Here is a 71,410-nt window from a genome sequence, read left to right as displayed (position 1 = left end):
AAGAATTTCACAATCTTCTCTTCGGAAATGTTTTCCGGCAGATCGTGCACTTTCAGTTCCACATGTCCATCTTCCATAGTTATACGGAGCTTGTGCTTCTTCCCGCAATATCCATAGGTTCAAGGGCGACTGTGTCTTGGTTGAACTGCCCAATGTGATAGATAGGACTAGAAGAAAGCAATTGTTGTAATTTTCTAATTTGGTGGATGTAGAACGAGTTTTGTTTCTCGTACAAATAGTTGTACGGAAAGGCTATATGATTGCTCAAAAAGAACTTCCTAACAACGAACCATAAGGCAGAGTTGTAGAAAACCTTCTTTTTTGAACTTCAGCTTTTAGAATGGGTTAGACAAACTATGAATGATCGAACTCAAAGTACAAAATAATCGATAACATCCTTGAGAAGAGATAAAAGTACAGAATGGAACGGACCTGGATTTATTCCGATCTCCGCAGAGGCCATATGACTACCAAGCCCCTATTTCCAAAGAAAATTCTATGAAACATGAGTTTAACCTGGCAAAAATTTCATGAAGCTGAATTGTCCAAGTGAGTTTTTTTTTCTTCATTTCTTTGAAATGTGTACTAAAATGCTTTGATATCTCCACTAGAATGGATATCATATATCGAGGATAAGGAATGTAAACAAATACTCACGGCTTTCTCTTACTTTCTACCATTTCCATGAAGGCGAGGACTATTTATCGCATTCAGGAACCTATCGGTGGTTGCAAATGTTTATTGTGCGTCTTCATGTGTCTGCAGGGCTACAACTGAATAAAACGTTTACCACACAGTTGGCACTCGTGCGTTTCTCTCGTGTACATAACGTGATGTTTGAGAGTTTCTGCCTTCAAAGGCCCGATCACAATATGTACCGAAGTTTTTAATACCTGGTGTAGCCGCACGTGGCGACTTTTGTTTCCTGGTAAAATCAAAGGTTATTTATGATCCGCTATGATGTGTTTCCAAAATTGAGCTACAATGTATTACCTGTACTTAGAAATCGGCGTCGCACAGCCCGCAAGGATACTTCTTCTCGCGGGTGTGTCGATTGACATGGATTTTCAACTCCGTGGGTGTGGTTTTTGCCCCATATGACATGTGTACTGTTATTCTATTCGTAGATAAGGACTTTTTCATGACGTAATTTCAATAACTTTACTAAACTCACCTTCATGTCGCAGCATGTGGAACTTCAGCTTGTGTCGACTGTCGTGTGACTTGCCGCAAACGGTACAGGTATGTTTCCTAATGCCCTCGTGGTGCTTATCACGATGCAGTTTCAACATCGAGTAGCTTCTGAATACTTTACCGCAGTATTCGCAAACGTGCTCCTTCGTGACGACGGGCTTACCCAAATGTTTGACATTCTTGTGCGCCGTCATGCCGCCAAGGTTGCGAACGACCGTCCACATCCCACTATATCGCATGATCTTCTGCTTGTCTTCCGAGTGCATCATCTCGTTGTGCACCTTCAGGTATGAATTTGGCAAATTCCTTGTTGCATATTTCGCAGGTGGCGCGCTAGCGCCCATGCGCATGTGGGCGTGGTAGCGTGCCTCATTATAGAAGAACTTGACACATTGATCGCAATGTATTTTACTAAAAATAAGATGACTAAGTAGTAGTAAGAAACATGAAAAAACCACTTCTGATGTACTTACTTATATTTCAAATCTTTGGTTCTTCTTGGACTTCGATGATGCTTTGTTTTGGATTTTTGCCTCGGATTCCCCATCATTGCCGGTGATCTCTTCAGCTACATAATCTTCATCATCATCATCGTCATTATTTGCTTCATCATCCGATGAATCATTATCATCCGTCGATTCTGCACGATTGTCATACATTTCCCTTAACTTCTACCACTTCGGCAGGGTTCGCTCCTTTATCGCTGACTCGTGAACTGTATCATTTTCTAGTTCTTCTTTGATATCTTCCAGATCTACGAAATTTGCAATTCCTAAAGGAAATATTTTACGAAAAATATAAGGCAATATTTAAAACAAGAACCGTTATCTATCTTTGGGTATAAAATATATGGGACTTATATTTGATTCAAAACCTGTGCTGCATGGTTTTGTGGGCCCGCAAAGTACGTATAAAGCTTTAGGAAGAGGTTTCATTTGTTATTGGTATTGTGTGGTTTATAAGACAAGTTGAACCGGGATTGGGCACACTTTGAATATTCTGATATACACAACTGGCCTGATAAGAGCACCGCATGTAAGCCGCATTTAAAATCAATCCCAGACAAAACAATTACCTTTTTCGTCAGTTGTTCGAAGCTTCCAGGCACTCCGTCCGAAGTTGTCGATTTGAACAGCTTATCGAACAACTTGACACGCGCCTTCAGGCGCTGACATCAGTTTTCTGAAAATTATTAGATTAAAAAGTGGATTCTATACGGAATACAACTACGGAACAAACCTGCAAGGCATCAGTCGAAGTAAATACCGGAGATAGACTCAAATCTTGAAGTTCCCTCCGCCGGAAAAACATTCGCACACACTCGACATATTGGTTTGGGACTCATCGTAATATCTGACTAACTGTCGTATTATACAAGAGTATGAAAATTGATACTGTATGTTACCGAACCGTAAACGTTAATGTAATTTTTCGAAATTCACTAAAAACCTTTGTGAAATTAACCGAAATTCTAAATCTATAGAAAATCCGTGTAAACATAAAATTGACTTGTTTTTGTTTTGATTCTCTCAGCGTTGACATGCAACAACTTGTGCAACTTAATACAGAGACGTGTAACCTCAGGTGCTTGTTACTGTCAATGAGATATAAAGACAGATGAATATAAATAATTTATTATTAAGGGTCTGTCTCATTTGGAGAATTAAACTTAAAAGTGACAGTTCGAAAATTAGAAAATCACCGTTAAAGAATGGTGTTACCCAAATTCCAATAGGACATCGATGAAAATGATTCGATATCTGTCAAAGTAATCTTGCTCTGCGAGCAGGGTTATTTGATAATTATTGAAATGTCACTTTTAAGTTTAATTTCAGTTTAATTATCCAATTGAGACAGACCCTAAATATTTATTTTATTTAATATTTATCTGCAGATAAATGCTCGCAGAAATTTCGTACTACAGTATGCCCCCGCTCATCCGGCTCTCACAAATCCGATAACTCTTTAGCCCGGATCGCTCCAATTCGAATTCTTCGGATTAACCCTTTCAGGTCCACGGATTCATTATGACCCCAACAGAAAAGAATGTATCAAATCGCGATGGATAAAGTGAACACTCTTCTCTTCAGCAAAATTGTGAATTATCGGCAAATGCTGGGTAAAGGTAGCCTCACATCTCGGAATTTGGTCGCATGTTTTCCCCATGTATTTTGCATATGTGTTTACGGAATTTGGGCACGGAAAATCAAATCCCCATTTAAAATGCACGGGGACCAAAATGTGGAGGAAAATTTTCCCGAGGTGTAAGGTGGCCCTAAAAGCTACCTTACACCTCGGGAAAATAGTACAAAATAGTAGTTATTAAGGCTACCTTACACCTCGGGAACATTTTCCGCCGGAATTTTGTCCCGTGTATTTTAAAGGCCGGATTTTTTTCCTCAAATTCCGAAAACATCAATATGCAAAATTCATGGGATAAAATCGGACCGAATTCGAGGTGTGGGGGCTACTCGCGCGGATTTTTCCTGTTTGGGGAAAAATCAGGATTAAATCCGAGGTGTGAGGCTACCTTACAGGCTACCTTACACCTCGGGAAAATTTCCGCCGGATTTTGGTCCCGTACATTTTAAATGGGCTGATTTTGATTTTCCGTGCCCAAATCCCGAAAACATCGCATATGCAGAAATACATGGGGAAAAAATCCGCGATCCAAATTGGGTCCTAAAGCCCTACCTCGTTCATGGTTGCAAACGATAGTGCATCGGTCAAGATTACTTGTACCCTGGGTACTGCGGATAGAGCCGCTTTCTCACGCTCAAGCAGCAGAGGATATTTGAAATCACTCCATAAACAAAATTATTTTGCGTTCGGCTCAAACATTTCCCGCTCTTCGAATTTCTCTTCCACGTGCATGAGAGCGCACAAATGCGCTAGACTCTACATGACTTCACTATTATTTACACTTCATGCTCCAATCAGCTACTGAATCTCGTGAAATTTCGTAACGAGTGCTTTTTAGTTGCATTCCACTAATTTTCCACTCGAAATATAATGTAGAATATTTGTTACAAAAGAATACAAAACTCAAACAAAGTTTATTTTTATTTTTCCCAAAATAATAACAATACTTCTCAATATTACATCAGAAACGAACATAACCACAATCTTCAATGTTTGGCTCCGGCACAATAGAAAATTTTGGCTTCAGTTTGACAACCAAATCGATACTATCCGCACCACCCAGCTTGTACCGTTGTTATAAAAATTCTGGTAAAATTCTAAATCAGTAAAAATAATATTTTTGTGTTTAAGACATTTTACGGCAAATTTTGGGCTGTGCAACATTTCAGAACGAATGAACCATCAGCCCAAAACGTCAGCCCTATATATAGGCCTTTTCACGAGACGTTTAAAATCAGCTGATTTTACCGTCAATTGACAGTTCTTCTATGAAAGTGACAGCTTCGGACTTGCGGACCTGTTCAGCGGTTGTAAACAACTGCAGTCTCGGCAATGTCACATGAAAAGGCCTATATATTAACTGTCAAAAGTTGAGTCAAGTGCCCCCGTTGTTTTGCTAGTGCGTTTGAATCCGTACGTCAAACAAGAGAAAATGTCGAGGAAGCATTTTTCATCTATTTTCAATTTCAAATTAAACAATGTTCTTTTGATTTTTAAGTCTAAAGAAAACTGACATGTTTAGAATGATTACCTTCATCGTTCCCTGAAAGAAAATCGAATATCATTCTTCATTTTAGGACCAATTCCCGAGGTGTGAGGCTCCTTAAGGCTGCCTTACACTCGGAAAACCCAGCGGATTTTGAGCCCTTATTTTAAATGGGGCCGATTTGATTTTCCGTGTCCAAATTCCGAAACATCGCATATGCAAAAATGCATGGGAAAAATCCATCAAATTCCCGAGGTGTGAGGCTACCTTTAAGGCTGCCTTACACCTCGGATTCCGCCAGATTTTACTCCCGTGCATTTTAAATGGGGCCGGATTTTGATTTTCCGTGCCCAAATCCCGAAAACATCGCATATGTAAAAATAGGGGAAAAATTCGCGGACCAAATTCTTTAAAATACACGGGACCAATCGGCGGAAAATTTTCCCGAGGTGTAAGCGGCCTCAAGGTAGCTTAAAAGCGCCTTACACCTCGGTGATCCATGATTTTTCCCATATGTACTATCGATGTTTTCGGGATTTGGGCACGGAAAATCAAAATCCGGCCCCATTTAAAATGCACGGGAGTAAAATCGGGGAAAATTTTCCAGAGGTAGCACCAACCATTCTTATGAGGCTCTGTCTCATTTGGAGAATTAAACTTAAAAGTGACAGTACGAAAATTAGCAAATAACCTAGTCATAAGAATGGCTGGTGCTACCCAGCAATTCCAATAAGACATCGATGCAAAATGATTCGATATCTGTCAAAAGTAATCTTGCTCTGCGAGCAGGGTTAAAAAGAAAAATCCCGGCCCCTTTTAAAACACACGGGGACCAAATTCCGGCGGAAAATTTTCCCGAGGTGTAAGGCAGCCTTTAAGCCCACCTCACACCTCGGGAATTTGGCCCGCGGAATCTTTCTCCATGCATTTTTACATAAGCGATGTTTTCGGGATTTGGGCACGGAACATCAAAATCCAGAAAATACGGTGGCCCAGAACTGGAGAACGTGAATGCCGGGCGTTGGATCACATAGCGAACACTTCAGTCAAGTACCACATCTACTATAGCGGCGGTGACAGAGCAGAACGAGGAGTTGGTTTCATGGTGATCGGAAAGCATATGAAGCGTGTTATCCGGTGGAAGCCGATAAGCGACCGCATTTGCGTGTTGAGAATGAAGGGTAAATCCGAGTGAAGACACTTGCTTGCTGTTCGACGGACGACATTTCTTGGATGTTATAGATGTAAGGTCCTTCAGAGGTCCGAACATCGACTCGGATCACTACCTTCACTGCCAAAAATATCTATATAAGATATATGTGTCACCGTTATAATTTTTTGCAATAGCTCCACCCTAATATAATCGATATCGAACCACACATAAATTAAATAATTGCTAATTCGAGACCACACATAAAGTTTATTTGGATATACATTTTATTAGCAGTTCGCGTGGAGAATGGTTATGTGTGCGCTGATATACATCATAAGTTAAATCTATGGATTTTTGCCAAAAATATGTGTGGATTTTTAGTAGTGTTGTAGTTGCAAAAATACGGACGCGACTCTCAAGCGTCACGAATTCACGAAGCAACGTAACTAGACCCCACCTCCATTTATGTCCAGGGGTTTCTGTGGATGGTGAGAGAAGCGCTCAACCAGGTCACTCAGCTTTCCCCAGTCGGTTCCCAGCTCGTTGGTGGTGCCACAGCTTTGGTAGAAGGTAACCGCTTGATGTCCGCTTTTCTACACATTCTGTCCTGTCCAGCAGATTTACTGCAGCGCTACGATGTCGAAGTTGGGGGGATGTAATTCATCGTAGTTTATCCTGTCGCAACCTTCGAAACCACGAAAATCGTGATCCTTTATTCGTCGCCTAGGTTGTTGCCAATTGTATCGAGTCGTATTGGTTGTTTTTAAAGGCGGCTTATTGGTCCTGCGCAAACCTCCTGACTCGTCGGAGGGCAGTCGTGTCAGATCTGTTGAGCGTCCCACCTAACGTAACACCAGGACTTGGAAATTGAAGACAGTGATGATGAAGAAAATCGTTTTTATATTTCTGACTATGTTCATCATTGCATGGTGTTCCGATGGATGAAATCGCAAGGCGATCATCAGGATTCACGAAAGGCTTAGCACCTCGGTGGCAGATAGATGAGATTTTTGTGGCAAGCACTCTTCCACTAGAGGAGGAGATGAAGCCCCGAACGCTTCTTGAAGCTTTAAGCTGTGGCAAGAGTGTTGAATGGTGGAAAACCATGAAGGAGGAACTACGATCTCACGTGGAGAACGGAACATGGGAGTTAGTAGACCTCCCTGTGGGGCCCTAAATGGCCGGAACGAAGTTTTGACAGCGACTCTCTGTGTATTTGTGTGCACGCCGCGCTAGATGCCGCGAAGGTATGTCTAGAAGGGGGCAAAGTCATGGCTTACTGCTCGCCGATTGACACCGCTGATGTGTGAATCTATTAACACACGCTGAAGGCATTTGACTCAAACCATTTCCCTTTTTCTCTCAATAAAAACGCAAAAAAATCTTCTAGCATACACTGATAAAAAAAATTATAGTAGAATAAACCACACAGTCATGTTTAGGTTTACCATGCACGATAATAGTAAACACAACCAAGATATCTTCATGAATTACCACATTATTGTCCACATTACTATATGGACTGTCATTCTTGAAGTACTGTCTCCCATAGTAAATTCAACTGTGTCTCTGTACCACTTCGACCACGGAACATTTTGACTTCTTTCTTGCCGCCATTCTTTTCACGTCCAGCGCTGCGCTGAGCAACGAAAATTAGTCAGTTATTGTTGGTTCAAGTTTTCACATATTTTTCTTCTTGTTATCATTTTAATTAATATTTGGATAAGGCATTTTTCTTTCACATTTATTTGGGTAAGAACATTAATCTTAATTCTATTTGTGAGAGTTATATTATTGAGAAAATTTTACAGATATCACAAATCCTTCGAATAATCCGATGTTATTGAGCGACACCGAGAGGGTTCCCAGATCGAAGTTTACGCATGCTTATTCCGCTTGTTTTGCTCCTTTTGCTGTCTCGTATCATATTCCTCGCCAGATTCTGGCCGCATATTTTGAAGTGAATATTACTGACGACAGAAAGGACGGGAGCCTCAACAATCAATAACGGAAGTATGGCGAGAATTGGACTGGCGAAGCCCCGACAGTAAAATGAATTTGGAAGACTCAAAATGAGCTAGCTATGCTAATCGGAAAATCATGTGTTTTCATCATCATGCCACCCGCTGTTGTTTATGTAATTGAAAATTAAACATGTCGTAATATATTGTTGCACAATGAAGTGAGGGAAAATAATGACAACAGTGGAGAACAAACTGTAAATAAATATGCTCGATTAAGTGAATGCGATTTGATCTTTTTTTATTCACGATATACCGAATCACAATAAAACTACCATAGTGAAAATAATTAAAACATGTTCAAATTTACTATGTTTCGAATTCACGTACGCATACCGTGGACCCCCGGTAATATTGTACTTCCAGTTGAAAACCGAAGTGAGCACTCGCGACAATCGAGTTTGCTCCCGTTTCCTTTTGTCGCAACTACGTCGCGACTAGTGCGCATCATGGCGCACGGCGGTGGCATAGATGCGCACTAGTCGCGATGCAGTTGCGACATCAGGAAATAAGGAAAAACTCAATCGTCGCGAGAGCTCACTTCGGTTTTCAACTGGAAGCACAATATGACCGCTTTTAATCTGAACACTTTTTAATTTGAACCCCGTTCGTTTGAACATCGTTCAAATTAAAAATGGTTCAAACGTCATTCAACACGTGGAATCGGAAAAGAAAAATGGAACATCGTTAAACGGAATGCAGAATCAAAACAAACCAGCCAAGAGAGCAGCCAGAAACCAGTTTTTCTTATGCAAATAGAGTAACCAGAAGTTCAAATTAAAAATGAACCCCGTTAATTTGAATGAGGTACCGTTCAAATTATCGGGGGTCCAGGTAGTAGCAATGATAAGAACATGGTAAAATCTGCTACACGTCATCGCTTAAGAAAGCATAGTAAAATTTACCGCGCTTTGTAGTTATTCTGAAAACTATTTGCGTTCTACCGAAATCAAATGGTAAAATGTATTTACTGTTACCTTCGATATGGTAGGCATTACCATACCTTTTCTTTCAGTGTAGGATGCAATGCTTGTTTTTCCCCTGGGTTATTTAAATGAGACGAAGGTGAACATCGGTTGTAATTGAGCAATCGGTTAACTCCATTGAAAACTGCACACGAAAATAAACTTAATACTACAGTAGACGTTCGATAACTGCAAGTCATTTAAGTGCAATGCTTTTTAACTGCAACAAGTTTGCAGTTGTCGGACCACTAAACTTCAAACTGATGTCAAACTCAATGACAGCTGCATTGCGCTGCACATTTAGATGCACTTTTATTGCATCTGAGGTCGATTGACAACCGTTTGACGTCTAGAATGCATTGCAGCTATCGAACGGCATTCGTTAACTGAAAAGTAAACATTTTGCAGTTATCGAACGGCTACTGTAGTTGACTGCTAGCCAATAACTCCAAACTAATCTTACGCATAATAAATTCGAACTTCCGAATAGCTTTGAAAAATCCGGCAACCTTATCAATTTTTCAAATTTCAAGATATTTGCTCCTACAGCTAATGCTGCTATGGTCACTAAGTCAGTACATTCCATGATAAATTTCTAGATAATATATTTGGCTTTCCGAACAGTTTCGAACACTACACAGCATTGAATATATCTCCATTTCTCCCAGATTTCGTTATATCATAACACGTCTGGCTCATAGCTAATACTGAAAGCAACTGGAGGTTTTTTATTCGATCTATTTCATTCATTTATTTAGTTAACATCTAAACAGATAACACTGAATCAGCAATTTGACGCCACAATGCACGGTTCGAGGCCGCATCTCTCCATCCTCGGATACGCCCCACGCTCGCCAAGTCGTTCTGCACCTGGTCTGCCCATCTCGCTCGCTGCGCTCCACGCCGTCTCGTACCTGCCGGATCTGAAGCGAACATCATCTTTGCAGGGTTGCTGTCCGGCATTCTTGCAACATGTCCTGCCCATCGTACCCTTCCGGCTTTAGCTACCTTCTGGATACTGGGTTCGCCGTAGAGTTGGGCGAGCTCATGGTTCATTCTTCGCCGCCACACACCGTCTTCTTGCACACCGCCAAAGATGGTCCTAAGCACCCGTCTCTCGAATACTCCGAGTGCTTGCAAGTCCTCCTCGAGCATTGTCCATGTTTCATGTCCATAGAGGACTACCGGTCTTATTAACGTCTTGTACATGACACATTTGGTGCGGTGGCGAATCTTTTTCGACCGCAGTTTATTCTGGAGCCCGTAGTAGGCCCGACTTCCACAGATGATGCGCCTTCGTATTTCACGACTAACGTTGTTGTCAGCCGTTAGCAAGGATCCGAGGTTGTTACCGTTTACGTTAACAAAAATGAATTTTGTATATAATAATTACCCAACATGCTAATGCGCTACTACCCAAAATACTCCCCTTGTAAAATCTTCCCAATCCTGTTCACTTCCTACTGTCAAAAAAACAGAGAGGGCAATTCCATATCCGGGCGAAAAAGAGAAAAGGAGACGGAGGAGATAAACTGAGGAAGAGAGAGTTGGGGACAGAAGATAGTGGACAGTCGTTGCTAGTCGTTGGACAAAGTAAGACGTGAAAAAAATAGAAAGTGTTATAAAAACGAAAAGGAAAACCTGGCCACGCGGTAGCCTAGTCGCTTGTTTAAGCCTCAACAGGGATTCAGCCTTAAATTCCGGCCCACGCGGCATTTCAAGCAAGCCGAAGCTATTTATTCGGGGAACCCTGGCCGCCCGACCAATCCGCAGCCGTGGGTTATTTTCCAGCGAGCCTCAGGAGGGGAGTTCGCCGCACCGTGTTTCGGCTATCCGGTCGTCTGATTAAGTCGCCGCAGTGTGTTCTGGCCTATAGACAGCTTGTGGATCTAGGCCCGAAAATCCCGGCCACTCAGTCGCCCTTCAAACCCCTGCAGTGCTCCAGCAGCCGTACTTTTGGCTCGAAGCGGCGTCCCCACCAAACCGGATCAAAATCTTCCGGCCACTCCGGCCGTCCGATCGAGCCGCAGCCGTGAGTTCCGGTTCATCGACAGCACGAGGAACCCATACCAGTCAATCCGGCTACCAGGTTATCCGTTCAAGTTCCGGCAGTAGAGGACGACCCTGTCAGGTTGCAGCCGCACTTTCTGGCTCGAAGCGGCGTCCACACCAAACCGGATCAAAATCTTCCGGCCGTCCGATCGAGCCGCAGCCGTGAGTTCCGGTTCATCGACAGCCCGAGGAATCCACACCAGTCATTCCAGCTACCAGGTTACCCGGTCCACTTCCAGCAATACAGAGCCAGCAGAGCTTTCCGGCCCACACGACGACTGAGCAGGTCGTCCCATCAAGCATCCGTCGCAACATTACGACGACCCGTTGGACCATAGTTGCCAACTGAACCGTTTTCCGATCTCCTCCTCCTCTGGTGCTTCTACCAGCGACGACGTTTGCTCCAGCACCAAAGGTATGTCGTGCACAATTGCCACCTCGCATGATGAGCCCCAACCCACCGATCGGCCGCAACGATCCTTATCCTAAAACTAACCCCAAACCTTCCCATTGAAAAAAAAACAATAAATTTCTAAGTAAAATGTACCAATTCCTCTTTTAATTTCTACAAGTGCATGCATGTCCATTGGGTTTCTTAGTGTCCGCTTCGATTTACCAGTGAGTCACCTAAGCAGGAAAGAGTCGACCCTGAGAAGTTGTTTGAGCTGGCATAGGGCGTTTGGACGTCCACTCTAAAGACGCGTGGACGTCACGAAGAGTTACAAGGTAGACAAATTCCTCGACCACCTCGAAGGTATCCCCGTCTATCGTAACACTGCTTCCCAGGCGGGCCCTGTCGCGCTCGGTTCCGCCCACAAGCATGTACTTTGTCTTTGACGCATTCACCACCAGTCCAACTTTTGTTGCTTCACGTTTCAGGCGGGTGTACAGTTCTGCCACCTTTGCAAATGTTCGGCCGACAATGTCCATGTCATCCGCGAAGCAAATAAATTGACTGGATCTGTTGAAAATCGTACCCCGGCTGTTACACCCGGCTCTCCGCATGACACCTTCTAGCGCAATGTTGAACAACAGGCACGAAAGTCCATCACCTTGTCTTAGTCCCCGGCGCGATTCGAACGAACTGGAGTGTTCGCCCGAAACATTCACACAGTTTTGCACACCATCCACCGTTGCTTTGATCAGTCTGGTAAGCTTCCCAGGGAAGCTGTTCTCGTCCATAATATTCCATAGCTCTACGCGGTCTATACTGTCGTATGCCGCCTTGAAATCAACGAACAGATGGTGCGTTGGGACCTGGTATTCACGGCATTTTTGAAGGATTTGCCGTACAGTAAAGATCTGGTCTGTTGTCGAGCGGCCGTTCGATCTATAGTATTACTAATTCATGGCTTACTATTCTAACATCCCCCTCTTAAACATGAATTTGAATAACTCCTAGGGCTTCAATAGCTTCCAAAAACTTCCGTCCTGGATCGGTTTTGTAAAGACGTCCGCATTTTGTTGATTAGATTCTACGTGTTGCAGTAGAACAGTTTTCATCTCAACTTGTTCCCTCACGAAGTGATGTCGCAAGTCGATGTGCTTACTGCGGGGGGAATATCCTTATTTCTTTTTCTGCCAAGAAAATCGCACTGCGATTGTCACAGCTTATTTTCACTGGTAGTTGAACACCAAACAACTCGTTCCGGAAACCCCGCCACCACAATGCTTCTTGTGTTGCAGCGGATGTAGCCATATATTCCGCTTCAGTGGTCGATGGCGCAACGGTTTGTTGCTTACGACAGCTCCATGATATCGATCCACCAGCTAGCTGAAAAACGTAGCCAGTAATAGAACGCCTTGAATCGGGGTTGTTACCCCAATCAGCATCACTAAATCCTTCGAACGCTCTATCTCGTCTCGTATAAACAAGTTTCATTAACTTTGTTCCTTTCAGGTATCGTAAGATCCTCTTGGCCGCCGTCCAGTGCGCTTCTCCAGGATCATTGATAAAGCTGCTTACGGAGTTCACGGCATACACAATATCAGGCCGAGTACATTGCGCCACAAATTGAAGGCCTCCTACCAACTCTCGAAACGGTACAGATGCCATTCGCTGCTTATCGCTATCATTTTCCGGACACATTTTCTTCGTCAATCGCTGGTTTCCATCGAATGGTGTTGACACCGCATTGCAATCGACCATATTGAAACGCTCCAAAAATTCTGTTGGTCCAACATGATAGCGTCATTATCATGGGTGATTCGCATACCCAAAACATATTCTGCTTCTCCAAGATCCTTCATGTTAAACTTCGACATAAGCTGTTCTCTGACATGTTCTACCCTTTTTGGTACATTGGAAAATATCAAAAAATCATCAACGTAGACGGCAATGATTATGACGTTATCACCATCGACTTTGAAGTATACACATGGATCAAAATTGGAACGCTTCAGACCGATTTTATTCAATTCCGAATCCAGTTTCCCGTTCCATACTCGGCTGGCCTGCTTCAGACCGTATAGTGCCTTCCGCAAACGACACACTTTCCTTGGATACTTCTCGTCCACAAACCCTTCGGGCTGCTCCATACATATTTCCTCATCCGTTAAATTGCCTTGAAGGAAGGCACTGACTGCATCCAGCTGGTGAATGCTGAGGTTCATTTGGGCAGCTAACGCTATCACGTAACGGAGACAGGCATATCTCACCACCGGAGAATATGTCTCATTGTAGTCGATACCTCGCACCTGCGAAAAGCCCATGATGAATAATCGAGCTTTATAACGGTCAGCATTTGTCTTCATTTTGAAGACCCACTTGCACTTTAGCGCTTTTCGTTCTTGTGGAAGATTGGTCAGTTCCCATGTGTTGTTACTCTTCAGAGATTCGTACTCCTCTGCCATTGCTTCCTGCTATTGCTATCGATTGCTGCATTTTATAGCTTCGACGTATGATTGTGGCTCAACGATTACCTTTAGACGCGTAATACTTTGAGGGAGAATACTGCAAGTCATGTCAATATACTTGCCTGGATGTAAGCGCTCCCTTGCGCTGCGCCTGACCACACTTGGTGGATCCTCTTGTTGCGGAGGGAGCGCAGGAGATGAAAATGTAAAAATTGATTCATTTGCACTGCTATAGTCCGTTTCAACAATGCTGCCTTCAATGCTTGATTCGTCTTCACTGATAAATTCATTGTCAGTGTTCCGTTCTGATGGATTACACAAAAAGATATTTTAGTTACTAGATAAAGATTGTCGCTACTGTTCCCTTTGTTCTGCTGTCCGAAACATGTGTGGTACATACCTGTCAAATCGTATGGATTTTCCTTCTTTGACATTTAGCTCCCCTATCCTCGCCAGCAAAAGATGTTCCGGACAGCGGCGACAGCGACAATCTTTATCTAGTAACTAAAATATCTTTTATTACACACTATTTCTTCTCCGACTTGATCGTGATTAATTGGATCATTGCATTCAAACTGCATCCATCTGATGTTGGCCTTACCGCTAGATTCAGCTTGAACTGGAATCTCTGCTTCCTCTGATAAGAAGATGACATCTCGACTAACTATAACTTTCTTCGTCCGCTGAACGTAGACTCGTAAACCCTTTGCCTGAACTGCGTATCCGACGAAGATTCCCGGTTCAGATTTTGAATCCCATTTCTGCCGTCTGACTTTCGGAATATAGCACATAACTTTCGCACCAAAAACTCGCAGTCCTGAAAGGCCTGGTTTCTTGCCGCTGAACTTTTCTTCCAGAGTCACAGTTAGCCCTTTTGTCGGCGAACGGTTCATCAAATGAACCGCCGTTCATCCGCTTCCGCTCAGCCAGGCCATTTCGTTCTGGATTATAGGGTGCCGTCAAGGATGTTAACGATCATTCAGTAATTTGCGTTCGATCATTTAGTAGTTTGTCAATAACACATTCCAGAAGCTGAATTTCAAAATATGTTGTATGGTGGACTTCTAGTGCGAAGGTTTTTCTACAACTCTGCCTAATGGTTCGCTGTTTAAATTCCACTAGTAACGGAGTTATAGCTATAGTTTCAGTAACTTATAGACTGAATGATAACAAAATTCCAATCATTTAGTTTAAGTTACTGCAACTAGCGCTCTAACTCCGTTATTAGTTGAATTCTAATAACGAACCATTAGGCAAAGTTGTAGAAAAACCTTCGCACTAGAAGTACACCATACAACATATTTTAAAATTCAGCTTCTGGAATGTGTTATTAACAAACTGCTTAGGGTCTGTCTCAATTGGATAATTAAACTGAAATTAAACTTAAAAGTGACATTTCAATAATTATCAAATAACCCTGCTCGCAGTGCAAGATTACTTTTGACAGATATCGAATCATTTTTCATCGATGTCCTATTGGAATTGCTGGGTAGCACCAGCCATTCTTATAACGGGGTGATTTTTTAATTTTCGAACTGTCACTTTTAAGTTTAATTCTCCAAATGAGACAGACCCTTAGGATCTGTCTCATTTAGAGAATTAAACATAAAAGTGACAGTTCGGAAAATAAAAAAAATCACCCGGTCATAAGAATGGTTGATGCTACCCAGTATCTCCAATAAGAAATCGATAAAAAAAGATTCGATATCTGTCAAGTAATCTTGCTCTGCGAGCAGGGTTATTTGGTAATTATTGAAATGTCACTTTTAAGTTTAATTTCAGTTTAATTATCCAATTGAGACAGACCCTTAATGATCGAACGCAAATTAGGGTTCATTCACAAATTACATAACGCCAAAATGGAGCATTTTCAGCCCCCACCCACCCCCTCGTAACGTGTTTTGTATGGAAGGGTTCTAAAATTTGTATAGGCCGTAACGCTCGGCCAGACACCCTCCCACCCCCTAAAACGTTATGCAATTTGTAAATGGGCCCTTACTGAATGATCGTTAACATCCTTGGGTGCCGTTGTTTCATGGTGTATTCCGGAATTGCACAAGAAACGTTCCACGTTCACGTACTCCAGCCAGAGGCGCGGTCACGTTCCGAGACGTGGGTAGGACAAAAACTTGTAAGACTCTAATGTTGTGGCCCCGGAATCGCTCAGTTCCAGAAGAGAACTGGCCTAAACCCCTAGCTGCTGGTCTAGCCACGGCAGCCGTTTGGGGTGGGCTCAAAAGGCCTCTTTTGTTCCGGGTCTCAGGGTGTCAGGTGCGGGGAGGCTTTCGGGAGCGTGAAGACAACCGAATAATTTAATTTCAATTGAGAGGCGTTTATTCATGCAAATTGCAAACATTCACTTACGGGTGATTAGTTGGCTTCCAAATTATCGATGGCTGGCGGCTGGTCGCACGATGAGTCAGCCAAAGCGGTGGCTAGGTATCGAGGTGGCCAACGGATTGCCGAGCGGAAGGGCAAATCGGCGGGAGGTCGATCGATGAAGCGATGCAGGGGGCGGTCGATGAAGAGGCCGATGAAGCCAACGAGCGAGTGGCTAGCTATCGAGGTGGCCAACGGATTGCCGAGCGGAAGGGCAAATCGGCGGGAGGTCGATCGATGGAGCGGTGCAGGGTGCGGTCGATGGAGATGCCGATGTAGCCAACGAGCGAGTGGCTAGGTGGCCGACGGGCGGTCGGACGATGCGGCAACCGATGAGTGGCTTGGCGGTGATGCGGCTGGCGATCAAGATATCTTCAGGTGGCCGGACGACGATGTAGTCGACACTTTTCCGGATAGTGATGCCGCTAACGGACTGCGAGGCGACAACGTGGCTCGCGGTAGGCTTGAAACAATGGGCCGACCGATGGTAAGACAATCGTGCGGCCGCAGAGAATCAGGCGATAACGCAGCGCACTAGTGGCCGTTAGGTGTGGGGCCGGACGATGATGCGGTCTACAAATCCCCCGTCGGGTGGCCAGGTGTCACGACAATGCCTACGGGCTGCCGTTTAACCGCGTGATGGGTGGGATGCCGGGTGGTAGGGTTACCACCAGGTGGATCCACAATCGAATTGTTCGATGATCCAGACGGGTGATGTCGGTTGGATGGAGTAGTTTCCTCGGGCGTCTACCCAAGATGGCACCTCTGTGCTGCTGAATATAAAAACCACACGATTCACACCGAACAAGCTCCTTACACCGAGCCACAAATCCAACTGCCTCTTTATCTCATCGGCTTCGTTCACCCACCGTCTGACTTGGTCACTCATCTCCCCAAGGAAAGCGCGCGTTCTATACTTCCTGCTTTCAATCAAACCTTCGCTGTGGTCGAGATCGCTCATTGTCTGGTATGCGTTTAATCCACCCACCGTGTAAATTTGAAATCGCCGTTAAAGCTATAGCAATTTGTCTTCACGCTTGAATGGATTTAATATATATCTAATTAAATGTTACCCGCCGGTAACAAACTGAATTTCAAGGACTTTCCGGAGATCCTCTCAGATTTCAAAAGATTTTTTCGGACATCCTCGGATAAGTTATAAAACTCGCTATGACTATTAAGACAATCATTACACTTCCAGAGTTCGTAGTTCATTTCCTAGAAGCATGTCTTCTTCTTTATGAATTTTCAGAAGTGGTTATGGATTTCATTTTTTATTCGCTCAATCGATTGTATATTTTATTTAAGGTCAACTTCTCCAAAGAACCCTTATTTTTTGACGCCTCTAAGTATTTAAAAAATTTAAAACAAAAAAACTCTTTTTCGGCTTTTGTTTTCGATTTTTAAAATTGTTAGAGGCTTAAAAAAATATGGGTTCCTTAGAAAAGTTAACCTTAAATAAGCCAAAGAAACGATTGAGACAATGAAACGAGATGCAACTTTTGACGGGAAAGGTCAATTATCAGTAGCTTCTAGGAATTTGAACCTTTAGCAATCTCCAGAAACATCGCTATGGTCTACCAGTAAAGCTTATGATCGTCCAAGAATTTTTCAGAGTGTTCAGTACTATTTACGGGTTTTTAGAAATCTTAAACATAACTATACTCCAAATTTCCTCAAAGACTTGCTGTCACACATCCGAATGTGCTACAATCATTATAAACTAGTTCATATTTGCATATCTTTTGTTTAGTTTAACTTCCGGAGATGAGCTCGGCAGTCTAGTGACTACCGCTTCTGCCTTATAGACAGGAGGTCTGCTGGAGAATACATCACATAATGTGGCATAGACTACATCACTTTTCTAAGTGAATCCTTGATCTATACTTCTGTGGCAGAGGTATTCTCGGTCTCTAGTAGCATAAAAAACTACACACTAACATTTCTCGCCTTTCCCAACTGACTGGCGCCATTATTGATTTATATTTGAGCGCTCTGAAACGTGTATATCCAGAATAGGTGGTAAATCTCAACCTTTATTCACTTGGATCGTAGCGTTCTGATAAGTCACGGAGAAGATACCATTGACAAGTATATAGTCAGTCTAGGCTAAGCTACACGGTTAGATCAGACAACCCAAAATGAAGTTCAAACAACTCAAAATTAAGTTCATTTCACTTAATTTGGACCTTTGGTGGGGGAAGCCAATTTTGAGTTGGATGGCCCAACTCGGATTTGAGTAGTTTCCGTTTGATCCCGTGTGAAAAAGTACCTAAATATTAAATAGTTTCCACCTAATGTTAAGTTTAAATAGGTTTAAACAACCTAAATTTGAGTTCAACCCCTTTAACCTAGCGTTGGCTTCCCCCATCGAACTGCTATCGTTGGGTGGTTTTCTTTCTCTGTTTTTGACATCAAAGGATGGAATGAAAGAGATGCCAGATCGAAAACAACTCAAAATTTGGGTTGTTTGATCTACCCGTGTATTTAGCTATATCCTCGTTTAGATATTCAACTTTTGTTTAATTCACCTTTCTCTCTGTCAACTATTATAAAATTTCAGACATTCTCTGAGCCTCCCTGAACTAGCATAAATAATAACGTACTTCCAAAAAAAACTCAACAATTTTATGGAAGAGCAGCACTATAAGAAACTTCAAGACTTCTTCGAAAATCTCAAAACATAAATGAAACTTTTTGGAATAGAAAGAATTCCTCACATATTCTGAGGTGCTTATCGCAAAAGAGTTCCCCTTTACAATCCCCGAAACCTCCTCGATTGTCAGTTTAGCCTCTGATAAACTATCAAACATCTGATTAAATTTGGTATTTTCTTACCATAGTGCCATAATCATGGGTAGGACAATGCTTCGACTGTCCTACCCAGGTATTTTCATGCGTAGGACATGTCCTACTTGTCCCACCCACTCCCGGCGCCCAGACCATTATCCCTTCGAAGCCGCTTGATTAGCTTCCCAGTTTGATTCTCAGCATATACTTTAAAATTCTTGAAACAGTCCAAAACTTGCTTCTTCGATTTGAGGAAATAGATGAACACCTTCCTGCTGGCGTCGTCTATAAACGTTAAAAAGTATCTACTTTCGCCTATCGATGCATTCTCCATGGGTCCGCATAAATCTGAATGTATCAGTTCCAGAACTTCGCTTGCCCTTGTGCCTTTATTCTTGAATGGTTGACGATGATGTTTTCCTTTTAGGCAAATGGTACACGGGGGAATAATCTCATCACGGAAACGAATACCATCAGCCATACCACGCAGTTGTTGAAGACTTTGATGACTTAAGGTGGTTATACAACAAAGCCACAAATCGGCCATCTTGGAAGCCACGTGCTTTTTCTGTTGATTTTTCAAGAGCACGAATTGAGAGAACCACAACGCCCATGGAGATGAAACATTCGTAGATCGTTTGCTTACTTATGCTAAACAATCGACTTTAATTTCTGCATTGTACGAACATTATTACGCTAGATTTGAACTTTTCATAATAGGAGTAGAAACCGTGTGGTGAATTTGAAATTCACCACTTGGCTTGATTGTATAATCACCTTAAATGGCCCATCCGTCGGTGCCACAACACCATATCATCTGTTTCCTTCGCTGCACATGTGATTTGTTCGTTAACCATGCATAGCTTGTATAGTCTATCTGCCTGTCATCCAACAGCGACCAGTTCAATGGTTTTTGATCGCACTTCACATGCATCCTTCGTGAATATTACTCGATATCCATTGCTGCATATTTTACCATGCATAGCGGACAGCAAGTTGAGCGCCAGGTCCGGAATGCACAGGACATTGTTCATTGTCAAACTGCTCGGATTACCTTCCACATTCGCCGTAAGCTTCACTGTTCCAGTTGCAATCACCGGAGATTCTGAAATGTTTGCCACCAGTGGCGCCGGGAGTGGGTGGGACAAGTAGGACATGTCCTACGCATGAAAATACCTGGGTAGGACAGTCGAAGCATTGTCCTACCCATGATTATGGCACTATGGTAAGAAAATACCAAATTTAATCAGATGTTTGATAGTTTATCAGAGGCTAAACTGACAATCGAGGAGGTTTCGGGGATTGTAAAGGGGAACTCTTTTGCGATAAGCACCTCAGAATATGTGAGGAATTCTTTCTATTCCAAAAAGTTTCATTTATGTTTTGAGATTTTCGAAGAAGTCTTGAAGTTTCTTATAGTGCTGCTCTTCCATAAAATTGTTGAATTTTTTTGGGAAGTACGTTATTATTTATGCTAGTTCAGGGAGGCTCAGAGAATGTCTGAAATTTTATAATAGTTGACAGAGAGAAAGGTGAATTAAACAAAAGTTGAATATCTAAACGAGGATATAGCTAAATATAGCTTAGCCTAGACTGACTATATACTTGTCAATGGTATCTTCTCCGTGACTTATCAGAACGCTACGATCCAAGTGAATAAAGGTTGAGATTTACCACCTATTCTGGATATACACGTTTCAGAGCGCTCAAATATAAATCAATAATGGCGCCAGTCAGTTGGGAAAGGCGAGAAATGTTAGTGTGTAGTTTTTTATGCTACTAGAGACCGAGAATACTTCTGCCACAGAAGTACAGATCAAGGATTCACTTAGAAAAGTGATGTAGTCTATGCCACATTATGTGATGTATTCTCCAGCAGACCTATAAGGCAGAAGCGGTAGTCACTAGACTGCCGAGCTCATCTCCGGAAGTTAAACTAAACAAAAGCTATGCAAATATGAACTAGTTTATAATGACTGTAGCACATTCGGATGTGTGACAGCAAGTCTTTGAGGAAATTTGGAGTATAGTTATGTTTAAGATTTCTAAAAACCCGTAAATAGTACTGAACACTCTGAAAAATTCTTGGACGATCATAAGCTTTACTGGTAGACCATAGCGATGTTTCTGGAGATTGCAAAAGGTTCAAATTGCTAGAAGCTACTGATAATTGACCTTTCCCGTCAAAAGTTGCATCTCGTTTCATTGTCTCAATCGTTTCTTTGGCTTATTTAAGGTTAACTTTTCTAAGGAACCCTTTTTTATTAAGCCTTTAACAATTTAAAAAATCGAAAACAAAAGCCGAAAAAGTGTTTTTTTTTTTAATTTTTAAATACTTAGAGGCGTCAAAAAATAAGGGTTCTTTGGAGAAGTTGACCTTAAATAAAATATACAATCGATTGAGCGAATAAAAAATGAAATCCATAACCACTTCTGAAAATTCATAAAGAAGAAGACATGCTTCTAGGAAATGAACTACGAACTCTGGAAGTGTAATGATTGTCTTAATAGTCATAGCGAGTTTTATAACTTATCCGAGGATGTCCGAAAAAATCTTTTGAAATCTGAGAGGATCTCCGGAAAGTCCTTGAAATTCAGTTTTTGTCCTACCCACGTCTCGGAACGTGACCGCGCCTCTGTTTGCCACGTTGATATGCTTCGAAACTGTAGTAACTCCTTCTAACATAATTTTATCGTGACACATGTGGAACGTTGCTCCTGAGTCGAAAATCCACGCATTGCTTGCACTCGCGTGATTATCACGTACACTGAATCCTGCTTGCTTACATGTTTTCTTTTCCTTCCTGTCACTCGCTTCTCGCTTCTTATGCGTAGTGTCTCAACCGCCTGCATTTGAAACATTTCGCTGATACTTTCTCCTTGGATTTGGACTTGTTTGGTTGACTGAAAAATTCCCTGCCACAGGAACTGGATTTGACCACACTACTCATCTTCACGTCTTGGACGATTTTAACTTTAACAGCATCTGCAGTTATCCGGGTCCCAGACGCCTCCAGGCCCATTATCATGGGTTCGTATACACTTAAAATAAATCGCCGAATTCGGTAAAATTTTACCGAAATCTCAACAGCAGAACTGTTCGGTAAATAATTTGACTGATTTTCGGTTATTTTGACAGTTGAACAATGGAAAAAATTACAAAAAATCTGTAAAATAATTACCGAACAGATCAGCTGTTGAGATTTCGGTAAAATTTACCGAATACTGTAAAATGAGTTAAGTGTGTACATCTCTGGTAGACCCATTAGAAGAAGATTCGTCAACCACGTGTCGTCAACCTTGAACCCAACTTCAGAGAGCTTGTGGCTTGTGGACATCATTTAGCTTACATACTCCTCCACGGAACTGCACTCTGCTAGCCGTATGCTTGTTAGTGTCCGCAGTAAGCCAATTCGACGGGTCATACGGGTCATCTTGAAAAGCATTTTTCAAATTTGTCCACGCCACCTTTGCGGTTTCTGTGCTCTGCACCAGACTGTAATATACTGGCTCAATACTGAGGCAGATGATTGCAAGTGGTCGAAGCGAAACTGCATCTGCAGGATCTTCCGCTTCCCGAGTTACGGCTGTAGTGTTAGAAGTAAAGCATTAAAGAAATGATCAAACCAAAAGTCCAATGCTCCTTCACGTATAATGAGCATCTTTGTTGCAAAGGCCCACGAGCTGTAATTTTCTCTTCCTCGAAGCCGTTCTGTTGCTGGTAAAGAAACCCCACTTCCGCCTGGAACATTTTCGACTCCATTTCTTGATGAGATGACGCCTTCACCGCCAACTCCATTCGAATTTCGATTTCTTGGCATTTTTTGGCTTCAGACACTTCACAAACTATGCAGACTTTGCAGACCGACAAAAAATGTGCTTCTGTTTATCCGTTGCTATGGGCAACGTGACTGGGCCTCATAACCTAATAGAAATGAAACACGTCTGGCTCATAGCTAATAAGGTTTTTTTTTTATTCGACCTATCTTCTTCTTCTTTCTATTGGCATTACATCCCCACACTGGGACAGAGCCGCCTCGCAGCTTAGTGTTTATTAAGCACTTCCACAGTTATTAACCGCGAGGTTTCTAAGCCAGGTTACCATTTTTGCATTCGTATATCATGAGGCTAACACGATGATACTTTTATGCCCAGGAAAGTCGAGACAATTTCCAGTCCGAAAATTGCCTAGACCGGCAACGGGAATCGAACCCAGCCACCCTAAGCATGGTCTTGCTTTGTAACCGCGCGTCTTACCGCACGGCTAAGGAGGGCCCCATTCGATTTATAGTATTACTAATTCATGGCTTACTATTCTAACAGTCTCATGTACGTCACCAAGTGGCTTCATGAAATCTAAATTTGCTTTAATCAAAATCAATGCTCGCAGGATTTCAAAACTTTCTAGATCGCAAATTTCCGTTGGTCTTCCATACGCGCCTTGTAGTTTCACAAACTTATACATTTACAATACATTTTTTCGGCCACCTTCCAGACACGGCTTATAGTTTTCTAAACCACAAATTATTTTTCCAGCGGTCTTTCAGACGCGCCACCACAAACCATTTTTCGACGGTCTTCGAGACGCGTCTTGTGATTTTGCAAACCACAAACCATTTCCGACGGTCTTCGAGACGCGTCTTGTGATTTTGCAAACTGAAATATATCACTCGTCAGTCGTCACAATTTAACCACTTGAATTCAACTCACCTCATGAAATCAGCGACAGGATCCAAAAATAGACTGGCAGGATCGCCAAAATGTGGGGACCTAAATGGCCGGAACGAAGTTATGACAGCGACTTTCCGTGAATGTGTGTGCACGCTGCGAAGGTCTGACTATAGACTATAGAAGGGGGCAAAATCATGACTTGCTGCTGATGTGTGAATCTATTAACACACGCTGAAGGCATTTTACTCAAACCCCACACTCCCAGCTGGGCATAAACCAGTTAGGTGCAAATAGATTTACAAGGTGAAACGGAATGCTGCCGGCGACACTGTAAAATACAAGGCTCGTCTAGTTGCCCCAAGGTTTCTGTCAAAAGTAACGGCAGGACTATGACAAGATCTTCGCTCCAACGAACGAACACTCCTGGCCAGAGGCGCCGTCACGTTCAGAGACGTGGGTAGGACAAACTGTAATATCAAATCTATTGAATACTTTTAGAGACTTTCCGAAGATCCCCTAGACATTTTTAGAGATTTTTTCGGACATCCCCAGAAAAGTTATAAATTCCCTGTTAAGACAGTATTTAGATTTTATAAAATATTTGATGGTCTCAAGCAATTGTCACTAACTTCTAAGGACTCGAACCCTTAGAAATATTCGGAAAGAGCTACGATCTATCAGTGAAGCTTATGATCGTCAAAAAATCTCCAAGGGAGTTCAGTACTATTTGCAGTTTTCCAGTTTTCTTTTTAACTTCTAAGATTTTATGCAAACGTATTATTTGTGATTCCTGCAGATTCCAATACACTCTTAGAAACTTTCAACATTTTTCTCTCTCGTAGGCTTACTACCAGACATCCGCATGGGCTACAATCATTATAAAATGTTTCATATTTGCATATTTCTGCGATTGTTCTCTCATATTTTTGCTTCTTTTCTCAACTTTTGGAGACGAGCTCGGCAGTCTATTGACTACCGCTTCTGCCTTATAGACAGGAGGTTTAGCGAAAACTTAACAACTACATCACATAATGGGAAATAGGCTACATATTTTTTTAAGTGAATCCTCGATCCATACTTTTGGTCATCTACCTTATCAAGATAACTAAATTTCCTTTCCGTGCTAATGTTCGGATTCTGCGGTTTTCTCGGTCTCTACACAGAAAGAAAAATCATTATTGAAATTAAAAAAACCGTTGGTAAAAATGAAAAGTTGCGTTGGTTCTTTTTCGTAGAGAGGTGTGAATGTTCAAAATAAAAGTACGTAAACTTTTGCGTCAACCATGGTGCAAAAGTTGAATACCGTTCTTAAAATTAAAAGTTTGAACTTTTGAATAAAATTGTAGAACTGTCAAATAGAAATGATCATACATAGCTATAATAAGAGTGTAATAATTTTGCAAGAAAAGTCTGTCCAAAGAATGAACCTTCCAATCCATTACCCATCGATCTTTCCTTTTTCGTTGATATTAAATAATGAATGGTTTTTGTCTTGGTTTTTGCTTTGTTTATTTCATAATTTTATGCAGCATGTACAATTACGTAGCAGCTCCTAAAACTACTTTCAACGTCGCTCGTCAAGGACGTATTGTAGGAAATATTGCGCCTTACTTGGCGCCATAGATATTGTTTTCTGGAAACATGGGAAATCATCTCCGAAATGCCTGGAAATAAGATAGGGAATGGGAAACTATTTAATGGATGAAAAAATATGTAATATCTAAGAAAATCGTGTATAAATCAAGGTGAACATTTATTTATCCAAAATCGACCAACAGAGACAAAATGTGTATAATGGTTGATTTTTATACTTACCATTTCTCAAGAACTATGATGAACCGGAGAATTGCTGACAAACGATGTTGGAGGACCGTTTACCCATTCATGCTCCGACGAAAACACCATCTAAGCGACTGAAATCCCTGGTCTTCAAAGTTTGTCGAAGGTGATGGATAGAAAATTCCACCTCCATTTCCAATTCCCAGCTCCGGTGAAAGCACCATCTCAGTTCTGCAATGTTTCGGTTTCACGCTCACGGCATGTGAAGTTAAAAACAAAAATATGGCTCTCTCTTTTCATCGCACAGTGAATATTTTGTTGTCTTTCTTGCTTCATTCGACACTTCTACCGTTTTCACGATGAAAGTGCATACTTTTAAATTCACACGTAGACCCGACGAAAAATACTATTGAATAAAATATATTATTTTCAATGCGAAAGTTTTAACTCTCAATTTAAATAAAATATATCAATTTTTATGAAGAGAGTATAAGATATTTATTTACATCAATGTTCGTTTTCTGTGTGTAGTAGCAACAATAACCACACTAACATTTCTCTCCTTTCCCAACCGACTGGAACCGTATGTAGTGAATACCAACCTTTATTCACTTGGATTGTAGCACAATTTACACAAGTTATGACCAGTCACGGAGAAGCAACCATTGAAAAGAACAGTCAGGCTTAGCTGAGTTAAGCTAAGCTATATTCTTGTTTAAATATTCATCTTTTGATTACTTCACCTGTCAGTCTGTCAATTCTTATAAAATTTCAGAAATTCTCTGAGCCTCCCTGAACTAGCAGAAATAATTACGTACTTCCAGAAAATGTTCAACAAATATATGGAACAACAGAAACTATTAGAAACTTGAAGACTTCTTGGAAAATCTCAATACATCATTAAGAACTTTTTAAAATGGAAATAATTCTTCATAGACTCTAAGAAGTTTTTCGGAATAGATTTCTCCTTTACAATCCCGGAAACTTCCACGACTGTCAGTTTTACCACTGATTAACTGTGAAACGTTCAATGATATTTTTTAGATCTAGAAATTAAAACAGTATGGATAGTATTAGATCTTTTAGTCATCCATATGGTATTTTCTTACCATAATCATGGGTAGGACAATGCTTCGACTGTCCTACCCAGGTGTTTTCATGTGTATGACGTGTCCTACTTGTACCACCCACTCCTGGTGCCACTGCTCCTGGCTATTGCGACCAAACGGAATTTGATCTTGAAGTACTTTGATGTGAAGACTACATACCTGTACGGAAGGCTAGAGCTTTACATGCGACAACCGACTGGATCTGAGGTCGAAGGAAAGGAGAAGCAGGTATGTAGGCTGAAAAGAAGCATCTACGGGTTGAAACAGCCGGCTCGTTGCTAAAACCATAAGCTGCATGCCGTTCTCCAAAGGCTAAAGTTCAAGCAGATCCAGCTGAGTCTATACCAAGATTGTGAACGGGAAACGTGTGGAAGTTTATGATTTGAAAAATGTATTGGGGGTAACTACTTTCCTTCGATGGGACTCGAGCCCACGGCCCTCAGTAAGCTGGACTGGTGCTTTAACCAACTAAGCTACGGAGGATTTACGTCGGCCTTCGCTACTTAGCGGCTACTGAATAAGCTTAAGATTCCCAAATTGGACACATAGTCGAATTACTAACAATCCATTTGTCAAGCTAACACTTCCTCATTCGTATACCTAGTACACGTTCACATTAGAGGAGCGTAAGTATTTCGTCTGGCGGCTACTGTGTGCTATTTGCCAGTTTTTCGTCAAGCAACCGTATTGCGTAGGTAAGAGAAGGCAACTCAAGTTCAGTTTAATCAAAGTTAATTGCCTATGTTGAATATTAAACCACTCAACTAGGACATTAATTTACAATGTTCTGAAAACTCAGATGTGAATATGTACGAAGATTATGTGGAAGATTATGATTTGAAAAATGTATTGGAGGTAACAAACTAACAGTCGCTTTGGGGAGTCCTCTTGTTGGTACATGCAGATTTATAAAACAGTTTAACAGAGCCTATTGGCAAACCCCACCACATCCAAGGCATGCATCAGGGAAGTGGGAAAATTTCGATTAGTTCCGAAACGTGATGAACTTATTATTTATTTATTCAGACTAAGGCCGAAGTGGCCTGTGCGGTATATAAGAGTCTCCTCCATTCGGCTCGGTCCATGGCTACACGTCGCCAACCACGCAGTCTACGGAGGGTCCGCAAGTCATCTTCCACCTGATCGATCCACCTTGCCCGCTGCGCACCTCGCCTTCTTGTGCCCGTCGGATCGTTGTCGAGAACCATTTTCACCGGGTTACTGTCCGACATTCTGGCTACGTGCCCGGCCCATCGCAGTCGTCCGATTTTCGCGGTGTGAACGATGGATGGTTCTCCCAACAGCTGATGCAATTCGTGGTTCATTCGCCTCCTCCACGTACCGTCCGCCATCTGCACCCCACCATAGATGGTACGCAGCACTTTCCTTTCGAAAACTCCAAGTGCGCGTTGGTCCTCCACGAGCATCGTCCAGGTCTCGTGTCCGTAGAGGACTACCGGTCTAATGAGCGTTTTGTAGATTGTCAGTTTGGTACGGCGGCGAACTCTATTCGATCGGAGCGTCTTGCGGAGTCCAAAGTACGTACGATTTCCAGCCACTATGCGTCTCCGAATTTCTCTGCTGGTGTCATTTTCGGCAGTCACCAGTGAGCCCAAGTACACAAATTCTTCTACCACCTCGATTTCGTCACCACCGATGCAAACTCGCGGTGGGTGGCTCACATTGTCTTCTCTTGAACCTCTCCCTATCATGTACTTCGTCTTCGACGTGTTGATGACTAGTCCGATCCGCTTAGCTTCCCTCTTCAGTCTGATGTAAGCTTCCTCCATCTTCTCAAAGTTACGTGCCATAATATCTATGTCGTCATCGAAACCAAATAGCTGGACGGACTTATTGAAAATTGTACCACTCGTGTTAATCCCTGCTCTTCGTATTACCCCTTCCAAAGCGATGTTGAATAGCAAACACGAAAGACCATCACCTTGCCGTAACCCTCTGCGAGTTTCGAAGGGACTCGAGAATGCCCCTGAAACTCGAACTACGCACATCACCCGATCCATCGTCGCCTTGATCAACCGTATCAGTTTATCCGGAAAACCGTGTTCGTGCATTAGCTGCCATAGCTGGTCCCGATCGATTGTATCATATGCGGCTTTGAAGTCGATAAATAGATGATGTGTGGGCACGTTGTATTCGCGGCATTTCTGCAGTACTTGGCGAACGTGATGAACTTATCTGTAAAATAAAAAATCACGATAATAAAGTTTAAAAAAAGATTAGTTCCGAAGCCCATAATTGTTTCCAAAAGCTTTCAAAAATTCATTTGATCTTGACTTCCAAAGTCGGGAAGCTTGTTTCTTCGTAAGGTGGATTTTGCACCTAATCGGAATTGGTCCACTTCCCTGAGAAAACCAAGTTCTCGGGAGCACTTCCGGACCACTTCCAATGTGGCCTAAATCTCTTAAAAAATTATCTGTTGGTTTTGTCTTTCAAAATCGTGAAATTGAATCCGCCGTAAAATATCGGAGCTAATCGAAATTTGTCCTCTTGTCTGAGGGATGCCTAAAAAAGTCTTTCAAAATCATGAAGTTTGATATGTCGCAAGATGGGTATCGGAACTAACCGAAATATGTCCACTATCTTGAGGGATCCCGGAACTTCCGGAACCATGTTCTGGTGATCCAATTTTATCAAAACTGACTATCTGACTGACAAAACTGACGCTTATTTATTAAGGGTTTCATGGACAATTTTTGAACGCACCTGACCCACGATAATCCCCCCCTCCTCCCTCCCAATAAATTCCACCAGAGTGACACCATAATAAAATCAAGTCATGAACCAAAAAAAAAAAATATATATATATCATCTCTTTTCTGAAAATTTCATGGCAATCGGACACAAAATGATTCCACACGAGTTATTTCAATTTTGATTTTAAAGTCGGACCGAAACAGGTTAATAAGTAAATAATAACAAAAAATAGCTTTATTTAATTTCAACTTTAATGCGACTGTAAGCATTACCAACCACCCCTCTTAAATTCCATATATTTTTGAACGTCTCCGGTTGGGAATTGTAGTTATCATCCACCGCCCTGGAGCATATCTCCAGCTTATCTCCTGACTTCACTGGAACTTTCGCCGTCCACAGAGACCATGACCAGTGGCGACCCCTTCCGGTGTCTTTCTCCACTTGATCCAAATCAGCCACTATCCATGTCTCTCCACCGTCAGCTGTCACATCCACCCGGATAATTTCCTGGCCACCTCCAGACCAAGCATATCCTTTCACGGTGATGAACCCATCCTCCGCCTTCAGTTGATCTCCACTTGCCGGACTGCAGATGGCCGACGTAACCGGCATATACTGAATCGCCGGGGCAGTGCTGAAATCGACCGTATCCCAGTCAGTATTGGGACTGAACGATTTGTAATCTTTCTGCTGCCAGTGCGATCCGGATTCCTCTTCGGATACAACAATACGCCCCAGCCATTTCACATTCCGTGATCCGACCACACCGGGAACAATCACCCGTATTGGATAGCCGTGATCGCGGCTCAGCGTTTCACCGTTCATTTCGTACGCCAGAATTACATCGCCCCGTGGATCCATGGCTTTCGACAGCGGAATTGAAGCCGCGTACGGTGTGGACGTAGGGTCCACGTCCAAACCCTCAAAGTGTACGTGACTGGTTTCGTCCGACGTGACTCCCATCGCCACGAGGACATCGGACAACCTGGCACCGGTCCACCTGGCGTTTCCCACAGCCGAACTTCCCCAGGATAGTCCTTTAATGGGTTTGACTTGCATCATTTCTCCTCGGCGGTTGCCGCCGCACATGATCGTGGCGACGACTGAGTGTTGCGGAAGCTTTCGCAAATCATCGTATTTAAGCCGTTTGCTCTTGGTGTTGTCGGTGAGCTCGATGTCGATTTCCAGCTCGTACTCTTGGATGTCCACCTCCGGCACGGGAAGGTGGTTCCGAACGTAGAAGAACTGAGTCGGGGTAAGAAATGCGTCCACGAGTATCGAGGCCGGCGGTTCGGCGTTGAAGGGCTTTTGGGCCGTTGCTTTCAGGATGGGATGCCGTTTGGGCTCGGCTACCCAAGGATTGTGCTGATCCTTGGTAGATACCACATCGTCCTCTCTGAGATTGCCGATTCGGAACGTCTCCAACAGGGTGAGAACTTCCGTGGTGTTGTGCTGTTGGAAGATGTGCCAAAAAGGGTCAATGGCGCTGCCTGGTAAAAAGAAAAGAGAGATTACTCTGTTATAAGATATTTTATATATACTTCTAAAATTGGTTATAACAAGAGACATATTTTTGACCACGTTTTTTCGAATCGTGTATTATTTTGTATTGTTTATTAAGCCCCAGGTGTTGTCTTTCTGGTAATAGCAAGATTTTTTTTAGGAATCCGTTGTTTGTACCATTACCGGATTTTTATCCATGATGTAGACAATTACCTTTGAAGTAGATTTTTGTACCAAAAAATATTTCAACGTTTGTTATAATGTAGATATAAAGTTATCACCTCCGTTATAATTATGTTACAACTAGAGGATTTTTTGTTATTTCAACCAACTATTTAACCAGCCAAATTGATGACGAATTTCGTTACAATATTTTCCTGAAATAAATAACTCCTCTTGTTATAATTTTGTTATGCGTTCTTGATCGGGTATGGTACCTAAAATGGCAGCCAAGCCATGCTCAAACATCATTTATTCAACAATCTCAAAGCCGCATACGGTACAAAGATTGAGATCAGCGCAGATGTTACATTTTTGCGATTGCCGATAATAATGCGGCCCTTTTGGTAAACAAATCTTTACCATAATCTCGAAACGAAGATAAGATGAGAAGAACTCATGGTGGGTAACTATCATTGTCTTTTTCTCCATTTTCTGAAAGTTTGCTTTGCTTGCTTTGCTCATTATGGGCCCTCCTTAGCCGTGCGGTAAACTGCGCGACTACAAAGCAAGACCATGCTGAGGGTGGCTGGGTTCGATTCCCGATGCCGGTCTAGACAATTTTCGGATTGGAAATTGTCTCGACTTCCTTGGGCATAAAAGTGTCATCGTGTTAGCCTCATGATATACGAATGCAGAAATGGTAACTTGGCTTAGAAACCTCGCAGTTAATAACTGTGGAAGTGCTTAATGAACACTAAGCTGCGAGGCGGCTATGTCCCAGTGGGGGATGTAATGCCAATGAAGAAGAAGAAGAAGCTTTGCTCATTAAGTGTATTCCAATAGCTAATAGCATTACCTGCACCGAGCATGATTTTATCGCTACCCGGGTGCTTCGGAACGAACGAAGTAATGTCATACACCCCGATACCGTAGGTCACCCAGATGCCTTTCACTGGAGAATCGTGCTGACCCACCTCGTCCATCGAGTACACCGGCAAGTCTTTGCGTATCTCAGTGTGGGCTTTTCTAATATCTTGCTGTTCGGATCCGGCCGCTTTGGCGTACACTTCCGTAGAGGCATTCTCTGCGAATATACAAAAGTGGATCTGAATGTGATGTGATGCTTGGCGACATCTGTAAAGAGAATCGTGCTACTCACTAAGTTTTCTTACAATCCAATAGGTTAGCAGGGAGCCCCCGACTAACGTGGCTGTTGCTAACAGTGGGTTCGTATCGTCTGATCCCTCATGTGAGTTCGGATCATGTTCATTATTGTTAGCACTGGTGCTAATAGTTTTCAACCATCGAAGCTGTTGCTTGAGTTCTACTCGTTTGACAACCGTCCTCCGGGGAAACCTGTTTGATGAACATAATAAAAATATGTTTGAAATTATTGCATGTAACTAAACAGTTAGATCGTTTTAAACTATTTTGTTCTCCTCTAAAAAAATAAATAGCTCGTTCATTATCTGTTTTTTTTTTCATAATTGAAGATCATTCGAGAAACTTATTTGGGCTTCCACGAGTAGTCCATTCGAATGACTGTAGTAAAACCATTTAATTTGTAGAGAAATTCATTCGATTTTTCACTGGATATTCATCTAAATTTTCAGAGGGAATAAATATCTGGATGAACTTGGCAAATACTTGTCGATTCGAGTGTACTATGATCTATCTCGATTTTATCCCGAATACTTCCGAGCAAAGTGTTTCGATCTGTGTCGCTGCGTGATAACCAGATATTTAAATACAAATCTATACAAATATTTAATTAGCATGGACTATTGAGAGCTATGTCCATTGACAAAGCGTGAGATTTTGAACCAAAACTCGTTTAGGACTGTCTTATAAATACGAACTAAAACATTGCAAACGATGTTAGAGAATAGAATAAATTCTTCTCCGAGATAATCAGCTACTCAGCTTCAATCTCAACTTGAGGTTAAATAAGAGTGTGATTATGAGTATGTTTTATAAAGATTTTCAACAAATTGTTACATTATGCGTTTTTCTCAGTGTACTCTGTGTTTCGTCTTTGACGTTCTTGATACGATTCCGATTTCGTTTAATCGTTGCTAATCTTATTAACGCTGAAATTGTGGAGTGTATGCTTTCTCAGATATTGAGAGCGCTGCTGAATTTAATAATTAAATATTGATTCACCAGATGCTTAAGAACCGACATCTTCATTCGACATTACGTCACCCAAGTAGCGCAATTCTCGTGCTTAGGACTTAGTGCGTAACTATATTGACCGATTTCTCTTCATCGATTTTTTCCTTCGTTAATAAAAGTTACAAGTTACAACAAGTTCCTTCCCGAAATTTTACTGACAGAACCGGGAATCGAACCACTTTCATCATGGTCTTGGTTTGTAGCCGCGTACCTTACCGTACGGATAAGGAGGGCTTTTCACTCAATTGTACGACCAATTTTGGCTTATGAATGTCATAGGTGGTGGCAAAAGGGTGAAATTAGATTAATTCAGTCTAAATTTGGCCACCCTCAATAGGGCCTGATGGCAATGACTGGTGCGAATAGAGCTAATAAACTATATAGAGGAAGATTGTCGCTGTCGTCACTGGCGAAACATCATCAACGAGGGAAAAATCAGTACGTTTTGACAGCTATGTACCCAACATGTTTGGGAACGATAACAAAGGGAATCGCAGCGACAATCGTCCTCTATAGTTTTTTACCTCTATTCTGGTGCGTTCTCTTTGACCCCTACGGCTGCTCGTGGGCCCTCCTTAGCCGTGCGGTAAGACGCGCGGCTACAAAGCAAGACCATGCTGAGGGTGACTGGGTTCGATTCCCGGTGCCGGTCTAGGCAATTTTCGGATTGGAAATTGTCTCGACTTCCCTGGGCATAAAAGTATCACCGTGTTAGCCTCTGTCCCAGTGTGGGGATGTAATGCCAATAAGAAGAAGAAGAAGAAGAAGAAGAAGAATAAGGCTGCCCGTGAAGTTCACTTTGACGTGGCCCCACTACACATTCATCTCAAACAAGAAGCATTTTCTTACCGATTATTGATACCTACTCAGTTTCATAGAAGAGAATCCTGTAAATAGCAGTTCTACACACATTTCGTTGTTGCCGACATGGTTGTTGGGACAAAACTATGCTTGCTTCAAGTGATCTCACACTCGTTAGTAGTTTCTTATAGGAAATTTTCAACACAATTCCTCTCGCGGGATGAGTGGACATTTGGCTATTTGGGAAAAAGAATGGCGAAAAGCATTGTTTGTTAAACTGACGGCTTCCTCCTCAAAAAGTAGAACAGGTGCATACATCCCGCAAAGAAAAAAAGACGGTTTCGTATGATGTTCAGATTATAAACTAATTTTATTACACATCGTTAACATCTACGTTGCTGTTCATTAACATTAACACCATAATTGCTTTTCTGTATTGGATTATAAACAGGGGCGCCGGGAGTGGGTGGGACAGGTAGGACATGTCCTACGCATGAATTTTCCTGGGTGGGACAGTCAAAGCATTGTCATACCCATGATTATGGTATGAATATATGAAGTCATTCGATGGTATTTGAATTTGTGTTAGCAGAAGGTTATTTTAAAGCTAATCAGAGTCCAAACAATAATCATAGATGTTTTTGGGATCCTAAAACAATAGACTGATTGTTCTTTAGGACCTCAGGCACTTTATAATCCCTAAAGCGCTCAAAGATGTCTAAACTTTACTTCTCAGACTCTAAACGTTTTACAGAGGTAAAATAGAAGTTGTTGAAATATGCGAATATTTCCACGGAAAAAGTTTTATTTAAACATTAATAGATCTATTGATATTTGAGAAACCGGAATATACCGTAGTCCGCTCTAAGTCTGATCTGTAAGGGATTCAGAACTCCTAAAGCAGATTCTTTGGCAATCATGCGATTTTTTGGTAGTTTGATTTGTATCTAGATCCATAACATTTTCTAAAATCCTAGCAGTTAGCATAAAACCATTGAGTATTTTTTCAAATTTCTGTAACCCCTGACTTCTTTTTGAAGCTTGTAAAGAGATATTACATAATCGATCATGGAAAAGCAATATTTGTCCTAAAAATGAGGAAATTTTCTCAAATTATATAAATATTATGGTCGTAAGAACTTTTCAAGCCCTGATTATTTTTAAAATTGATTACATTGCAATCATAAGTTTCCCATAATGAAATGGATTTGATATAAACATGGAACAGTTATGCTTTCAGTGGTAGCACTAAGCATAGTTAGAATGTGCATCGATTTATCATTACCAGAATTGTCGCCCGAGATCGGTGGTCTATTAGCTATCAAAATCTGTCTATAAGCAGGAGGTCATGGGTTCGATCGCAGGCTTGTCCTTTTTCTTTTCAGTATGTCTTAGTCTTGTATCTCTTTTTGTGTTTCACGTTCTACCAGTTTCTTAACAGTTCCATAACCTCCCATGGCACCGATGAGAGGACGTAACTCCTTTCTTAAGTATAGATATCCCATTAATAATTCTTTTCCCTCCACCATTCCCAAAACGTGACCAGGACTGATCTCGACTGTTGGTGTTAAAGAGTGACTTGCTTCCGTCTAAGAAATAGTGATTAGTCTTAAATCATTATTCGTGTTAACGGATAGAAGTGATGCTACTTCCACACAATAGTCTACCCAAGTAACATTTTTAATTTAATAACGATCTTCAAAACCATAATTTGCTCTTCATGACCCTCATAAAACCAGCATTAAACCAAAATGTTACTAGAACACCTGCGAATTTATACGAATCGTCTAATGATACCGCTAATACCAGATTGTAGCCCAAATCGGCATTTTCCATTTGTCCTACCCACGACTCGGAACGTGGAATCGCCTCTGATTATAAACTACAGTGCCGTCACTGATTTGCTATGGTCAGTGCAAAATGAGTTACCTTGATTGATCCATTGGCTGATGAGTTAACTCGCACTGGAGCATCAAATGACTTTATTGGTCCTGATGCAGCTACCCAATATCTAAGTGTTGGCTGAAGCTTTTGATTAACTCTTGGGCTGCCACTAAGCACAAACGGCATTGGAGTAGTTTAGATTCATGTCGCCAATCAAAATTGTATATCCGGTAGTATCTTTGACAGTTTCAAGTTATGTAATCTGTCTAAACAGAATTGTACTGTCTTAGTCAAGGCCGAGTGGAAAATATTCAAAGTGCTTAATCATTTGAACCGTTTGTTTGAGAAACTGCATATGTAACATTTTTGGTCAAAATGAGGTTTTTATATATTCTGAATCCTCGTCCAAAAATACGTTTTCTGGCAAAAAACACGAAAAAAAAATTTTTTTTTTCAGGAATGTATGAATTTTTTTTTCGTTTGTTTGAGAAACTACATATGTCCACGTACTTTGAAGAGCAATTGTGGAGTACTGCTTACATTCTTTGCACTGAAAGTGCCCCAGGGTGTTGAGTTTTGCCAAAAACTATTTATCTGTATCGAAGAAATCGAAAGATTCGGTGCAAATTTGTTCAAAAACAGTTTTTTGTTGTTTTTTCGAAATAGTGTAAAATGGACTTATGCAGTTTCTCAAACAAATGATTCATTTATCTGTGATAATTTTGAATCCATTTATAGAACTTCTTATCATCTGTTATTTAACTGCCCAGTTTATGCGCAATTCCGTCTCCAAATATTTGGTAAACACTTAGGCTGTGAACCATTCCAGCGATTCGCTTAACTTTTAGTTGAAATTTGACAGTTTGATGGTTTTTTCTCTGTGTTTAAAAATAACCCTGCTCCGGAGCATGGTTAGATTTGACAGTTCGATAGTTAAACTTTGTTCGCGAGAAAATTGGCGCCAAATCTATTTTGTTCCAAATAACTATCAATCTGTCAAAGCTCACGCAGAAAAAAAGCGTTCATGAATTCGTGAACTAACGAGTTCACGGTGTATTTTTTCGTGAACAACAGTCATGGATTCGGGAATAAAGTCACGTTTTCTGGAACGTTCTGGAAAACGTGACTGGTGTTCCCGAATCCTTGAATTAAATCACGGTGTATTTTTGCTGGTTCACGAATTCGGGAACGCTTTTTTTGCGTGCTCAAATTGGTCGGCTTCGGGGTGAAATTTCAACCACGATGGGAAAATAACCATCAAATCACAGACAAACAGACATAACACATTGAACATTCACTCATCAAATTCATTGTCATTTAAACACTAACGACATCTGTTGATTTCAGTTAGTTGAGCAAATTACGAACCAGATGGCGGTAGTGAGCAAATGTCAAACTCGAGCAAATCCGATGCGTGCGCCACTAGTGACCGATTGGCCAACTAATTATTATTTGAATTGGCCAGTAAATCAGTGGACGATGGAAATTTGACGAGTGTTATGTCTGTTTGTCTGTGATCAAACTGTCAAATTTTAACTAAAAGTTAAACGAATCGCTGGAATGGTTCACAGCCTTAGTGAACTCTAGAAACCTGAACCTTCAGAGTATTCTGTTGTTCATAATCCGTTGTAATAAGGAGCTACTGGCTTCTGTGCGATTACGCGTTTTTCCCAAACATTCCTTCCATTTTTGATCACTTTCTTTTCCGTCAGGTATGTGTGATGAAAAAGCTTTAGCACAAATCTTCCAAATTGAGCCATGCCCCTGGAGCCGACGTTCTGTTGCCGATACCGATAGAGAATAGAATAAATTTGCTTTTAGGTTTTTCAGGGGTTTTCCAGACTTTCAAAAGCCACACACCTCTTATAATTCTAAGCCCATATGACACACATTATACGATTCACTCTTTCTTGAGCTGAATCAATTGGTGTAACACTGTAAGTCTGCGAGCCCCATAGAAAATATTTTGGGAATAAAATGATATCTTTTCAGTGCAACTTTGTTGTAGATACGAGAAAGATAAAAAACAGATGAATCCACCATTCGGTCTATTATCAATCTCATGTTAAGTTATTTCGCAAACAATTAATGTAGAATTGAACTGTATCGAATGATAAATCGATCTCCTCACTCGTGCATGTCATGACGAATGATTGGAACCGGATGTTTTCTATAAATACAACCTTGATTGGCAACGTGATACGAAAGCTACAGGATTGCCGCCCTTATCTATACTGAAATTTTGCGAGGGTCATATTTTCGAAGGCTCGACTGCGACCGTTAGCTAACAATAGCAGTTGCCGGGTTGAGAGATAATGGAATTTTTCGCTCAATAAAATCACGTGTTTTTGCACAATGTCATAAAAGTGATTACTGGCGTGCGTAATAATTTTGGTTTGCAGCACAGCTATTGGGAATTTTCTCAAGACAAGTTATAACATTTTTTTTGTAGACAATTTTTTAAAAGTTCAGAGCAAACATTCGTTCATTTACAATATAAGCCACGTTGTTACAATAATTGAATTTCCAAAGCTTAGGAAAATCTATAGAAAAAATAGAAAATTCAAAGTTTTACCGTACCGTCATCAGAGTTGTTGGGGGTTAACAATGAATCAATCACCCCCCAGAATTGTGTCTTTTCTTGAGAAAATCAATCTCTCAAAATTTCAGCTCAATCGCTTTTTTGCCCTTTTTGCAATTCTGAGGTCAATCGAGCAATCAGAAACAACTTCAAGATCGAATTAGTGACGGAGGTGTATTTTCCAATATATTCTAGCTGAAATCCCCATACACACTTCAAATCAAATGCGCCAGCTTATGCAACAAGCGGTTGAGCTGAAATTTTGAGAGATTGATTTTCTTACCCAAATACACAATCCTGGGGGGTTCCCTGTGAAATCCGACAACTTTTTGTTTCCTGGGCCAGTCTACTATGCATTCACCACTTCCCTCCATCACAAGGCAGTTGAATTTTCAAAAATAATTATCAAAGCTTGCACTTATTTTTAGCTGCGATTAAAGACAAGTCTCCCGGAATCGATATTTTATTCTTCTCGCATTTTAAGGGCATACACTCAATACGGAAGCACAACTGTCATTTTTAATATTTCAGCTTTGCGTGTCCTCAAACAATTCAAAGTTATAGCACGAGTAGATTTTTAATGCGCGGTGCAATAATTCGTAAAATTAAACATTTATAAATTAAAATTAAAATTAAAACGTATGATAGTTTTAATTGAAAAGTTATTTATTATAAATTTACATTCTGCTTGAATAATAAAGTTTCCTCTATTTTGAGTTGAAAAACTAAAGGATAACCTTATTGAACACATAATATGAATAAATACAATATAAACAACCAAGCTCGGTTTAAGTGTTTACCTACTTTCCTTTATTTTTTCACAGAAACCTTTTTAACAGCATTATAAATTGTTCTACATTGTTGGTATATTTTCTAAGATCAACATTCGTAAATGTTTTCGTAAATCCGCCTTTTTCAGGTAAACACGGATAACCTCCCATTAATTCTCGTTATCTCGATATGCACGTTTACCTAGTTTGCGCGTGATATCTTATCTAATCTTTTGCACGCAGTAAGGTTCTCATTCAACTGTTGCAGGTTGCTATTGACAGCTATTGCTATCAGCGTCATCGAACAATGGAGGTTGGTTGTCAAGTGTGTTGCTACATCAGGTAGCCACATCAGTTTGAATCATCAAGGGAAGCTGATTTTATTTTATTATATCGATAAACGCGTAATCGTGATGAACTTTTATTCATATTAGAAATCCTGTTCTGAAAACTTAGATGTGAATATGTACAAATTTTGAAGACCCACTGTTTGGAACTTAGCGTTGTCCGAATAAGGCAACAGATCGGACTACGGGATCAGTAGTTATGGCCAAAATACTATTTTTTATGCTCAAAACACGCTAAAAATACGATCTTCTAAAGATTGTGGACGTCTTCTCCAGTACTTAATTGAAAGGCGTTTTGCAGTATTTTACATAAACATACAAAGCCCCACGTTGGGCGCCATTTCACAGGCTTTTTTGATTGGCTCTATGTTGGGCGCCATTGTAGCGAATCATTTCGATAAACACTACCGAATGTTGTAAAACTGGATTTGCTTCACATCCGGTAAGTTCAACTTTTGGTCTTTTTCAAGTAGCTTGTGCATTGGGTCGCATCAGAAGCACATTAAAAGCGACCACTAAGATATTCAGGTAAGCAGGGTTTATTGTTGTATTCGCAGATACTTACGAAGTTAGGACTGCTTGAAAACAGCGTTGTGTAAATCGGTGGTTTGATGAGTTCAGATAATCTGTTACGTAACAATTATCAATACAAACTTTCTCACTATGTAACAGTAGAAAACGCACACCCAGCCCCTCCATTCATACGTTACCTTATTTGCATACGAAGCTCAGGGTTAAAATCAAGATAATCCATGTTTTAGGCTATTTTTAGGCAATTCGCTGCCATTTTTTCCTTTCGAAAAAAATGAAACGCGAGAATGAACACACCAACAACAATCAATACAAAAGGCTGAGAATGACGTTTCAATTGGAAAGTAATGGAACAATTTTGGAAAATTAGGCTTACGTTAAGCAACTGTATCCAACCATCAAGTGCGCGTAACGAAATCATTTATTTAGGCTCGGCTGAAAAAGAACGTTTAAATACAGTATTGACCCGATTTTGTCACGTTTTCGATTTCGACCCGATTTTGTCACCCAAAAAAAAACTCTCGTTCTTTTTCTTTTTGTAAATAATACCGCAAACAACAATGACTTTCATGAAATAACTTTCACCGCCTGTGGTTTATTATGAATCAGTTCTGAGTACCTATCAATAATTTTGTTGTCGAGAAAACAAATTAATGCATAAACTGATTCATGTTTGTAAAAAAATTAAAATAAATTGAAAAGAAATTTCCAATTTTGTCACATTTCCTATTTTATAACTCCAAAATTCACCAGGGCGTGAAAAAATCGGTATTACTGTATAAGCTGAGCATACGAGAAATCAGATTTATAACGCTAAGCGGGTCGCAGTCAAAAACAAACGCCAAATAGGGCACTGCACAAACGAAGCTCTTTCTCTTTCCTACTTCATGAAAGTTAAAATGTCTAGACTGCAGAACTGCAAGATTCTTAAACATGTAAAGTTTACGCTCGATGAATTTTGATCAAGGTATGGCTCGCCAGAAACCTTTTGCATGTGCTTAGTGAGACGAAATATTTGCATTTTTGATGCTGAGGGTAAGAATGTACTGTCCTGAATTGCTTTGCTACAGTTTGCGACGAACTAAAAATATATTAAATTTGCACAATTACTAGAGTATGCAGTCGTAACGAAAAGCAGAATTTTAAAAATAAGAATAATACCTGATTCTCATGTTTCATTCAATAGATCTTCATCTATTGAATATGGTGATTTATTTGCTTTGGACATGATCGGTGATGAAAAACTCCTAAGCTTCTGGACATTCGGCTGGCTCCAAACAGAAGACCCAGCCTGTTTGGGAGATGTTGTGGCCAGTGTTATAAAAGTGTAATCTGAATGCCATTTGACTAATTTATCCAAAACTTTTTTTAGACAAACTCACTTCGTAATTTTTGAAGAGCTCATAACGCTCGAGTAGCCCTATATTTTTGTACAAAAGTAATCACTTAGAATATCAAACTCAATTCCAATATACTGAACATTCTACCGATGCTCCAATGGGATTACTGACTGTCCCAATTGAATGCAGGAATTCCAAACATCTATGGTTGTTCCAAGAAGAAATCTGGGACTCCGAAGATAGCCTTATCTTTAAAAAGTGCAATAAACTTGTTTTCATCTGTTCATATAACTTGTTATGATTCGAAGAGGTTTTATCATTGCTCAAATCCATATGAATGATAAGTCTACAGTCAAGAATAAAGTTCCATTATCATAGTAATAATGCTGAGTCATTCGTACCATTGGCTACGAGCTACCCAAGGGACGATCGGGTAACCAACCCATATGCCCCTCCGGGGGTGCAAATCTGAACAAGCGTCTGTTCTCCGCTCACAACAGCGATTGAACACTCGGTTCGGGGAAATGCAATTCTCGCAACCTCATCGGGAACAAAATGCCAAAGCCACAACGTCTATTGCGCCCACCGGCTGACGAACGAAAACGGCCTACGACTAATTGATTTCACCGCTTCCAAGAATATGACCATTCGCAGCACCCTAATTCCAACAGAGCCTTCCATATCGGTAAATGTGGAGATTACCACTGCAGACAGAATCACAAATCGTCCACGTTCTGATTGATGGACGACACTTCTCCGACATTACCGACGGCAGGACATATCGTGGCGCTTACATCGAGTCTGGCTAGAGCGCTGTACTGGGTAATTACCAAGGTTTTTGAGGATGAGGTTCTGCCGCAAAAGGGAATGGAAGGTGTCGTGTATCCCATCTACAAAAAGGGCGATAAGCTGGATTGTAGCAACTACCGCGCAATCACATTGCTGAACGCCGCCTACAAGGTGAGGTGATTGTCTTTCGTATCTGCTATTCAACATCGCTTTGGAGGGAGTAATACGAAGGGCAGGGATTGACACGAGTGGTGCGATTTTCACGAAGTTTGTCCAGTTATTTGGTTACTTTGGACTCCGTAAAACGCTCCAATCGAATAGAGTTCGCCGCCGTACCAAACTGACTATCTACAAAACACTTATTAGACCGGACACGAGACCTGGACGATCAGTCGGACAGCAATCCGGTGAAAATTGTTCTCGACAACGAAACGACGGGAACAACAGGTGGAGGACAATTTGCGGACCCTCCGCCGACTGCGTGGTTGGCGATGTGCAGCCATGGACCGAGCTGAATGGAGAAGACTTATGTACAGCAAAGGCCACTCCAGCCTTAGTCTGGTAATAAATAAATAAACATCGAGTCTGACTACTATCTGGTGATGGTTAACCTGCGCCCAAAATTATCCGTGATCAATAATGTTAGGTACCGACGACCGCCGCGATACGACCTAGAGCGACTGAAGCAACCTGATGTCGCCATTGTATACGTGCAGCACCTCGAGGCAGCGTTGCTGGAACAGGGTGAGCTCGATGGGGGCTCTTTTGAGGACTGCTGGAGTACAGTTAAAGCAGCCATTAACGACGCAGCGGAGAACAATGTTGGGTATGTGGGACGAAGTCGACGGAACGATTGGTTCGACGAATAATGCAGACAGATTCTGGAGGAGAATGACGCAGCGCGGGCGGTCGCGCTGCAGCAAGGTACCCGGCAGAACGTGGAACGTTATAGGCGGAAGCGGAGACCGCAGACCCGCATTTTTTAGGAACGCCGCCTGCAAGAAGCGGAGTGCGATGTGCTGTGCCGTTCTCAAGAAACACGCAAGTTCTATCAGAAGCTCAACGAGTCCCGCAAAGGCTTAGTGCCGCGAGCTGAGATGTGTATGTATAAGGATGGGGACATCTTGACGGATGAACGTGTGGTGATCGAAAGGTGGAAACAGCACTACGAGGAATACTTAAATGGTACAGGCAATGAAAGTCACGGCAGCGAAGGAGATGACTACGTCAGTTTAGCGGACGATGGAAGCCAACCAGCCCCCACCCTGAGGGAAGTTCAGGATGCCATCCATCAGCTAAAGACCAACAAAGCAGCTGGTAAGGATGGTATCGGAGCTGAGCTTATCAAGATGGGCCCGGGAAAGCTGGCCACTTGCCTGCACAAAGTGATAGTCAGAATCTGGGAAACTGAACAGCTACCGGAGGAGTGGAAGGAAGGGGTCATATGCCCCATCTACAAGAAAGGCAACAAGCTGCGGAGTGTGAGATTTTCGAGCGATAACTGTGTGGCTTGAACAAGTTACCATCAGCGTGTGATTATTAATTAACGCCTCAGCGTGCCAATCGGTAAGCAGCAAGCCATGACACGGCCTCTTCTTGTCCGTTCTTCCTGGCGCACACCCACGGAGAGCTGCTGTCATCGCATTTCGCTCCGGCCATTTGGGGTCAAACATTTGGTGATACTGCCAGATATTTTTTTTGGATCCTGACGCTGATTTCAAAAGGTGAGTTGAATTCAATTGGTTAATGAGCGAAGAATCAAATATTTGATAGCTCCGCTGTAAAATGGATTTTGTTTTGGAAAATCCCAAAGCGCGTCTGGAAAACCGATGGAAGATGTATTGTGGTTTGGAATACCACAAGGCGCGTTTGAGACTGTCGATAAAAGGGTTGACGATCTAGAAAATCCCAAGGTGAGTTCTGGAAGCATTGATTTTGATTAAAATAAATTTTGTTTGAAATGTATACACTTGGCAGCTTTAATGTACATAGACTACCTACTGTTCTTACGAAATCTGAGAGATATGGAGAGCTATCGTATGCTACAAAGTTGTTTGGAAGGGAAAATATATTATCTTGAAATATTTACAAATTCACTGATTTACTAGATTTACTAGGATTTACCCATTGGATGAGATATCCGAAATTTTTCTTCTTCAATGATTCTACATTCTAACTGGAACTTAGTATTCTATTAGCATTTCCACAATTATTAATTGACAGCTTTTCTATGCCATTGCATGAGCATGTATCTTGTGTGGCAAGTACGATGGATACACTGTGCCCAGGGTGTCGATGAAAGTTTCCAACCCGAAAACATTCTAGACCGCACCGAGAATCCGGGTTGGCAATCCTACGCCGTTGCTCGCAAGGCTACTGGAGACCCCAGAGATATCCGAAATTAACGAAGTTAAAAGCTTTCAATACCGTAACACTAGGTACCAATTTATAATACTATCTATTGTCTCCATTAGTCTTGCGAGCAAAAGCGTAGGATTGCCAATCCGGAGATGGCGAATTTGATTTTCGGTCCGGCCTAGGATGTTTTCGGGTTGGAAACATTCTCGACACCCTGGGCATAGTGTATCCATTGTACTTGCCACACAAGATACATACTCTTGCAATGGCGGACATAGAAAGCTTTCAATTAATAACTGAGGAAATGCTAAAAGAATAGTATATTTGTAAAGCAGGCCAAGTTCCAGTTGGAATGTAGAGCAATTGAAAAAAAAAAAGAATCTATTGTAACATTTTCATGGTTCATCTTCATCTCGCGCAAATAACTCAGGGAAAAAATGCGTCCTATGCTAAGGGATTTTTTTTTGCCTTTTTATGAGAGATGAAGGGGAATGTGGGGTTGAGTAAGTTACCATCGGTTTGAGTTACCATCAGCGTGTGATTATTAATTAACACCTCAGCGTGTCAATCGGTGAGCAGCAAGCCATGACTCGGCCTATTGTCAGATCTTCGTGGCGTGCACACACATCCACAGACCAGATCTTCACTGTATAGCAAATCGTTCAAAAAATTGCCGTTAAAACCAATTCCCAACCACATTATAGACTGCGTAGTGCTACGGAAAATTATGAACGAGCTTTCCTGGGAATCTTACCAGACTAATCAAAGCAACGGTGAACTGATAGAACCAACGGTAAAACTGTGTGAAAATTTCGGGCTACCACTCCAGTTCGTTTGAATTCCGTCAGGGACTAACACATGGTGATGAACTTTCGTACCAATGCGCTAGAAGGTGTCATGAGGAAAGAGCCGGGGTACGATTTTCCACAGATCCAGTCAATTTATTTGTTTCGCTGATGACATGGACATTATCGGCCGAACATTTGCAAGGGTGGCAAAACTGTACACCCTCCTGAAACGTGAAGTAACAAAAGTTGGATTGGTGGTGAATGCATTGATGACAAAGTACGTGCTAGTGGGCGGATCCGAGGGCGACCGGGCCACAATGGGATCATTCTGAAAATAGACGATCGAAAATGTTTTGACCTAAACGGCATTTTTTCACCGTAGTATCTTCCTAGGGTAGTCTCATATTTTTTACTTGAATACCCGAGCAAAAAAAATGTTTCCGAGAAAATTTTTAGAGGGTTGATGTCTTCAGCAAAGTTGTAGAGTAAGTTATTTTGAACATTTTTGCTGAATAAACCTTATACTTTGGACTAACATTTGTAGGAGAAATCGCTTCAATTTGGTAAACTAACCTCAAAATGTTTTTTTTAGCTTTTCCATGTTTTAGTAACATTTAATCAACTCAGTATGTTCCGTGAATTTGTATATAGGGTATCCGGCGGTAATGTTGGCCCTGGATACAACGATGGCTCATCTCGCAAACTAATCAATATTTCAGCGTTAATACATCTATTTGTAGCGAGATATTTACCACTGCACCGACTGCACCCGTAGCCAAATGGTGGCATGCACTTTCGATTTGCTGCACTACGTTAATATAGGTGGAATTATAAAATCAAAACATTCATACCAACAACCCGTACTGGAGAAAATAACTGAAAGCTGCAGATAGAATATCCGATGCTTGCGATTAGGTTCAACCTTCAAAAATCAACAATCATTCGTCCCAAGTGTACTGAAAAATCATCCACCTGATAGGGACAATAATGTCGACATTTTGTCCATTTCGCTCGAGACTTTCGCTGGTTTCAATGAGGTATTGTGGACATCCACATTGTCGTTTTTTGCTGTTTGGCGTCAAAACTTAATGTAAGCAAGCCGGCTGGTGGAATAATTCTGGTTGGAAATGCAGTATATGAAGATTTTTAACGATAAAGGTGCTCAACCGTAACATAAAGGGCCAAGGTTTGAGCCGTTAACCCTATAAGTAAAGTAAAGCAATAAGCGATTTTATGAGACGTTTCGCAGTGGCCCGATTATTTACTTTTAATGTTTTGTTTTGGTATGATTCTGCGTGAACATTCCGTTAAGTCCGAACACAAAATAATGTGTGAAACGTTTACTTTTCATTCGTGTTTTCTTCAGAATTTTGTGCTTAGAATTCAATGGAATGAATAATCTAACAACACGTTTTAAGAACCATATGGAAAACTTTGTTCTAAAGCCCTGGTAGCCGAAAAGTGAAACAGGTAGGGTTGGTAAATGTTCTGCTCGAAATTACCAAATAAACGGGCTCCCACTAATTGTCAAAGTAGATAAATACGAGAAAAACAGCTGATTTGATCTGTCTCATAAAATGCCTTATTCAAGGAGACTCCAGCAATATAGAATGAGGATATGTGATGATATAATGATTATTAGGTCAAATAGGTACTATTTTATTCAATTGGGACTTCTTGGCAGGTTAGGAACGACAAAACGTCGAAAGACAAAAGGTCGAAAAGAACAAAAGGTCGAAAGGACAAAACGTTGAACGGGACAAAAGGAGGAAAGGACAAAACGTCGAACGAGATAAAAGGTCGAAAGAAACGAAAGATCAATAAGATTAAAAAGGTGGAAGGGACAAAAGGTCGAAATAGACAAAAAACTGGAACGGAGCGAATCAATCACGCGCGTGTTGGTTTTCACAGTTTTTTTTTACAATTAAATAAAATTAAGTGAGTACTGTAGATCAGAGCCGTAGCGTAGGGTTCTGGCGCCCTTGACGAAAACTTCATTGGCCGCTCCTTACTTTCATGCAGATATTCAAAACAAAAAGCGCAAAGAGATTTAGATTCAATTATTTTCTAATCATTTTTTTATGAATTCCTTAAGCCTTTATTAGATTCAATATAGAGGTAGGAAGTAAGGTTTACTAAAATAGTAAAAGCCATAAAATTCCTACAAATCCATTGACATTGCATGAATTTTTGAATTCAATAAATCTATGCAAATATCTACTTGATCCAGTATTGCGCGGATTCTCGACAAAAAAATTGTGTGAATTTACGCACTAGTGAAGTCAGTCAGTCGCCATATTGAAATCTCTAGATGCAGATTCCTGTATTAAATATGCTGTTAAATGAGTGACGCCATTTCAAATGCTCATCCTCGTTTAAAGCTTAAGCAGTTTATATAGACCCAAGAAAAAACTCATGTTATCAATGCTTATCATCACCATCTTCGCTTTGTCTTTTCACCATTGACCTCATGCTAGTTTCTGGTTTAAGGTCTGAATGCGGTTGTTGTATTCAATTCAGTGAGATTTCCGATTCCAAATGTCACTGAATCGAATGCAATCGTTTTCAAACCTTAAATAGTTTTTCTGTGTAAAATGAGTTATTTTATCTCAAATTGACACAAAATCCATATAACTACTTCCGTGTATACGTTTTTCACAGTCTACTCTGTGTTTTGCCTTTAGCGTTTTGAAAAGTCCCCTTATAGGGCTTCCTCCCCAGAAGCCTGTTCCGTACTCAGCCATTTGTATTTCCTGTACTATCTTTTTCTTTATTTCCTAATCCGTCAAATAGATGCAGTAAAAAACAGTGAAGGCGACGGCATAAATCTCATAAATTGAGGGAAACGTGCCACCTGAGTCGACGTTCTGAAACGTGTATCAGTTATTTACAGAAAAGGACTCTCTGGATACTAGTCAAACAGTTGATTACGGAATCGTTGATTATAAAGAAAATAGTCGCTTGAATCTGAATCATTTTGAACCAATGAATTTGAGAATAATTTTTAATCATTTCCTGTAGCGACATTCTTGATTTCGACGCCCCGTTCTAGCCTGGCGCCCTTGGCCAACCTGGCTAACCATACGCTACGGCGCTGACTGTAGTGGATAAGATTGGCATTAGATGTTATGATAAAATTATTATATCAAAATACCATTAATACCATGTTTTAATGATATGCAATTTATTGAGTAACTTGAATCAACGTGTATTGAGCTAATTCGGCCATGGTAATGCAAAAAATGTTTTCGGTTTTCTCGTGTATGAGTATTGTTGCGACGAACGGTCGAGCTTAGAAACTTCATCCGGTCACGACAAGTACAACTAAGAGATGGATGCTTCAGTTTTTTAAATGTCATTTCGATCTGTCAAAATGGTGCACGCCACACATCAAATACTCCGGCGTGGCCTCGAATCGCGTATTGTGGTGTCAAATTGTTAATCAGTGTTATCTGTTACAATGTAAAGTTAATAAATAAATGAATGAATCATAGTGCGCATACAGCACTAAGTGGAGAGTCGATTATAAGTTAATTGTCATAAGAAATAAGATCACAAAAAGCCTAACAGTAGAAGGAGGTATGTCTGAAGTTCTTGGTCTTATTGTTAGTTTTGAAAATTTCTTCCTCAAACTACCAATAGAAGGTAAACAAACTGATATTCGAGAAACAAATAATATAGCGACACACCTTTTTTTGGAAAACAGTGGCAAAATCACGAGATGCACGATAGTTATCATCATTAGAGGAATTAATTAGCATCCCAATACAATCTTCATCTAAAATCAGTACCAGGGTTTGCAGAAATCGTTCTCATTAGATAACGAAAGAAAAGAAAAGAGGCAAAAACTGTTTCGAATTATTACAAGCCATGATAGCAAGTTTATCATCATCAGGACCAGTCCCCCTGCGTTTGGAGCTTTTTAAAAGATATTTATCATGGGGTAGGTACAGCCCTTCCGAATCAGTTCTTAATCATGGCAGTATGCGAAAAAAGTCTCACGCGGTATGCTACATATCGTAAATGTAAACAGAGATGATAAGCGAGAGATTTTTTCTTTCTCTTTTGGATTCAAACCCTGATCAGAACATAATGACATAAATCGTATGCACCTATGCATGAAAATAATCCGTAAGCATTGCGTATCCAGACTTGCAGGATGCGTAAACGCCTTGCTGAAGAAAGCATGGACCAACTTTTTTTATACACTCAATTGAAACTAATCCGTAGATCTTAGCGATTTGGGCGTAACTGATTTTGTAAACAAAAACCATTTTGTTGTTCGATCGCAACTAATACACATTATTTGATATAAGGATCGCTTCGTCAAAAGTTAGTTCAACATTGAGAAAACAACGACGAAAGCCACATGTTTTTAATAAGAGTGTGTTCTTCTTTTTCTTCTCATTGGCATTACATTCCCCACTGAGACAGTGCCGCATCGCAGCTTAGTTTTCTATTAGCACTTCCACAGTTATTACCTGCGAGGTTTCTAAGCCATGTTACCATTTTTGCATTTGTATATCATAAGGCTAACACGAATCACGATGATTTAATACCCAGGGACGTCGAAAAAATTTCCAATTCAAAAATTTTCTAGACCGGATCGGGAATCGAAACCAGCCACCTTCAGTATGGTCTTGCTTTGTAGCAGCGTGTCATAAAGATGCCCCCTGACTATTAAATAACATAATGGTGAATACATCACTTTTCACACATGTCGAGTTGAACGAATATTTTCGGTCTGTATCTTTTCATGACTCTATTATCGCACCACCAAAACAAAATATCTCTGCAGCTTGATCCCCTTATTTCAGTTCATTAATTCATTCATTCAGCTACGACTGCTCCACAACCATACAGCAAAAATACCACTGCCAAGTGATTAAGCTTTAAACTGAAAACAATCTTGAAGTTATGAAGTGCGAAATTATTCGTCTTCCACTCTCACTAGTCACAACCGGCAGACATACCTGCTCAAATGAAGTATACTGCGGAACAACATGTTCACTGTTGCGCGTCACGAACCCGACTGACGAACGTGGACGATGAAAAATCTCGAAACGTTGAAAAACAACACACATCTACCTACTGTCGACTGACTTTTTTGACTAATTTTTCGCACACTGCTTGTAACGACAGCCGGCTTTTATGGCGAACAACATTAATGCTTTTCTTGTAACCGCGATGATGCCCTGTTATGTAGAAACAGGTTTCTGCCTCAAAAAACATAATTGCACGAGAATGAGAGGAGTTTTTCAAAGGCCTATTCTTATCGTGATATTATTGACATATGCGATTCACTTTCTCACTGTAACCTATTACGTTAGTATCTATTTTCGCCTCTAAATATATCGCAATATTGAGCCCATTGCTATATCACATTTCATGTGAGCACTTATACGTTCAATTTGTGTTGAAGTCAAGTGACTTGCTTAATACGCTTAATACACTTGTACTGCCTTACCCCTAGGCCTTTTAAAGGGATAGAAGCACACGTGTTATCGATCGTGCTCTGACATGGAATAAATGAGTAGGTAGATGTTAGTCGCTCTTTCCTTCTAAATCTTGAACACTCCTCCTGTTTTGCATACTGATAGCACCGAAAAGCACCGGGGTATTCATTTACGAACGAGGGAGAAAGTGATAAAGCAATATCATAAACGGCACACCTCCCTAGCAGTGTGAACAGTTTGATTGACGTATGTTATTTTTATTGCGTTCAATTGTGGCCTGATTCGCGATAAAGCACTTGGGGCAATGTACAATGAAGGTGCAAAAAATAAACGGAATCGATACCTGCGTTAATTGTTTCTTATTGATAACAGCTTGACAGGGGTTCTTGACGATGTCACCAGTATTGAATGTGAAGATAATTTGTCAGATAATATGTTTTCAATCACCTTATCATTATTTTATTACATTTGAGGCGTTGAAGTACTTATACCTATACCTATGAAGGTCGTACACTCCGTGTTGTCCGGAGCAAAACCGAATATTATTTCTTATCCCAGGTCGCTGCACACGGGCCACATGCGCATCTTCCTCGATTGCACACAGACAGCGAGTGCGGGATACGCATTACACGCTCAGCCCACTGTAATTTGCCGTATTTTATCAGCTTGCCGATATCTGCATTTCTGTACACTTGGTACAACTCGTGATTCATGCGTCTGCCCTATTCACCATTTTGCACCACGTCGCACAGTACGACCAATCTTCGAAAAGACGGTCAAAAACCAGTTTTTCAAAGTGATCCAAATTAATAACTTGAGTTACGGCTTGTTAGTAGAATACTTAACGATGATGTAAAATTTTTTTTTTTCAATTTCGTTTATTTGGTAGGCTCAAGCGTATATATCACTTTACGGAGCCACGGTTCTTTTTGACGTAGGATTACGTCTTTCCGGAACATTGGGAGGTCATTCTGCAGTTTCAAATTTGAGACCGTCACGAAAAGTGGTCAGGAAGTATGGGCTAATAACTCAGCCGTCTTTCAACCGATTTTAAATATTTTGGTGTTAATCGATCGACGAACTCTTTAAGATTTTGCTCAACTATCGAAAAAATGCATTCAAAGTGCTGAACTATTGAAAAATTGAATTTTACTAGGCACTGAAAATCGGTAAACCAACCAATCGCGTATGTGCATCGCAAGCACAGACATTAAAATCGTGCAACCTACGGGCTCGACTCCAATCCTCAGTTCAACTAAATTTTCTCGGAGAGCGGGCACAACGATGACGCCCGTAGCAGCAGTCTCAGCAGAAAGTGGAACATCGAGAGGCCATCGTTAAAAGCAACAATCTTCGGACTATCGTTTAGTTACTGATAGTGGCGCATTTTGGAAAGAAAATCGGTTCTTCTCAGGACCAAAATTTTATGAGAAGATAGAGTTGATTGCAAAAATGGCAGTAATTACGGTCCCCGCATACCAGTGGCGTCACTGAAAATGTTTTCTTAATAGTGACTATTTACCAGAAAAGTGAAATTTTGACGCAAGATACGGACTATCGTTTGTTTGCTATGAATGATTAGAAAGGCGCATTGTGAATCAAAATCGATTCTTGTCAAATGTACTATTGAGAGGTAGAGCCAAAATATTTTCTTCAAAGTGCACATCATAACCGCTTGGCGACGGTAGAAAGTTGGAATCTGCTATTAAAAAGTGCCGGGAATTAAACAATGATGACGTCTCACATCATTGAGTTGCGTCAAATGAGATTTTCCCAAGATTCTGATTTCGGTGTACTTGCTGTTTATTATTGGAAAGGCGCGTCATTGGAAACAAAATCATCTTTTTACACGAGAGAAGGTTGAACCGAGACAAAAATGTACAAAAAATGCAAATCATAATCGCTGTAGCAGACGATGCGCTCTTTGCATGGAGACGTTCCAAATCAATGTATTAGAATGGATGACTTCTATCGTATTCCAGCGGCAATACCTAAATGGTCCAATGCACCGAGTTCATCATTGATGTTTGAGCGGTGCGCTGTTTACTAAGAATGAATACCTTTCATTCATAGAGTTCATGCAAGTGTTCATTTTTAGTAAACAGCGCCCGTCTCAAACGTCATTGTGTTCATTCGGTGCAACCATTGGCTAACAGTGGCATCAGTAGTGGAAATTCATTACAAAATTTTGATTTCCGGCTGCACGGTACGAAAAATTTTCTCCTCTTTGAGTGAGACTGTGGCCCTGAAAAGGGCCGTTTTAAGTGTAGCTATTTCCTCGTTCATTCACTAGGAGTTGACTTACTTGGTGACGACTTTGTAACCCTCCGAAACGGCGGGCTTGGCCAGCTCGACACGCACGAAGATGTCGTTTATGAGGCTGTTTATAATACTCGACGCCTTCGATGAGACGCCCTTGATAATGTTTCGCCTCAGTCTTTTCACCGTCGGTGATTTCTGGTCGGCGCTGCGATGTAATTGTCCTGCTGTTTTTCCGTGACGTAGTAGTAGTAGTAGTTTATTACTACTGATGAGACGCCCTTGATGATGTTTCTTCTCAGCCTTTTCATCACCGGTGATTTCTGGTCGGCGCTGCGATGTAATTGTCCTGCTGATTTTCCGAGAAAATTAGACTTCGGCTGGTCAGAATACGTTTGCATGGAGTTCGAGGCCCCGCCCCTTTGAGCGCCGTATCATTGGCATCGGCTTGCTTGCTCCGCCTTTCTTTCGTTCGATGCCAATGCATTCGTACATAACAAGGGCCTCTTCTTCTCCTTCTTCTTCTTCTTCTTCTTTTACTTCTTCAAAGTGCAAATTATAACCGCTTGGCATCGGCTTGTTTGCTCCGCCTTTCGTTCGTTCGATGCCAGTGCTTTCGAACATAACCAGCGACTCTTCTTCTTCTTTTACTTCTTCAAAGTGCAAATTATAATCGCTTGGCGTCGGCAGCAGCGCAAGCGCTCTTCGGAGGGGGATGCTGCGAAAATTGATTTACATGATGGTGTATATCGCGTTTTAGCGGTAACTTATCGAGTGGCTGACATTGGGGTCGGTAGCAATGAAATGAAATTTTTTCTAGATTCTGCTTCGGTTTTGTCGCTGCTTGTGATTGGGAAGGTGCATTACTGAAAACAAATGGGTTCTTTTCAGAATCATAATTTCACACGAGAGAAGATTGAGCCGAGACAAATATTTTTCAATGTACAAGCTTTGTTGCTGCCTGTGATTGGATAGGCGTATTGTGGAAAACAAATTTGTTCTTAATTAAAAATAAAAATAATTAAACATAGTTCTCTTCATCAGTTATGTTATTTTATTCTAGAACCAATGCCATCCCAGTGAAGTGGGTTAACGTCACTGATCGTCGTTGTTCCGCTAGTTCATCTGCCAAAACGTTTGATTTCAACCTGAATGACCAATCATTGATATCAGCCGTACAGTCCGTAGCAAAAATAGGTAATTTCTCCTGAAAATGAATCTTGAGTATTTGGTAACTAAATTTATATTTAGATTATAATGTATTTAGTATGGAACATTCTTTCCGTTTTGTTCTTTTCTTCGTTTTCTACAGATTCAGCCCAACAGTGCATTGATACAGCCTGTAACACTCATCGGGACCACGGCGTACATCACTTCAAAAGGCTTCAAGCCAACATAAACAAACGGCCCTTTTCAGGGCCACTAAATATTCATGGAGGAAGTTGTTGTTAAGGCTGTTGTTTATCGATCTTCTGTTTCTTTAAAACTGTGCTTATAGTTATAAACCAAAATGAGTTTATAGTAACAATCGGGCTTTCGCCCATTTATTTCCAGGATATGCGACATGCCGAGGATATTCCAACCCAGATTGAATTTACAGCCCCATCTTCGAAAATCAGCACCAAGGAACATTTTCAGAATTTCAAAATAAAATCTTCTACACTTCACGTAATCCTACGTCCAATTGGCGGTCGTGTCTCGGATACAACCTTCTACTTTTGATATGTACAATCAATATCCTTTTATTATTATATGTATTATTAAATTAGTAAGATAGGGATATAAGCTAACGTACTCGTGGTGACTCGAGGATAGGTTTACAATGTTTAGGGGTTGAAAGGGCTTAGGATTCGGGAGCTGGTTTTTTGCTGATCATTCGGGCATTTGGCGTAAGCGACGATGTGGCGTGTCGATGGGCTCAAGTATTGGTTTAACTAGGAGCGTTTTCTGGATGGCCAGAGTAACGGAAATCCACGGAATAGAGAGGTAGAAACAGTACAAAAATACTTCGACAAAAGAAAAAAAAATAAATGTATTAGATTTTAATTTCAGAATTGCTAAGGAAACTATAAATGGCCTGCATATAGACCGCATCACGATCCCCCAATACAACTCGAATTTCCATGAAGGGCTGTTTACCTCGGGCCAAAAGGGTATCCAATAGTCGGTTTCTCTCCGAGCAGAACCAAACTACGTGATCGATGGCATCGTAACCAGCTCCGCACCTACATAAGTTGCTATCAACAAGGTTTATTCTGTACATATGTGCGTTTAGTGAATAGCGATTGGACATAAGTCTCGACATCACGCAAATGAAGCCTCGACTAAGGTCCTCACCTCTGAACCATGCTCGCCCAAAAACTTTTGATACTATGTAAAATAGTCACCGTCCAAGTTCGTTGTGTGTCCAATTTCTTTGCCAACTTTAAAGATTACTCTGACGGACTTATGGGAAAAACTCGTTGCTCGAGAATTGTCTATCATAAACCGCGCTCACCTTTGCCAGCGAGTCCGCCTTCTCATTGCCGTAGATTGAGCAGTGAGAAGGAACCCACACAAAGATAATCTTGAATGATCTATCGACCAAAACACGCATCTGCTCTCTTATGTTTGTAAGAAAGTAAAATGCATGCTTAACTGGTTGCATCGACCGGAGTGCCTCGATAGAACTATGATTATCCGAGAAGATGAAATAATGGTCTACGGGCTGATCGGAAATAATCCCCAAAGCGAAGTTAATTGCTGCAAGCTCAACAATCTAAACCTAACACGGTTCTCGAAGTTTTCGGAAGGTCACTTCACGGGAAACGTCATTGTCACATGTCACAAGCGTTCCAAGGTAAACAAATTCTTCAACAACTTCAAACACAACCCCATCAAGCACTACCTCAGCACCAACACCACTAGGTCTTCCTCTATCTCTACCTGCCACCATGTACTTTGTCTTGGTAGAGTTAATGGTTAAGCCTATCCTCGCCGTCTCCCTCTTCAGTGGGACAAAAGCCTCCACTACTGCTCTGCGATCGATTCCAATAAGGTACGACATCGACCGCAAAGCCCAGGAGCATATGCGACCATGTGATGATAGTGCCGTTCCTCTGCAGGCCAGATCTCCTAATAGCGCCTTAGAGTGCCCAACAAACAACGACAAGCTACAAATAAGCATCTAGGTTGAATTATTGTTTATTTGTGATCTTTGTAGCTGAATAAAATGGATGCTGAATAATTTGCTAGACAGATTTCATTTCAGCATTTAATCTAACTAATATTCGACATGGCCTATTTATTTGTTTACTACCTTTATTTGAAGTCGAACTTACGTTTTCGTTTTATCACATTTCAGCACATTGGGGAAGTTTAACAATGTACTGAACTAATGATTTTTAAAGTTCTCTGTTCGACTATGATGTGATGCTCTGAAAGGGTGGTCGAATTGAGTTTGAATAGTAAGTTAATAAGCAGGCATTAGACATCCTTCTTAACCTTTGTCCTTCTTAACCATTGGATTTCAAATTTATCTGATCTATCGCACAGTGGGAAAAAACATGCTTTTTCAGTTTGAGAGAAAATCAGGGTTCTAGATCTGGGAAATTTGATTTATAGAAAAATAATGATTTATTTTCAAGACATGCTTTTTATTTTCGTGATTTATTAAACTGTCGGAGATTATAACGAACAAAACTTCTGGAGCAATAAAAAAAAATCATGCATTCATGCGGAACTAAATTTACTAAAAGCCGGACATAACGCCGTTGAATAACATCGGAAAATTATTGAATCTTTGATGTGTGGAATCCCAATATTATCGCATGGATTTTGATCTTTATTGCGGCGAAATAATTGAAATTATCTTAGCATTTGACAATCATATCGCAACCGATTATCAAGAGATTCTGAGGAAGGCCGAATATACATTGATTTTATTTTCATAAATTCATAAATAGCATTGGGACGGATTTTATTTTATCGTTTATCGACATTATTTTTACGTATTTTTCCTAGTGTGCGATGGTTATGACTGGTTGAACAATGGTTGAAATAAAAAATTGTACAGTTATTAACAAACTGTAGTTTGACAGATCGACTTATTGAATAAGAGTCCAATTATGATTCATATTCAGCAATAAGATTATTTATGTTATGCATTGAGTGAGCCATATCTAACAAATCAAGGATGGCGCGGATGACAACGTTACCGGCGGATGATCAAATGACAGCAGTTCGAGACCCGATTAGAAAAATTTTAAAATGATTATATGAAAATAGCAATTGCTTCAAAATACGTTCATTGGAGATCTTACTGATGTTACCTTCTATGCGTTATTATTTTCGAAGAATTCACATGTAGTTGAATTGAGGCTTAGTAAAATGCTTATTAAAGGTTTAACGAATCAGTTAATAAAGTTGTTTTTCAAAATGAGATGATGTAGTTGTATAACTTCGCCAAATTTGTGTGAACAATGCTTGAACAGAAGTTGTGATAAGAAATAGTACAGACATAATTCAACACAGCGCTGAATTAAATCATCACACTGATGTTAGTTCAACTAGTGAATGTTTGTTGGGTGTAATGTTGAACAATAAATTCGAAAGTGCAACACCCTGCTTCAATCCATCTAAGGTCACAAACGAGGTTGGCACTTCGTCTGCAATCTGAATACTTGATTTCGATAAGATAAGCGCGTAAGAAGATGAGTGAGTTTTATTTTACGTACATACGTACACACACGCACACACACAGACAGACATCAACTCAAATCGTCGAACTGAGTCGATTGGTATGTGTCTCGTGCCTTCTATCACAAAATCGTCTTGGAAGTGAATATATAGCGTTGCACCAATCCATCTCAAACCCAAATCTAATTCAAATCAAATCTAAATCCAATCCATCTCAAACCCAAATCCAATCCAAATCCAATCCAAATCCAATCCAAATCCAATTCAAATCCAATCCAAATCCAATCCAAATCCAAATCCAATCCAAATCCAATCCAATCCAAATCCAATCCAAATCCAATCCAAATCCAATCCAAATCCAATCCAAATCCAATCCAAATCCAATCCAAATTCAATGAAAATCCAAATCCAATCAAAAATTAATCCAAATCAATCCAAATCAATCCAATCAAATCCAATCCAAATCAATCCAAATCAATCCAAATCAATCCAAATCCAATCCAAATCAATCAAATCAATCCAAATCCAGTACAAATCAATCCAAATCAATCCAAATCAATCCAAATCAATCCAAATCAAACCCAAATCAATCCAAACCAATCCAAATCAATCAATCCAATCCAAATCAATCCAAATCAAGTCCAAACCAATCCAAACCAATCCAAATCAATCAAATCCAATCCAAATCAGTCGATCCAGTCCAATCCAGATCCAGTCCAAATCGGTCAATCCAGTCAGTCAAATCCAATCCAGTCGGTCCAGATCAAGTCCAGATCCAATCCAGATCCAGTCCAGATCAGTCAGGTCAGTCAGATCCAGTCAGGTCAGTCCAATCCAGTCAGGTCAGTCAGGTCAATCCAGTCAAATCAGTCCAGATCAAGTCCAGGTCCAATCCAGTCCAATCCAGTCAAATCAATCCAGATCCAGTCCAAGGTCAGTCCAGATCCAGTCAGGTCAGTCCAGATCCAGTCCAGATCCAGTCCAGATCCAGTCAGATCCAGTCCAGATCGATCCAGATCCAATCCAGTCAGATCAATCCAAGTCGATCCAGATCAGTCCAGATCCAGTCCAGATCCAACCAGATCCAGTCAGATCAGTCAAGATCAGTCAAATCAATCCAGATCCAGTCCAGTCAGTCAGATCCAGTCCAAATCGGTCAGATCCAGTCCAGATCAATCCAAATCCAGTCAGTCGATCAGTCCAAGATCCAGTCAAACCAGTCAAGATCCAGTCCAAATCAATCCAATCCAGTCAGATCAATCCAGGTCAGTCCAAACCAATCCAGATCCAGTCCAGATCAGTCAAATCGGTCAAATCCAGTCCGATCCAGTCAGATCCAGTCCAGATCCAGTCCAGATCCAGTCCAAATCAGTCAATCCAGTCAAGTCCAAATCGATCAGATCCAGTCCAGATCCAGTCAGATCCAATCCAGATCAATCCAAGTCAGTCAGATCCAGTCCAGATCAATCCAGATCCAGTCCAGATCGGTCCAAGATCCAATCCAAATCCAGTCAGGTCAGTCCAGATCGATCCAGTCCAAGATCAGTCCAGGTCAGTCCAGGTCCAGTCAGATCAATCCAGATCCAGTCCAGATCCGATCCAGGTCAGTCAGGTCCAAGTCAGTCCAGATCCAGTCAAAATCAGTCCAAGATCGGTCCAAATCAGTCAAATCCAGTCAGGTCAATCCAAATCAGTCCAGATCCAAGATCAGTCAGATCCAGTCGATCCAGTCAGAGTCAGTCCAGATCAATCCAGATCCAATCCAGTCGATCCAAATCAATCAAATCAGTCGATCCAGTCCAAATCCAATCCAGATCCAATCCAGATCCAGTCCAGGTCAATCCAAATCCAGTCCAGATCAATCCAAATCAGTCCAAGTCAGTCCAGATCAGTCCAAGGTCAGTCAGATCAATCCAAGATCCAGTCCAAATCAATCCAAATCAATCAGATCAGTCAGATCAATCCAAATCAATCCAAATCAATCAGTCAGTCAGATCAATCCAAATCAATCCAAATCCAGTCCAAATCAATCCAGATCAATCCAGTCAATCGATCAAATCCAATCCAAATCAATCAAGTCAGTCAAATCAGTCCAAATCGGTCAAATCAGTCCAGATCCAATCAGGTCAGTCCAAATCAATCCAGATCCAATCCAATCAGTCAAATCAGTCCAAACCAGTCAAATCCAGTCCAGATCAATCCAAATCCAGTCCAGATCAATCCAAATCAGTCAGATCCAGTCAAGTCCAGTCCAGATCCAGTCAATCCAATCCAAATCCAGTCCAAATCAGTCAAATCCAATCCAATCCAGTCAGTCAAGTCCAATCAAATCAATCCAAATCAATCCAAATCAGTCAAGATCCAGTCCAGATCAATCCAAATCAGTCAAATCCAGTCCAGATCCAGTCAAATCCAGTCAAATCAATCCAAATCCAGTCCAGATCAATCCCAAATCAGTCCAAATCCAATCCGATCAGTCAAATCCAATCAAACCAGTCAAATCAATCAAATCCAATCCAAATCCAGTCAAGATCAATCCAGATCAATCCAATCAATCCAAATCCAGTCAAATCCAGTCCAAATCAATCCAGATCAATCCAAATCAATCCAATCCAAGTCAAGATCAATCAAATCAATCAAATCAGTCAAACCAATCCAAATCCAGTCCAGATCCAAACCAATCCAGTCCAGTCAAATCCAGTCCAAATCCAGTCCAAATCAATCCAGATCAATCAAATCAGTCCAAATCCAGTCCAGATCCAATCCAAATCAATCCAAATCAGTCAAATCAATCAAATCAATCAAATCAATCCAGATCCAGTCCAAATCAATCCAAATCCAATCCAGATCAATCCAAATCAATCAAATCGGTCCAAATCCAAATCCAGTCAAGTCCAATCCAAATCCAATCAAATCCAATCAAATCAATCCAAATCAGATCCAAATCCAATCAGTCCAAATCCAATCAATCCAATCAATCGGTCAAATCCAGTCCAGATCAATCCAAATCCAGTCCAATCCAATCAAATCCAGTCCAGGTCAGTCAAGATCAAATCAGTCAAATCAATCCAGGTCAATCCAAATCAATCCAGTCAATCCAATCCAAATCCAGTCAAATCCAATCAAGATCAATCCAATCCAGTCAAATCCAAATCCAATCAAATCCAATCCAAATCCAATCCAAATCCAATCCAAATCCAATCCAAATCCAATCCAAATCCAATCCAAATCCAAATCCAAATCCAATCCGAATCCAAACCAATTCCAATCCAAATCCGAGTCAAATCCAATTCAAATCCAATCAAATCCAATCAAATCCAAATCCAATCCAAATCCAATCCAAATCCAATCCAAATCCAACCCAAATCCAATCCAAATCCAATCCAAATCCAATCCAAATCTAATCCAAATCCAATCCAAATCCAATAAACGTTTCCTGAACGTTATCCAGAACGTTCCAGAAAATGTGACTGTTGTTCCCGAAACCGTGACTCAAAATACACCGTTCTAGACCAACATTTGAAAAGGGCGTAACAGCCAAAATTTAATCTGTCCAGTTCTTTGTCTATGTATATAGCTTTGTATGTAGACGACGAATCTGAAAGAAAAAAATGTGACTGTTACGCCCTTTTCAAATGTTGGTCTAGCGTTATCTTGTTAGTTCACGATTTCATGAACGCTTATTTGCGTATAGTGTCCATCTTGATTAACGAATGGTATCGTAGGTATCGCTTAACGAGTTTTACAAAAAAAAAACATTTCCAACATTTGGCGATTTTTGCTCATTGATTGTTTCATCCTTAGTCGAAAAAATCACAAAGTCGTGGCTTCAGTTGATATTTTTTGTAGTTTTCTTGGACTAACAAACGTGGAATACTGAACATTTTACAAATTGGGTACTAAATAACTAATCAGTATTTGATACGGCGGGGCCTTCCTTAGCCATGCGGTAAGATCGGTAAGATGCGCGGCTACAAAGCAAAACCATGCTGAAGCTGGCTGGGTTCGATTCCCGGTCCGGTCTAGGAAATTCTCGGATTTAAAATTTTCTCGACTTCTCTGAACATAAATGTATCATCGTGTTAGCCTCATGATTTACGAATGCAAAAATGGTAACTTGGCTTAAAAACTTCACAGTTAACAACTGTACTGCCGTAATCTGGAAAAGTGACGTAACAGCCATTTTACAACATGCATGTTTTCTATTTTTCTGTTAAAGAGCTCGATGAGTAGTACTCGTTAACACCATTTTTGGAAAATGGCGTATACGTCACTTTTTCAGATTACGGCAGTGTAGAAGTGCAGAATTAACATTAATCTGCGGCGCTGCAATGTCCCTAATGCCAATAAGAAGAAGAAGAAGAAGAAGATTCGATACAGTGGGCTCCAAAAGCCTTGCGCACAAAGGCGTAGGATTGCCAATCCGGAGATAATGGCGAGTTCGATACTCGGTCCAGTCTAGGATGTTTTCGCGTTAGAAACTTTCTTGGCACCCTGGGCATAGTGTATCCATTGTACTTGCCACACAAGATACTTACTTAATAACTGAGGAAATGCTAATAGAATACACGATGCTTTTTTTACACGGCGGATGCGTCCCGTGTAAAAAAAAAATTCAGTTCAAAATTTAAAAATCCGTGTAAATTTTTTTTATGATTTCACTATGAAACATGCAAAATGGAGTAACTTTGCAAAAACCTTGTATGGGATTTTTTTACACGGCCGTTTGAAAAAAAATCCGTGTAAAAACAGAATCGGGTGTTCTAAGTTGAAAAGCAGACCAAGTTCTAGTTCGAATGTAGAGCTATCGAAGAAGAAGATTTCATACAGCGACTTCACTCTAGCCCATTGAGCAATCAAGACGCTACATGTATGCTCAAAATTGAAAATAAATGGACATTGTGCGAAATTATTCTGCACTTCCGAAACTAACACAATTATCAAGGCAACTTCAGTGATAATTTTAAAGCATACATAAACAGTATCTATCTGCAAAATAAATAAATCATTTCTAATAAACCTTCTTTGACGAAACGCGAGCTTTTTTGGTGTGGTTCACACCACGTGAATGTAGCTTTCTTAGTGAGAGATCATTTCTCTCATATTTAACGATCAAACAACTATCACATCAAAAATAACACCATTCACATGTGCTTATGTACACTTGTTATGACGAACCCAACATAGCGGATTGTCAGAGAGCAACCGAGAGACAACCCCATCGACATACCAAGCGCTGCGCTGCTAAGATCATTAGAACGACGCGACGCTCTCAAAAATGCTGTCCCCATGAATACAACGCTAAATAATCGTAGGTCGCGATGTTGCTGAGGCTGCGATCGCGACTTTCTGCTGCGGGTTATTTTTATTCCGACTGCCGTTCGATCGAAGTACGCGAGAACCAGAAAACGAGTCGCGATATTTTTTCGTGAAAAGTTCAATCATAATTTCGATAGCTTCCGGTTGTATTTTGAAACGTTCCGGGGATGGCCATCGAGCAGCTTGGCTATAGTGTGTTCTTTATAGCGTTGACCAGCGCGATCGCGGCTGTTGCTCGACGGGTGAATAACAAATTGTCCAAAGAAGGTCTGGTGAAGGAACTCATCAATGAGGCAATCGCCGCCGCGGAACTATGCGGCTGTTGCTTTGAGCTGATCATTGGTAGGCGCGTGGCTTTGCCATTGATCGAAGAGTGCAGATCCTAGTTCATCCTATGGCCTCTTTCCAGTTGCTGATAACTTTGGGGTAGCGACCTATGCGGTGTTCCTGTTCACGCTGACGATATGGTGGGGTCTACAGTGGGGAAACGCCACTGCATGTCCCTACACATATATGGAACAGATTGTGCAAGGTTTGTTGGCATTACGTAGTTGCATAATAAATCATATCAAGAAGAGGGCTCAGAAAAAATTAACGTAAAACAATTTATGTCATTGAAGGACATAACATTGTTTCTCTGGGATAAATTTAGATAACGTTCAAATCTAAGAACGATGTTTCGAAACAAACATTTGTATTTATAGTAAGAGAGAGAGAGTATGGACTTACCTTAAGAGCAATCGAGTTCGTAGAATGTGGCGGAATCTCTGAAAAATGCAAATCAATTATTTTTCGCGAGTACTGACGCGTGTGTGTGACATAGAAAATAGAAATAACGAACTTATATGCTTCTATACTTATAATTTTATACATGATACAATGATACACCCATGACGCACACGCATAACTATGTCGCTCTTTACTTGGGGTTTTCGATTCAAAGCAATGGAATGTTTTGGTGTAATAACTCAAACATTATTTTAAATTTGAATAAATTTAATAAATTCAATAGCATAATTGCAGCTGTCATGGTAGTTTACTATTCGTGGGGGATGTAATCTGGTGCAGCTCCCATAGTGATATGCGGTTTATACAATCGGTTGACTGGTTGGCTGATCGCTAAAAGAATGTGCCGATGGGGGTTTCGTCTAATTGAGGACAGGTTCGTATAATATAGCCTAACGAGGAAAACATACGCTCCGGAATCACTTTTGCTGATCTTTACGCCCAGGAGGAACATGAGTCGCCAGAGTTCTGGTAATTGTGAGGCACCATCAATTTCGGTAACTTTGAATCTTACGATGTTTATCAACTCTTTCAGGTTGTGAGGTTAAGTGAGTTTGTTTCAAATATTAATAATTAAATTTTATTGCTTTAATACAGTGATTTTCTGCATTTTGGGGGTTTTCCGCAAATATCTCCTCAAGCGATTAAAATGTTTTTTAATGTGTCGTCAACGTCATCGTCATAGGGGGAGAATGAGTAATCGCTCTTACCGGCAGTCCGGACTCCGGAGGTTGGATAACAAAATCGTTAAAAAAAGTCTCTTGTAATTTAGTTTTCTTATTCTCAGATACATTCAATCTTTTTTACAAAAATTCTAAGTAGTTGAAATAATGACCCATTTTCACTCCATTTGACCTTTTATCACCTCCGACGACGGTATATCAGGTTAGTGCTTGGTCGGACGCTTAGGAACATATCTACCTGGTTCCTATAACTGCAGGGCCTATAACTGGGCCCGGTATTATGGGACCTTATGTACGACGGGGTTCCAAGACTCAATTTCCCTCCTGGTGTCACGATCGTCGGCTTCGCCGGTGACGTAAAGTTGGAGGTCTACGGGGAATCAATTCCGGAGGACTGATCGCAACACACGCGATCAGCACGGTGCACAGTGGCGGGCTCCCATACAAATGCCGCACTAAACCTAATATGTTGCCCGAATTTTTCACCAAAGAGTAAAATTTTAGAACGCTAGATTCATTTTGAGATTAAAATTGTTATCCAACATAGGAGCGATCCATATACCACGTGACATTGGACATAACGTGGGTTTGGACATTCCCCCCCCCCCTCCAGAGACAAAATTTTTGGAAGCATTTTTTTTTTCAAACCCTCTCAAATTAATTTTTTTTTTCAGAAAACCCCCAAGACCACTTTTCTGGCTACGCCACTGTCATGGTTTATACAAATTTGGGGGTGGGGTGGGGTGGTATCTAAAACTGACCAAAACCTGTCCACGTGTTATATGTACAGCCCCATGTACTATGCTACTCAAGTGCTTCCGGAAGCCCATGCCTAAATGTCTGAAGCAGTAATATCGCCCTCATTCTAACATTGAAACAGTCAATTTCCAGCTTTGGAGCATTTAATCATCACACTAATCATCGGAAAGTAGACAAAAAATAATTTTTTAGCCCATGATACCAGATCGTTCCGAAGCTTTCCCGAAAAAAGTTCACTCAATTTTTCTTTTGCCATTCAAATTTGTTAGGGAGACGCTTTACAGCATTAACTTCAACAAGCCACAAAAAAATAAATTTACAAACTACAATCATCAAATTTTGGAATCAGTTCCTTTATGTGTTAAATTGAAAAGATACGAACTTCGCGAAACGAACACAAAAAATCGAGGTTTTGTGTGGATTTCCGCCATTGCAATGTGCGGTGGCGGGTTGGATGAGCGCTAGAGACCTTGAGCTTGCTCAACATAAGACGATTGCGGTAATCGTCAACAACCGCAGGTCTATACACCATGTAGTGATTTATGTGGGTGGAGTCGCGATAGCGGCAAAGTGGAGCCGGAAATTTTTTGAGGTAATAGTAAATGACAAGCTGACCTATGGCAGCAACGTCGACTATGCCAGCAACAGGGCTTCAACTGATGTTGCGGCGTTTTCGAATATCTTGTCCAACAGCTCTAAGGTGTGTGAAGAAATTAAGAAGTGCCTATCTAGATCCCTTGGTAGTCGACCGCCCTCCCACATATTGGAACTGGGGAACAACCTCCGGCACCATAGGATAGACGGAAGAGGGACCCGTAATCCCCTGCAAGCCTGTAAAGCGCAAAGTCACAAGCAGGGGTGCGAATTCTCAATCTCAGTGTCTGAAATTTGTTGGATATTGATACCATTCCCTCTTCACACTCACTTCCTAGCAGTGAAAACTGAAAATGGTTAGCAACAACAATCAAATACAAAGTAAACAAAAGACCTCTCTTCTCATTGCACACGCAGCCCGCACTGACAGTCTATTCAGTTCACTCGCTGCTGTGTGAATGCGACGGCCCTATATAAATGCATGGGTGAATACTATCACTTGAAAGACAATGACAGGAAATTTGTGCCGAATGATCATCAGCTTCAGCCCGCTGTTGGCAAACCGAATTTGCTAAGCTACTCCTGCTTTGTCGTTCTGACTGAAAGGCACCGTCATACGCGAGGAGAAGTGGATGAACGCTGTCATCAGAGGAAAAGTAGAATCACTGAAATTTAACATGGCAAGGTATAGCCAATAGAATTGAAAATAATTTTAAAAATTAAAAAAAGAGATTTTTTTGAAAATGATTTATTAGGCGGGATTAGAAATTCAATTAAGATTAAAAGTAGTACCATCTCCGGAATCATTTCAAGAAAAAACTTCATTGTCATTAACAATCAAATTAATATATGTATAATGTTATATGTAAAAATTCTAACCTCATGCTATAAATTATTTGTAAATAAATTTTATTTTGAAATTTTGAAAATTATTTTGAAAGCTGCATTCCATACCTCGCTGTGAAATTTTTTTCATGATTCTACTTTTTCTTTTGATGACAGAATTCATTCTTCTCTTAGCGTATAGGCAAAGAGGAGCAGAGAAAAATACAAAACAAAAGAATCACACTCAGCAGGCATTGTTGATAAATTGCACCACTGGTCACAAGTCGCTGTTTTTTTCGGTGGACTCCGTGGGAATTAAGCAATTTCCGGATGGCGTTCTCGGAATCCAAACTGCAAGAACAAGAACAAACACAAAATACAATTTGTCCAGCTACAACAAGCTTCACGAGTTCAACATCGCTCCTCCAAGACCGCGTTCCAGAAGACTCCCACCCGGGTCATAAATCCCAACCGTTTCTGCGTCCTGAGCTCCCCGGGCACTTCAATCCGGGTGATAAGTGCCGTTTTCACCGACCCTCACCCACTAACGGCGGAACGAGCAGAACAGGCCCCTCCTGGCCGCACAATGCTACGCCCAATGCAGTGGCTCCAGTTCCTCTTCATCGTCATCTCTTGGCGCAGCGAGCTCCGGGTCAGCCAGTGGATCTTCTTCGTTCACTGGCTCTGGCCTGCCTAGAACACCTCCCGGACAAACGCCAGCGGCGGTAAGAAACCCCCTAGCCTTTTACTATCCGCTTTGCCAAACCAGCCCCCCGGCCCTTGCGCTGGAGGTCAACCTTTGTCTCCAATAGAACATTAATGGGTTCTGGAAACACCTTTCAAACCACGAGCGGCTAGTACACCACCCTACCCTGGGCCATCGCTCTCCAAGAGGTCAATTGTGTGTCCGACACCATCATGGACCGGACTCTAGGAGGCAAATATCGTTGGACCAGCAAGGTTGGAAGCAACATCAGGCACTCCGTAGCAATCAATGTCCTCGATATCCATTTCGATGTCCTCGATATCGATGAAGACCTACCGGTTGTCGGGGTCCAGCTTCACGAAAGAATGCCGATCGCCATCATAAATGTTTACATCTCTTAGGTGTTAGGTGAGCAATTTGATCCAGAACGCTAATCCCTTTGATATGGATGCCCATCATCCTATGTAGGGAGTATCCAGGGCCGACCCTCGAGGCACTGCTTTAGTCGAAGCGTTCCAGGAAGGTGACCTCGTCACTCTCAATGATGGGTCCCTCACCTTTTTCAACTGGCACTCTGCTACATCCATTGATGTCACTGCGGTAAGTAGATCCGTCCTATCACGCTTCTCCTGAAAAGCCGCTACCGATCTGTACGGTAGCAATCACTACTCTGTGTAGATTTTCACCAACGATCCTCCTCCTGTAGACATCAAGAGACGCCGTTGGAATTATGGTGAAGTGGATTGGGAAGTGTACGAGCGCACCATGTCGATCGTTTGCGCGGACCAACCTCCCTTGTCCTTCATCGATTTCACCGACACGATCCTCGCTGCCACTCACCGAGATATCCCTTGGTCCAGTGGCTGTCTTGGCCGTTGTGCACTTCGATGGTGGACCGAGGAAATTTGGCGCGCTGTCAAAGTTAGGCGCAAGGCTTTACGCTCTCAGACTTGACGAATGGAATGGAATGGAATAAGGAAAAACACCGACAGTGCAAAATAGTCATCAGGGAGGCAGTCTAAGCAGTGTGAAGATTTCATCGATCGCATTAACCCATCTCAGACCTTCGCTGAACTGTGATGAAGAGTAAACGCAACCAGCAGCGGATCGAGAGCTATTCCCATTCACCTAGACCAGGGCAACCGTATAATTTCCGACCATGCCAAGGTTGCCAACGCTCTCGGTGAATACTTAGCCTCCCTGGTTGCTTTCCCTGCTTCTTGTGGTCCACATCCAGATCAATCCCGCTAACTTCTTGCGCGTCCAAAACCGCGAGAGGATGGTTAACCTGCGACTCAGGGAGAAATTGGAAACCGACGGAAGTTTCGGTTACTGTCAACACGCTTCTCGCCCAGGCTATATAGCACAAGAACATATTTTACCAACCTCCGAAAAGCGTATGAGGAAGACATGCATGTTGACCTTGTATCACTTGATATTGCCAAGGCTTTTAGCAGGGTCTTGACACGCTTGGTCCTTAGCAAACTCTAAGAGTGGGATATCACAGGCAACATGCTTGCTTTCGTTAAAAACTTCGTCAACCGACGAACCATTGAAGTGCTTGTTGTCGATACACAAGTGGGGGCACACCACTCGATACGGAAGCAACGCACATTCCGTCAGGAGTGACCTTAAAGAGATTTCAGGGTCCCTCTCGTCAGGCAGACCGGATCCTAAGAAATGTTGCCGGTACCGGTCACCCCTCCACCCCCCGTGGCGCGGGCGCGAAAGCTGGCTAATGCCTTCTCCCAGGATCAACCACACCATTGCCATCTGGTTCAGAAGTGGAGAAAACACTGATGAATTGATCTGTTCTAGAACTGTTAGGAACACGGCTTTGGAACCATGAGATCCGGAGCACCGACGGATCCGTCTCTAGCCGCGTCCGTTTTGGAGTCTCCGGACCAGGTCTAAATAGAACAGAGTCTATCCAGTAAGTGCAACATCTGCTCGGCTAAAACCGCTGTCATTTTTGTCCCCGCTACAGTCCCGGCTAACAAGCCGATTGCGATCCTCAAAGATTCAGCCAGTGGCGTCGCCACCATCGAGAGTGACACTCTTAAACATCTATTGATCCAAGAAATTCTCGCTAGCATGGCGCCAAATACCTGGTTCGCCTGGATCCCTGGCCATTGTGGCACCCGATACCCTTGGAATAGTTGGACATGAAGGCCTCCCCTATACCCGCTTCGTCCCGCAGGCCGACGTTAAAAAGTGAGTAAGAAGTGTCATCGGCCAGAATTCGGCACCTATTTGGAGCAGCAACTCACTACTGTTAAGGAAGATTAAAGGCAATACCAGTCCCTGGAGTGAACTGGCTTCGCAGAAAGAACAGACGATTATGTACCGGCCATACAAAGGCCTCTCACAATTTTGGCCCTGGGAGCCCTTTCCGGTTTCGATGTGACCTGTGTTGACCTGTGCAAAGTCAGGAACAGTGTAGAGCACTTCATCTGCAGATGTCCCGAATCCAAAGTGGAGGCTCTTCTGCTTTTTTAAGGATGCTAGGTTCTATTATCAAATCTAGGCCCCGAAGATTCTTTTTCGGGAACAAGGCCCCCTTCGGACTTAAATCCCACCCCTAAGTGAACCGTACCTCTTCTATTTTTAGCCATTTTCACATGACACTCTGCCATGTTTTAGAAAATTTTCTTTTGCCTTTCCATCAAGGTCTCAAAAAGATCGGATCTGAAATTGCCATATTGTTTACTACTTGGCTTTCGAACCTTTCCATGAAAGGACTGAATGATCCAAGAGGATCCATTAAGACAGAATATGGCTGAAAAACAGAAAATAGAACCTATAGGCAGACCCTCATCATTCAAATAACAACCACCGGAGAACAGCGCACTAAAACTCAAGACTTTGAAGCCAGGATACAAGCCAGGGTGAAACCAGGATACAACGAAACTACACGAAGTTGTAGGAGTTCCGAAACACCGTCTTCCACAGGAAGTCGTGGCCAGTTATCTGCGGAAGCTGGAGAGCACGTACCGCTTGATGTGTCTCAGAGCGATATCTGCCTGTGCGTCCTGTGTGGCTGGCATGATGCCAGAGGGGCTGATCATCCGGAAAGACGAAGAGAGTTTTGAGCACCATAAGGCATCGCGAGTGGGATAATTTCTCATATCTGGCAGGGTCGGGAGACCCACGGGAAGTTCACTTCCATCCAACATAATTCCTGTCAGGTCATTGCTGCTGTAGGGTTTGAGTAAGCCATCATCGTGTCAATCGGTGAGCAGCAAGCCATGACTTGTCCTCTTCTCGTCAGATCTCGGCGGCGTGCACACGCACTGGCGGCGAGCTGCTGTCATCGCATTTCGCTCCAGCCATTTGGAGCCACACAGCTGCTTCCGACAGTACCTCCACAGATTCGGTCACGCGCACTTTCCCGATTGCTCAGGCCAGTTGTGGACGAAACTGCAGATCACATACTTCAAGAATTATTTGGAAAATTTCTTCAGAATTGACTACAAAAATCCCTCCAGATTTATAATGAAAATTTTTCAAGGAGTTCTCTAGGATTTATTTTCTAGGCGCTAATTTTGAAATTTTTGAATGATTTCCTTCAGAAATTTTATAAACACGTTAGGAAATTCATCATTGAATTATTTTTAATAATGCACCAGGAATTATTTAAAAAAATGATAATTTTAACCAGAATTCCTTCATCAACTCCTTTGAAAACTCCTCCTGAAATTCATTCGAAAGTTTCTCCAATTCTTTAGGAGTATTTCAGGAATTGGATTTGGTCCAGAAAAACTTTCGATATTTCAATCAGTTAGGGCGTGCAAAAAATCTTGAAGAAGAGTGTGAAATATTAAATATGATTAATTTCTATCGATTGAACAAGGGAGCATCCATAAATTACGTAACGCTTAGAGGGAGAGGGGGTTACCCAAAGTGTGTCAATCCATACAAAAATCTCAGATGCTTCATACAAAAAGTGTGACATATGGGGAGGGGGGGGTTGAAAAATGACAATTTTTGCGTTACGTAATTAAT

The 71,410-nt window shown here is 41.3% G+C and overlaps 2 protein-coding genes and 1 pseudogene across 4 annotated transcripts in view; 1 reads left to right on the top strand and 2 right to left on the bottom strand.

The window, feature by feature from the left end:
* Positions 1-710: 710 nt before the first annotated feature.
* LOC134222634 (zinc finger protein 878-like) lies at positions 711-1,853 on the bottom strand (annotated as a pseudogene).
* A 27,634-nt stretch (positions 1,854-29,487) lies between these two features.
* LOC134225186 (sulfite oxidase, mitochondrial) lies at positions 29,488-50,762 on the bottom strand. 3 transcript variants are annotated; one of them, XM_062705049.1, is made up of 4 exons: positions 50,315-50,762; positions 32,137-32,333; positions 31,834-32,061; positions 29,488-30,802 (listed from the first exon to the last, which is right to left on the bottom strand). In XM_062705049.1, the coding sequence occupies exons 1-4, from the start codon at positions 50,344-50,346 to the stop codon at positions 29,547-29,549; spliced, it is 1,713 nt and encodes a 570-aa protein (XP_062561033.1). In that variant the 5' UTR covers positions 50,347-50,762; the 3' UTR covers positions 29,488-29,546. The 3 variants fall into 3 exon arrangements, with proteins under 3 accessions (XP_062561033.1, XP_062561032.1, XP_062561034.1); XM_062705048.1 differs by lacking the exon at positions 50,315-50,762 and adding an exon at positions 50,050-50,075; XM_062705050.1 differs by lacking the exon at positions 50,315-50,762 and having other exon boundaries at positions 31,834-32,083; positions 32,137-32,284.
* A 12,271-nt stretch (positions 50,763-63,033) lies between these two features.
* Positions 63,034-71,410, top strand: part of LOC134225185 (aquaporin-11) — a 9,891-nt gene continuing 1,514 nt past the window's right edge. The window contains exons 1-2 of the mRNA XM_062705047.1: positions 63,034-63,394; positions 63,462-63,584. Coding sequence (XP_062561031.1) covers positions 63,220-63,394; positions 63,462-63,584 — 298 coding nt within the window. The 5' untranslated portion in view covers positions 63,034-63,219. The remainder of the gene's footprint in view (positions 63,395-63,461; positions 63,585-71,410) is intronic.

The sequence above is a fragment of the Armigeres subalbatus genome, chromosome 3, assembly GCF_024139115.2.
Source record: "Armigeres subalbatus isolate Guangzhou_Male chromosome 3, GZ_Asu_2, whole genome shotgun sequence".
Taxonomy (NCBI): domain Eukaryota; kingdom Metazoa; phylum Arthropoda; class Insecta; order Diptera; family Culicidae; genus Armigeres; species Armigeres subalbatus.
Note: the sequence above shows the minus strand (reverse complement) of the source record. Positions and strands in the feature narration are given on the sequence as shown.

Coding starts and splice junctions, on each gene's coding strand:
- LOC134225186 (XM_062705049.1), bottom strand. CDS start 50,346: ATGTTGTTCCGCAGTATACTTCATTTGAGCAG. Junction 32,334..50,314: donor AGTATACTTCATTTGAGCAG/GTATGTCTGCCG, acceptor TTCATCAAACAG/GTTTCCCCGGAGGACGGTTG. Junction 30,803..31,833: donor TAAAATCATGCTCGGTGCAG/GTAATGCTATTA, acceptor TCTTTTTACCAG/GCAGCGCCATTGACCCTTTT.